This window comes from Miniopterus schreibersii, assembly GCF_964146895.1.
Source record: "Miniopterus schreibersii genome assembly, chromosome: 20".
Classification (NCBI taxonomy): Eukaryota; Metazoa; Chordata; class Mammalia; order Chiroptera; family Miniopteridae; genus Miniopterus; species Miniopterus schreibersii.
The window spans coordinates 20,318,504-20,386,870 of record NC_138122.1 but is presented as its reverse complement, the minus strand read 5'-3'; the positions used below and the strand labels follow the sequence as shown (position 1 = coordinate 20,386,870).

At 49.6% G+C, this 68,367-nt stretch overlaps 4 protein-coding genes across 11 annotated transcripts in view; all 4 read left to right on the top strand.

Moving 5' to 3' along the window:
- CABP1 (calcium binding protein 1) overlaps positions 1-14,042 on the top strand; it is a gene marked incomplete at its 5' end in the record, with an annotated part of 46,131 nt that extends 32,089 nt beyond the window's left edge. For 2 of the 4 annotated variants that reach the window (XM_081123617.1, XM_081123618.1), the window contains 6 exons: positions 5,490-5,669; positions 8,637-8,667; positions 8,944-9,087; positions 10,093-10,202; positions 10,441-10,588; positions 13,592-14,042. In XM_081123617.1, coding sequence (XP_080979743.1) covers positions 5,490-5,669; positions 8,637-8,667; positions 8,944-9,087; positions 10,093-10,202; positions 10,441-10,588; positions 13,592-13,617 — 639 coding nt within the window. In that variant the 3' untranslated portion in view covers positions 13,618-14,042. Of the gene's footprint in view, positions 1-467; positions 700-5,489; positions 5,670-8,636; positions 8,668-8,943; positions 9,088-10,092; positions 10,203-10,440; positions 10,589-13,591 lie in introns of those variants that run through there. The other 2 variants (XM_081123616.1, XM_081123615.1) reach the window with 2 other exon arrangements.
- Positions 14,043-23,623: 9,581 nt separating this feature from the next.
- On the top strand, positions 23,624-37,041 carry MLEC (malectin). Of its 3 annotated transcripts, none has more exons than XM_081123620.1 (5): positions 23,624-23,704; positions 29,913-30,091; positions 30,677-30,853; positions 30,957-31,014; positions 32,403-37,041. In XM_081123620.1, exons 1-5 carry the CDS (start codon positions 23,677-23,679, stop codon positions 32,630-32,632), a joined length of 672 nt encoding a protein of 223 aa, XP_080979746.1. In that variant the 5' UTR covers positions 23,624-23,676; the 3' UTR covers positions 32,633-37,041. The 3 variants fall into 3 exon arrangements, with proteins under 3 accessions (XP_080979746.1, XP_080979745.1, XP_080979747.1); XM_081123619.1 differs by lacking the exon at positions 23,624-23,704 and adding an exon at positions 23,776-24,455; XM_081123621.1 differs by lacking the exons at positions 23,624-23,704; positions 30,677-30,853; positions 30,957-31,014 and adding an exon at positions 24,173-24,455.
- Positions 37,042-44,207: 7,166 nt separating this feature from the next.
- UNC119B (unc-119 lipid binding chaperone B) lies at positions 44,208-56,411 on the top strand. Its single transcript, XM_081123709.1, has 5 exons — positions 44,208-44,504; positions 47,181-47,294; positions 49,481-49,589; positions 49,713-49,885; positions 51,758-56,411. The coding sequence occupies exons 1-5, from the start codon at positions 44,261-44,263 to the stop codon at positions 51,868-51,870; spliced, it is 753 nt and encodes a 250-aa protein (XP_080979835.1). The 5' UTR covers positions 44,208-44,260; the 3' UTR covers positions 51,871-56,411.
- Positions 56,412-58,849: 2,438 nt separating this feature from the next.
- Positions 58,850-65,480, top strand: ACADS (acyl-CoA dehydrogenase short chain). 3 transcript variants are annotated; one of them, XM_081122680.1, is made up of 11 exons: positions 58,864-59,006; positions 59,522-59,651; positions 60,117-60,268; positions 62,281-62,430; positions 62,635-62,746; positions 63,130-63,281; positions 63,584-63,754; positions 63,836-63,973; positions 64,136-64,231; positions 64,422-64,478; positions 64,645-65,480. In XM_081122680.1, exons 3-11 carry the CDS (start codon positions 60,176-60,178, stop codon positions 64,795-64,797), a joined length of 1,122 nt encoding a protein of 373 aa, XP_080978806.1. In that variant the 5' UTR covers positions 58,864-59,006; positions 59,522-59,651; positions 60,117-60,175; the 3' UTR covers positions 64,798-65,480. The 3 variants fall into 3 exon arrangements, with proteins under 3 accessions (XP_080978805.1, XP_080978806.1, XP_080978807.1); XM_081122681.1 differs by having other exon boundaries at positions 58,916-59,006; positions 59,522-59,568; XM_081122679.1 differs by lacking the exon at positions 59,522-59,651 and having other exon boundaries at positions 58,850-59,006.
- Positions 65,481-68,367: the final 2,887 nt, after the last annotated feature.

Sequence of the window (68,367 nt, the reverse complement as noted above, 5' to 3'; positions counted from 1 at the left end):
CAATCGCCAGGGGGCAATTTGGATTTGTGTTTGTCCCTGTGTGTGTGTGTGTGTGTGTGTGTGTGTGTGTGTGTGAATGCACACACCAGGCTGGGAGCTGGGAGGCACCCTGGCTTTGGGGACTCAAACTAACCTGATTCCCCTTCTGGGTCTGCTGGCCTAATTCCCAGCTACAGCTGCCATTCTGGGCCCCCCTCCTCAAGGCACTCTCTCCACAGATTTGGCAGCTGGGAGAGGAGGGGCTGAGGGAAGGGGGGTGAACCAAAGAGGACTGAACACTAATCTGATGGAGGTGATCTGGCAGCCTTCCCCAGCTCTGCTGCCCTCTGCCATCAGCTCTCTGGGCGATTTTCTCTGTGCCCTGCACACTCCCCTCCTGCCTTCATCTCCTTAAGAAAGTGCCCAGAAAGTTAAACCCCCACACACGAACACACATACACAATCCACCAAAAAAAAAAAAAAAAATCAGCAGGAGCTGGCAGACGAGTGAGAGAGCACGCGCGCAAGAGAGAGGGCTCAGATCAGTCCTGGAGGAAGAGCGGCGCAGGCAGAGGGAGGCTGGGGTTGGCAGTGACCCGGGACTAAGGTCTCTTAGGCCCCCTGGAGCCTCCTTCATGGACCCAGGGATCCTGAGAGGGGCTGCCTCAGCTTAGGATGGGCAACTGTGTCAAGTCTCCACTGAGAAATCTCTCAAGGAAGGTATGTTTCTGGAGTGCCGAAACCTGGGGTGGGGGATTGGGCATCTTCCCATCAGTCCCAGAGGTTGGGCATGGAGAGGGTGGGCATCTGAGGCTTGCCACCCTTCCCGTGGGTTCTGTCTAGAGCTGCTTCCCTGTTCTGACCTCCAGATTACCTCCTATCGCAGTTTTCTATGTCCCAGTCTCTGAGCTGAAGTTGGAACTTGGAGCTGCATGGGGGGCTGTGTTTGGGAATTTGTACAAGATTTAGGAAAGAACCACGTAGCTCCTAGGATGTAAAATGGAAAGCATGGATCCTTAGGATGTCAGAGTGGACAGACTGCTTGGGGCTGGCAGGATCGGAAGAGGGCTGAACTGAGCTTTCACCTTTCTGCTGCTAAAGCTCCTCAGCAGGACGCAGGGCTTGTTCGCCTCCTTTGAGGGCCTCTGACCCTCTCTGGTGATCTCTAAGCCTTCAGAGTTGGGGGTTTTGAAATAGATCCTGTTGCCACCTAAAGGAACCAAGCAGGATATCCCCTTTCACCCTCATTAATTCTTGAGTCAGGTCAGAGAATCTCAACTAGGACCAGGCTGGTTCAGGGACCAGAATTGTTTTCACTGAGAAAGGATATTGGGCAGAAGTGTCTACACGTCACTTTCTGTAGCAGATTTAGTGCTTATACACAAGGATAATATCTTTTCGCAAGAATTCCTTTTGGAAAGCAAGTAATCACCTCCGAAGCATCTTTTACGCAAGTCTGGGCTTGCATCTACAGGGATTTGCGTCAAGCGGGCTCTGCCTGTATTTCTAGCCCTCCGTGGTCAGGCCATAGAAGAAACTCACAGACATTATTTAAAGGTCAACGGGATGATAGGGAATTTTCCCTGCAGCGCTTTCTTTTTCCAGACAAGGAACTTAGTTGCCACTCAGGTTAAGTGACTTTCCCAAAGTCTCAGGTTAGCTAATGGCACCTCTGCCCCCAACCGCATCCCATCTCCTCGGTCAGTTTGGCAGCCTCTCACTTTGGGACATTTCAGGCTTTTCTGCTGCTCACCGTCTTTCCTCATTTAGCTAAGCTGCTCACATCAAATTCCTTTTCATCTCTGCTGTTCCTTGGATCCTTCTGGGGGTTGACTGTTTCCTCTGCGCACCCCCCCATCATCTGTCATCTTCTTAGTGGAGTCTTTTGCACCAGAAGTGGCCTCCACGCTGTTGTAGAGAAACGGAAATGGATCTGAATGAGTTTAGAGGACCACAGGGTGAAAGCCCTTCCCCTGGTTTTGTCCAGATCTTGAAGAGGTGAACATAAGAACAAGAATTGTCTTTGGCTCCACCCCACCCAGAGATCTATGAATAATCAGACTTCTCAGGTCTCCAACTGTATGACTTTGGGCAAGTTACTTGACCTCTCTGGGCCTCAGTTCTTTTGTCCACCAAGTGGAAATACTAATATCCACCTTATAAGGTAATTGTGAGAACTAAATAAAGTATTCTGCACACTGCCTGGAATATAGTACTCAACAAATGTTAGCTAGTAGTATTGTCATCATAATCATAATTTTTCCACCCTGGGTTTTCTGAGAAGGGGGATGGAGGAAAAAGAAAATAGAGATTTTGAGTCCATGGAATAGAGTTAAAGGTCATAAAACTTATTGCATTCACTTTCATGTTTTTAAATTTTTACTTATTTTATTTTTTTAATATATCTTTATTGCTTTCAGAGAGAGAAAGGGAGAGGGACAGAGAGAGAGAAACATCGATGATGAGAGAGTCATTGATCGGCTGCCTCCTGCACACCCCCAAGTGGGGACCGAGCCCGCAACCCGGGCATGTGCCCTGACTGGGAATCGAACCTCTATCTCCTGGATCCTCTGTCGATGCTCAACTGCTGAGCCACGCTCAGCTGGGCTAAATCTTTAAAAATTTTTAAATTGATTTTAGAGAGAGAGAGAGAATCAGTTTGTTGTTCCCCTTATTTATGCATTCATTGGTTGCTTCTTGTATGTTCCCTGATCAGGGCTCAAACCTGCAACCTTGGTGTATCGGGATGATGCTCTAACCAACTGAGCTACTTGGCCAGGGAAATTTCTTGAATTTTTAAAAAATAAAAATAATAATAATTGCTTTTTCCTTAATATCTACAATGTATCCAATTTCTGTTACCTCATTTTCTCTTTTCCACCAAATAGTTCTTTTGGCTAAGGTCACACAGCCCACTGGATGCTGAGCTGGGATTTAAACCCCAGTCTGTGTGAATCCAGAGCTGGTATTTTATTTTTATTTTTGCCTTTCTCTTCTTCCTGCTGTTAAAGATGTTATTCATAGATCTCTGAATCTGACCTTACATGTCATCTGGTCCAAATTCCCACTGACTGCGGCAGTCCCCTCTCCTACCTCACCAACCAATGCTCACTCCTTCAACCTCTCCTCGAGTACCTTCAGGGAGCGTTGCCCCGCAGGCTCTTGGCCGGCTTCTGTTGTTAGAAAGCTGTTAGGTCATGAGGCATGCTGGGCCCTCCTGTTGCTATGCCACACTCAGGAGACGTCCCCTCGGTGCCAGGAGACATGGTCAGCCTGTGGGCCGCTGTCCACTTGGCTTCCTGAGTGGTAGTCGGGGAACTGGTAATGGTGAGAGGCGGCCTGCTCCAGGCTCTGAGCAGGGCAAGGCCAGGCTGTCAGGTGCCATCACTGGCCCGGGAAGAGCAGCAGCTTCCCGGGCCAACTTGGTGCCAGACAGGATTATGATCAGAGATGCAGTGGAAATTCCCCAGCCACCTCTGGTTCATACTTCGTGGGAGCAAATTCTTCCCCATCCTTCTCACTTCTTTTCTGACTGGCAAAATTCTCCCACTTCCTCTGGAGCCAGAAGTAAATGCCTTCTGGCACGCGGTGTCTCTTAAGTTGCATCACTGTCACCATCATCGTCATCGTCATCGTCATCGTCATTGTCATTGTCATTGTCATCACCATGGCAACTCCATTTATTCCACTCTCGCCATGCTCCAGGCACTACGCACTAGCTCATTTATTTCCCACAAGAATCCTGTGAGTCGCCATGATTATCCCCATTGCTTAAAGAAGGAAACTAGAGCACAGACAGGTGAAGTGACCTGCCCAAGCAAAGCAAGCAGGTGGCAGAGCCAGAATTGTCCCCAAGACTGTTTGAATCCAAAGCCAGTGTTCAAAACCGCCTCTCAGAGGAGGTCTGTGCCGCCTGCCGCCTCCTCCTTCCTGGGTTGTGTTCACTCTGAGCCAAGCTGAGTGCGAGTCAGCCAGAACTAGAAGGCCGCCTCTCTACAGCCATCTCTGGAGATCGTGTCCGGGGCTGAAGCCGCTGCGCAATCCCAGGCCTCCTTGGAGCCAGTCTCCTTCAGGAAAGTCCCTCTAGCTCTGCCCTCACTCTAGCTATGTTCTGGGAGCCTGTGTGAGTGCGGCTGAGGCTCTGAACCTCATTTGGGATAAAATCAGAATGGTCGTGGATCCATCTGACATCCCTTAAGTTCTGAGATTACCTAAGACTGACCCCTAATTGCACTCACTGAACTTGGATATTGACCGAGGTCCTTCACCTCAAATCTGAGTTGAGTCTAGTGTGGGACTTTGGGGAGAAGACACATGAGAGGGCAAGGTGAGATGAGGCAGATTGTTCTGCTCCTCGGCCCGGGAGGACAGGCTGCCCCCAGGTTAGGACCTTCTCCTGGGTGTGACCTTCCCTGAGCTAGAGGAATGTGGCAGGAAGAAGAGTGCAGCGAGACATGCAGCGCTGGGCTGTGTGGGGCCCGGGCATCCTGGGGAGGCCGGGGCAGAATCGAATGTTGTGTCTGGGTGCTGCTGCTGTCCTAAGGGGACGGTCTGTGGGCAGTGCTGACTTTTTATAGCTGCATGGGAACCGGCAGGGAGGCGGGAGGGTTGGCCAGGGCCTGGGAGCACAGCTATATTCGGTAAGCAAAGAGGCCCCCTTCCTCAGCCTCCAGAAGTCGGCAGGCTGGGCCAGGCAGGGAGCCAGGGAAGGCGGGAGGGGGAAGGGAGACTTGCGGGGTGAAAGAGAGGCCACAAACAGGGTGGGATCCAACCCACAGACATGCTTTGTGTTGCCCACCAGAAGGTCTGGCAACGTTGGGCTGGAGTCACGAAGTGCTGCTTCTTAAGAGGGGACATGAGCATCCGTTTAGCCCCAGTCCCCACCTCTTACACCTGCCCGCTTCGTTTATGTTAGCTATGGCCCCTGTTTGCAACCTCCAGTCTAGCCGAGCCTGCTCTCCACGTTGCCCGCTCTGATTGTCCTCACTGCCTTCCAGTGGGGATCCAGTGGGGGTAGGGTCAGAAGTCAGTTTGGGAAGTTAGCCCCAGGGTTTGCGCTGGGACATTGGGACAGCATTGGGAAAGGGCCTTATTCTATTAATCTCTCAATGAAAACTTCCCATTGGTTGGGGCAGAAGCCTCCCGCTGCCTGCTTTTCTCTCTGAGCCTCTGCATGCACATGAGAGAGATTCTCTGCATAGTATGTGTCTCGTGTGTGTGTGTGTGTGTGTGTGTGTGTGCACATGCATAAGCCACATGGTGGGTGTCACACCCCGCTCTCCCTGGAGCATCTGTTTCAGTGCAGGAGCAGAGACTCCACCTGTTGGACCAATTTGATGCCTGCCCTCGTGCACCCTGAGGGCTCTCCGAACCCTGCTGCTGGACAATTAGGGCCTGACCTTGAGGAGAGCCCCTTCTAGGACCAAGAGCCAGGCTGGGGCCAGAAGGGCCCCGTTGGGCAGGGAGATGACGCCTGCCTCTCTTTTGTATTTGCTTGGTGCTGGCTGAAGATGCGCCGGGAGGAGATGACCAGCTACAGGGTGGTGCAGACAAGCGAGGAGGGGCTGGCGGCCAGCGGCGAGCTCCCTGGACCGCTCCTGATGCTGGCCCAGAACTGTGCGGTCATGCACAACCTGCTGGGCCCTGCCTGCATTTTCCTGCGCAAGGGCTTCGCTGAGAACAGGCAGCCTGTACGTAAGTTGGCCCCGGTGGAGCCGTGCTCCACTTGGCTTCACGGGTCGTGAGGAGGCGCTGGGAAGAAGAGGGGCCCTGTACACAGAAATGTGTCTCCCAGCAGACACGCCTCAAATCCTCAACTTGAGAATCTGACTCCTAAAGTTTCCCACTCATGGCTGCAAAGCACTGGTGAGTTTACCTGCACCAGCAAGAAATGATAACAGCAGCTAACATTGTTTGGGGATTAAAAAATATATATATGTTTTTATTGATTTTAGAGAGTGCAAAGGAGAGGGAGAGAGAGAGAAACATGGATGTGAGAGAGAAACATCAGCTGCTTCCCATATGCAATCGAAGTTGTCACCTTTCGGTGCATGGGACGAAGCTCAACCAACTGAGCCACACAGGCCAGAGAATGTTTGGGGATTTTTTTGAGCACTTACTGTGTGCCACACACTGTGCTAAGAGCTTTGGTATGTTGCCTCATTTAAGACAGACTCAGAGCAACTCTAAGAGGTAGGTAATATTATCCCCACTTTACAGATGAGGACACTGAGTTGGAGAAGTAACCTGCTCAAGGTAACAGCTTGTGGGTGACAGAGGTAGGATTCAGACTTGGGGAGTCTGACTCAAGCACCTCCTATGCTCTGGACAACAGTACTGACTTCACAGCGCTGTCCAGTAGAACTTTCTACCAGGATGGAAACCTTCTATAATCTTCACTGTCCAATACAGCCACCACTAGCCACATGTGGCTATTGAGTACTTGACACATTACAAGTGCCACTGTTTAATTCCCATTCTGATGTAAACAGCCATGTGTGGCTGCTGTATTGGACAGCCTCCTACAGGAATCTGAACAGCCAGGGAGGAGGGGAACAATGATCGTGTTACAAACATTTGTAAGTTCCATTTATTGAATGCCATGTGCTAAATACTTTACATATCTTGTCTCATGGTATGCTTCCAAAGGCCCTGTAAGGTGGGTCCTGGTATTAACCTATTTTACAGATGAGGAGACTGGCTCACAGAAGTGACCTGCTCAGGTCTCATAGCTAGGAAGCAGCAGGTCTGAGCTTTGCACTCTAGTCTGTCTGACTCTAGAGGCCAAGCTCCATTCCCACCTGACCGCCCCCCCGCAAGTTGCTCATGGTCTCCCTGCCACATGGGTGGGCATCTCCAACTCTACTCCAGAGCCCAGAACACATACCACCTCTCTGCATGGGGGAGTGTGTGACCCAAGTGCCAGCCACCAGGACTCAGCCAGTAGACCACAGGCCTACTGCAAAAGGCTGCCTGCCTTTCCTGCTTCCTCACTCTGTCTATACAAGATGTATGGAGGAGGCTTCGGGGGGGCTCAACAGCACCTCACTTCTCTCCAGTCCTTCAGAGCTGGGTCCTGGAGAAGTGAGGGGCTGCTTGAGCCTGAACAGGGGAAAGGACTTGTTATGTCTAAGTAACTTGTCCTAGCGAGTGTACTCTGCGTGTGTGTGGGCGGGCACATCCTCATTTATATTGCTCACTGTCACTTATTGGGGGTATGGGCACTGCAAAAAAAAACCCATCTTTTTTGGTCACACAAGAACCAAGCCTGACTTGTAACAGCTACTGGGTGACAGAGGTAGGATTGGGTAGGTGATGGAGTGACAACCCACTGTGCACTGTAACAGGCTTTTAAAGCAGAAGTCCATACAGTCATCTAACAGAGACAGACATACCTTCAATGAATCCTACTCTCAGCTAGAAGTGCCACCTGCTTGGAGGCCCTGGTAGCTTGCAGCCTACCTGTTCCGAGCACACTTACACACTCAACACTGTCCTGCCACATACAGCCACTTCTGAGCACCGGGTCCTGTACACCTGCTTGCCTCACAAGATGTTGCTCAGTAGCCCCTTTCTAGAAGATTCTCAGATTTTCCAGAGCTGGGGTCCTTTGCCCGGGGCCAGTTTGGAGTGGGTGGGCAGCAACTGTCTACCTTCCCTGGCCCTGTTGGCTGGAACAGCCTGTGTGCACAGCTGAGATGCCTCACGCTCACAGTGGCACCGTTCATGACAGGTGTGCCCATACCTGGCGTGTGCTTCCTCAGGGTGACCGCACCTACCCCATGTCCTCCCTGCCCAAAAGCAGAGAACTGTGTCATCTGGGGAGGAGGAGCCCCGTGGACCAGTTTGGGAGCTTACTAAGCAGATCCAGCTGGGCAGCAGCATCCATTTTGTGCCAGTCTGTGTCCCTCCTGGGCAGGCCTGAGGCAACTGGCCCCTCACCAGCTGGAGCTGCCCCATGGATCCTCTGGGCCTGCTCTTTAGAGATTTCTCTGCCATCTGTTATGATGCCTAGACCCAGGTTTCCTTGATTTCCCCAAGGAGATCTGGGCACTGCTTGAGGCTTTAGATGTGTGCTTTGGAGCCTGGCGGCCCCCAGAGGCACTGGTGGCCCCCAGGGTCCTATGCTGCGTCCTGTGACAGGGCAAAGTATAGGATGGGAGTAGAAATGGAGAAGGTAGAGCAGTGCCCAGGAAGCAGGGCACAGCCCTAATCCTTCCTCCACACCCTCGGGGCCTCCCCCTCCTCTCTCTCAGGCTGCCTGTCTAGTCCCTGCTTTCTCTGCCTCCAGCCCCTCTCTCCTCCCATTACCTTGCAGGCCTCCTCTCTGTTGTGACCTCCCGATGACCCAGTTTCATTTACAGGTTTTTGCCTCTGGACCAGCTCTGTTCTCTGACACATTCTTGTGTCTGGAATAAGGGGTTGGGCACAGACGTTCTGTGCCCAGGCTGGGTGGGGCTCTTGGGTCCCTGGGCATCTGCCATGGCTATGGGAGATGTGGGGGTGCACATTTTCCCCTCAAGGACATGGTCCAGGCATGGTCTGCTGCAGCCCCGCCACCTCCCACCCAGTGCTTACTGCCACTTACTTGCATGGCCCTAAGGTTGGGCATTTTGTGACTCAGGGCCCCTCTAATAGAACATGTTCTTTTGTTTCAGGACAGATCACTGCGGCCAGAAGAGATTGAAGGTAAGACCTGGCCCCTTAGGGGAAAGGGTTACCCAGCCATCCAGGATGCTGAGGGAAGGGAGATTGGTGGGAAGAGAGGTAGAGACCCCCGGCTTCTGGGACAGGGCCGAGTAAGTTTCTGAGCATCCTCTGTAGAGCCAGGGGTCAGAGTTGTACATAGTCCTGGGCAGCTCCCGGGTCTGGCTCTCCAAGCCAGTGGGCCCTATGGCTGCTTTTGGCCCCAGAGGCTTGGTGGGTCCCACCCCCAACAATGTCCACCTTTGTTCCCTTCCCCAGAGCTCCGAGAGGCCTTCAGAGAATTTGACAGGGACAAAGACGGTTACATCAACTGCCGGGACCTGGGCAACTGCATGCGCACCATGGGCTACATGCCCACCGAGATGGAGCTTATTGAGCTGTCCCAGCAGATCAACATGAACCGTGAGTCCCTCCACTGGGCACCTCCTTCCCTTCCCATCCTCACCTTTGCAGCTCTATGCAGTCAGACAGGCCCTGGTTCAAATTCTGGGCCCACTTCTTTCCAGTTCTGTGACCCAGGGAAAACCACTTACCCTCTCTGAGCCTCTGTTTCCTCACCTGGAAAATGAGGGATATAGCAGGGGGCGTAAAGCACAGGAAATCAATTAGGGAATATTTTGAAAACAGCCCAATACCTGGCACACAGTGAGAGTTGAACAGATGATGCTATTATTACGATGTTTTCCCCTTAGTCTGGGTTCTCCCAGAAGCAAGCCTGAGACAAGAATTTGAAAGGACAGTAGTTTATTTAGTGGGTGTTAAGTAGGGAAGTGAGGCAGGGAAAAGGAGGGGCCAGCAAAGGGTGCCTTCTCCCACCAGCTATCTCTGACCAGAGTCTAATTCTGCTGGAGAACTCGGGGAGTTAGTGTAGCAGCCCACCCACCTCAGAGTTACCCACTAGCCCTCACCTGGGGCAAACGTTTATCCCCCGAACTCCTGTTAGTCACTGGTGGAAAGCTGTTGTGAACACACCACGTTGGGTGTCAGGTCTCCAACACTTGTACCTACTGAGAGAGCCAGTTGGAAGTTGAGCTTCCGTTTGCACAGGGTAAGGCTTGGAGCACGTGGGCCAGGCGCCCAGGCTTCTGCTTCTCTCTCTGCCCTTCTGTGTGTGTCTGTGTCTCTGAAGTTCTTTGCCTGTCTCTGTGACCTAATGTTTCTTTCTCTCATCCATATCTACCTCTGTCCACTTCCTGACTTCTTCCCTTCATCAGCCCCTGGCCACTTCTCTGCGCCACTCTTTGACAAACCACCTGTCCACTGTCACCTCTCTGTCATCATTTGGCCTTTGGTTAAACCTTGGACCTGGCTCTGGGCTGGTCAGGGAGGGTTGGTAGTGCTCGCCATTGCCTAATTGGAGGAGGGGAATGGTTAGATGGGTGACCTAGCTCTTTTCTTTGTCCCCAGTGGGTGGCCATGTGGATTTTGATGACTTTGTGGAGCTAATGGGACCTAAACTCCTGGCTGAGACGGCAGATATGATTGGAGTAAAGGAACTGCGAGATGCTTTCCGAGAGGTGAGTGATGGGCAGTGGACAGGCAGGGGGTGGGTAGGTTGTTAGAATCCCAACCCCACGATGACAACTTGAAAAGAAACCTGAACCCTGGGTCCTAAACCAGGGAAGGAACTTGAACAGAGAAGGATCTCGGCAGGGGGGTGGGACACAATGGCTCTGGAGAAGGAGCCCAACCTTGGGATCTGCTTTTGACAGTCTCCATGTTCAGCTACCTCTCCCTCCTTCCTGCCCTGTCTAGTTTGACACCAATGGTGATGGGGAGATAAGCACCAGTGAGTTGCGAGAGGCCATGAGGAAACTCCTAGGTCATCAGGTGGGACACCGAGACATAGAGGAAATTATCCGAGATGTGGACCTCAATGGGGATGGCCGAGTGGACTTTGAAGGTAGGTAGGGCTTGAAAGTGGGAGAGAAAGTGGCCATCCAGGGAGCCTTCCAACTGTATATCCATCATGGAACCATCAATCCACCCCAACCTTCTATCCCCTACTCCTCTATCCTGTGGACCTTCCATCCATACAACACTCCCGTCTGCCTCCCATATCTATATCCATCCATCCATCCATCCATCCATCCATCCATCCATCCATCCATCCATCCATCCATCCTTCTGTCCATACCTATCTATTCATCCATCCATCTCTTCATCTATCCAGGTGCCTATTTATCCACTCATCCATCTCTAAACAATTATCCACAGGACCACTTACCGATGCGCTTATCTACCCACCCATGCATCTACTGGTTCTTGTACAGTCACCCGTGTATTCCTCCGTGCACCCATCTACCCATGCCCACCTCTCCACGCATCTGTACTTCTCTACATTCACTCAGACATTTATATATTTCTATCCATCTGCTTATGTTTCTACCCATACTCCCATTGGTCTATCCATAGATCTGTAAAGTCATTTCCCCATCGGGATCCATCTACTCCTCCATCCACCCATCTCTCTCCATCTGTCTGCCCATGTTCCTCCACCCATGGAAGGTATTTTCTGGATGCCACCTTCCTCAAGCTGATACTCGGGCCCCTAAGATTTGACCACAGCTCACCCCCCAGCTGCAGCCCCTGCCTTTCCTTCACTCCCCCTCACCTTACAGCTACTCCGAAATACTTGTGGTCCATGAACCTGCTAGGCTCCCGTTTGAACACACTGCTCTTTTTATCAGAATGCCTTTTATTCTGTTGTTCACTGGGGCTCAATTCTATCCATCCTTCACGATCCAACAGTGGGACGCTTCATTCAACCCTTCTTCCTTGGTTCTCCAGGCTGAACTTCCTCTTTTCTGGGCCTCATAACACCTCAGGGTCACCCTTGTTCTTTCCCCTGTCTCCTAACTGCTACTTACAGTTGTCTCTCCACTGGACTCTGAACTTTTTCAGAAGAGGAACCTCATTTTCTTTATCTCTGCATTTCCCACATAACTCAGTACCTGGCACATAGCTAATGCTCTGTGAAAGTTATTTTTAAGGAATCAGTGATAATCGTAATAGTTACCATTTACTGTACACTTATTATGTACCAGTCACTGCGCCAAGTAGCTTTACATATTTTATCTCATTTAATTCTCACAACGACTCTATGGAGTCACTATTATTACCTCATGAGAGGAGGGAACTGAGGTTCAGAGAAGTAATATAACTTGCTTGGGATTGCCTAGCTAGTAAGAGGTAGAGCTGTGTCATAAACCCAGGTCTGGAATCTCAACCACTTACACACAGAACGCTGTGCATGGTGCCATTTGCCACACTAGGAGACGCAGGGGAAATACAGTAAAACACCGACTCTGTACTCCAGATATTTGAGTTCTAAATAGACAGGCAGGATGAGTATGTGCCAGCCTGAGAGTGTGCCCAGAACAGAGGGTTGGGAAGCCTTTTATGGGGAGTAGCTGTTCTTCAAGGTTGAGTAGAGTGTGGCTAGCTGGAGAGAAGGCTTTGCTACCACCAGATCTGAACATCTCGGGACGTCCTGTGTCCAGGTAAGTGCCCCTCACAGATGACCGCCCTTCCCTGAAAGCCCAGCATCCCCCATTTATTCTACCAGCAAGTATTGTATACCTCTGTGTGCTGAGACCCGACCCCTGCCTTTAGGAGCCTAAGACCAGCGAGGAAAACAGAAGCCAACAGTATAGTTCATGCTGTTTTTGGGGAAATATAGTGGACTATGGGGTGCAGAGGGGACACCTGTGCCAAGCTGGGGGGGATTATGGAAGGCTTCCTGGAGGAGGCTGTAAATAAATAGAGCCCTAAGAAATGAGAAGGAGCTACCAGGTGAAAAAGAAGGAAGAAATATTTATCCAAATGAAACCTGCACGTGGATGTTTATAACAGCTTTATTCATAATTGCCTAAACCTGGAAGTCCCCAAGATGTCCTTTAGTAGATAAATGGGTAAATAAACTGTGTTCTGTGCAGACAATGGAATGCTATTCAGAGCTAAGAAGAAATTAGCTATCAAGCCATGAGAAGACATGGAGGAAGCTTAAATTCATACTACTAAGTGAAAGAAGCCAATTTGAAAAGTCTACATACTGTCTAATTCCAACTATATGACATTCTAGAAAAGGCAAAACTATGGAGACAGTACAAAGCCCAGTGGTTGCTGGGGGCTGTGCAGGAAGGAGGGATGCACAGGCAGAGCACAGAGGGTTTTTAGGGCAGTGAGACTATTCTGTGTGAGACTATAATGGTGGATACGTGTCATTATACACTTGTCAAAACATAGAATGGGCAACACCAAGAGTGAACCCTCATGTGAACTGGACTTGGGGTGATAATGACCTGTCGATGTCAGTTCATCAATTGTAACAATCATACCACTCTGGGGGGATTTGATAATGCGGGAGGGTGTGCCTGTGTGGAGGTCGGAGAACCTGGGAACTCTGTGTACTTTCTGTTTAATTTTGCTGTGAACCTAAAACTGCTGTAAAAAATAGTCTACTTGGAAAAAGAGAAGGGAGAGGCGGCAAGTTGCAGGAAAGCTGAGAGGTGAGAAGGAGAGGGAGCCAGTGGTACCTAAGGCGCTGAAAGGGAGCTGTGTAGTAGGAGCATAAGATTGGGGGTGAGCGGGGAGACGTGAGGCTGGAGATGTCAGCTGGGGCCAGAACAGGGAGGGCCCTGAGGTCATGTCAGGATATGGGACATTATCCGGGGGGATCTGCGAGAGGTTTAAGAAGGGGGTCAGATATGCAGCTTGGAAAGCTGGAGCTAGCTGCTGGGTAGAAGATGGATTGGAAGAGGCCGTATGGATGTGGGGGGTCAGCGTGGAGTCGCAAGCAGTGGCGATGGAGAGGGGGACACAGATCTGAGGGAGATTTGGAGGCAGCGCCCTGAGCTGGGCCCTTACTGCTGCTTTCTCCCCACCTTCTCCTGTGCTCTCCCAGAGTTTGTCCGGATGATGTCCCGCTGAGGCCGTGAGGGCCCCTCCAGGACTGCCAAGCTCCCACAGGGGCGAGCAGAGGAGCCAGAGCTCGCCCACCCCGCCGCCGCCGAGAGCCCAGGATGTACTGGTGGACGGGGCCTGCCTGCACCCCGGGGAAGGTGCCCACCCCGGACCCCACCCCTCCGCACTGTGAAAGACTCACAACTCCTGCAACTGGAAAGGGGGTGCCCGCCGACAAGGAGGCCACAGTGCCAAGCCCGCAGAGGTCATGCAAGGCGCGAAGTGCCATGTACCCAGCCGCCGCTGGCTGGGTGGGCCAGGGAGCCCGCCAGCAGATCCCACATAGCATGTCTGCCCTGGGCAAAGCCTCTCGCTGCCCTCCTTAGCTCTGCGCCCATCCCAGCTCGCCTCAGCCTTGTTATCTCGGAACCAATAAAAGTATTTCCAAGAGCAAGGCAGCTGTGGAGGTCTTTGCTTCTTGGGCCTGGTTAGATGACACGTTTTCCTGAGTCCCAGCTGCACGCCCAGAACTGGCTGAACATTCCTGCATTCAACATGCATTTATTGAGTACCCACTAGATTCCCAGCCACTTCCTCACTGACCTCAGAAGCCAGAACTCTGTACCCTTAGCTGAAAGGGAGCCCGGGGTTGTAGTGATTTAGCTGGGTTGATGGCTGCCACAAATGAAGTCAGGTTCTACAGTTAATCCTCAATGTTGTCAATAGGTTCTGCGACTTTAAGCGAAACAACATATAGTGAAACCAGTTTTACCAGAGGCTAATTGATAGAGTTAAGTTCCTAAGCATCCCAGCCAACAACTGTTATTCCAGGACCTGCTATAGGAGGGAAGGATGGATACTGGTAAGCATCTGGGAGGGTCTGCCCCACTTCCTGTCTCACTGGAGTTTCTCGCTGGCCAGGGCAACAGAGGTGGAATAATCACATTGTTATATGATTACAAATTGTGATACTTCTGTTAGGGAAAAAGCAGGGACCTTTGGTAGGGTAGAGTAAGGAGGCCTGGCCTTCTCTGGGGAGAGGGAGGCTTTCCTGAGGAAGTGATGGCAAGGATTTCGCCCTGGAGGAAATCCAATGTGTGTGAGGGACAGATGTAGAAACAGCTGCCATCCTCTCCACTGAGCAGGAAGCAGAATAGTAGAGTAGTTAGGCTCTGGGTTTATTTGCTGTGTGACTTTGGGCCAGTCATGATGTCCCTTCTCTGAACCTCAGTTTCCTCAAATGTAATATGGGGATAAGTGATAATAAAGTCCACGTTGCACTGCACACCTCCAGGGGTCGCTATTGACATACTGCAGTGGAATTGTGCAATATTAAACAACCCATTAGAATCATTGTAATTAATTCAGATAAGTGAAAGATTGAAGGAGCCCAAAGAAGAAGGTTGTGGGTAGAGGTTGCCCAGAATCTTTCACGGGCACGGGGCATAATCAGACAGCGGTGTGGGACGGACCCAGGGACTTCAGCTCCAAGCCAGTGGTTCTCAAACTTTAGTGTGAGAAAGAATCTCCTGGAGGATTTGTGAAGCGATAGACCTGGGCCCTACTCTGGGGATTCTGATTCAGTATTTGGGGTGGGGTCCACAAATTTGCATCTCTAACAAGCTCCCAGGATGCTGATGCTGCCCAGTCCGTGGACCCCAGTTTGAATAATACTGTTACAAATCCCAGACACCTGGGAGGCAGTTGTGCTTCCAGGCAGTGGGGGGAGGGTGTGAGGGCTAAAGGCTGGGAGTGGGAGGTGGGTGGACAATCTCGTGCCCATATGCTTCGGCCCAGGGACAATCCTTGTTCTCAGACCTGGCAGGGAGTGTGGGAAAGATTGTGGGCCCCTGCCAGAGGCCTGGGTAATCCCCATGTCGCCTGTGGGCAGTGGGGCTCAGAGCTCCAAATGCACTCTAATAATCCAATTCTGAGACTAAGCCTTTGGCTCTGTGCCCCGCAGCAGCCTATAGCCCTGCCCGCTCCTGTGCCCACTTAGCTCTGCCCAGAGACCCCAGATCTACAGTTTCAGAAATGCGATGTTTTGGAGGGGCTTCAAGAGGGCTTCTATGGGCATCTCTGTTAACCCACAGGATGAGTCCCTGGGTGCCCCATAGGGAGAGAAGGTGTTAGGTGGGACGTTTCTGGTCTAGTATGGCCTCTTAAAAAAAGAGACACAGTGGCTTTGATAAAGTGACTTGACAATATAGCCAGGCCACCGTTCAGAGGAAACCCTATGCTGGGGACAAGGGGAGGCCCGTGGCGGGGCTTCTGCTTCCTCCAATGCTGAGACTAGACTCCTCACCTTGAACTTGTTTTATACTTAGGGGTGCCTAGGAAGATTATTTGAAAAAAGGATTCTGTTACTTTCCAAGACTGAGACTCATTTCCCTAGAAGGACCTATCCCAGGCAGGAATTCTTTTTTTTTTTAATGCTCACCTGATGATGTTTTTAGAGAGAGGAAGGCAGAGAGAGAGAAAGAGAAACATTGATTGGTTGGTTGCCTCTCATATGTGGACCTACTCGGGATTGAACCTAAAACCTAGGCATGTGCCCTGACCAGGAATCAAACCCAAAACCTTTTGGTGTACAGGACGACACTCCAACCAAGCCACCCGGCCAGGGCCCAGGCAGAAATTCTTTCTGCGACCTGCACCGCACAACAGTTTGAATACCTCCCCTGGTGGGGAGCTTGGTGTGTGTCATCTTAGAAGAGCTCTCATTGTCTGAAAGTTCTTAAACTAAGCTGATATTTGCCTCCCTGTAACTTGTAAAGTTCAATTCATTCATGCATGTATTCAATGGATATTTACTGAGCACCTATTATGTCTGGTGCCAGGGTTCCTGTCTTCAATCTAGGAGGGAAAATATTAGAAAACAGGCAAGTATAATGTAGTGGTACTACTTACTAGGTTACTTCCAAGTTTAGCCTAGGAGGAGGGAAGGTACATAAAAGGTGCCCAGTCCAATCTGGCTGGGTGGGGGTGGTATGGAAGGGACAGATTTGCTAGGACCTGGAGGATCAGCTGTGCTTAGAGGGGGTGAGAAGAAGAGTGTTTCTGGTTGAGGGAACAGCACGAACAAAGGCCCAGAGGTAAGGAGGAATGTGGTCCCTTTGGGAAATGAAGCAGAATTCCATCTGCCTGGTGTACTGGGCTGGAGGGAGACGCAGAGAGATGATGCTCATGAGAGGCAGGGCCCGATTCCACGTCAGGCCTGGGAGTGTGGAGAGGGTCAGGTGGGACTTCTGAGGGAGGGGCTGCCTTCTTGTATGACCCAGGCCCAAGGCAGCAAGAAACCTTGGTGCCTACAATGGCTCGCCGTTGGGGCAGATAGGTTTAGAAGGTGGGGCAAACCACAGGGCAGCTGAGGGCAGCCCAGAATTGTCCCTGCAGCAATGTGGTTAAGAGCATGGCTATGGTCAAAAGACAGAAAAAAACAGACATTCTGTGCTCCTGATAGAGGAACACAACCCTTGGGGTCTTTCCAAAAGGCTCAAAGTTGAGTCTGATCATGCCCCTAGAGCCCACAGGCAATTGCCTGGAAATTCAGAGAACAGCGGAACATATTGAGTTTGCTGCGAGTGTTCCATTAGCAAAATCAGACTGGGAAACCCCACAGGTCAAATGCCTCTGGCTATTCAACAGATAAATTACAAGAGAAACTAAGACATGGAGGGAGGACTTGTAGATAAAAAGAAACTTAAGAGGTATCAAGTTAGAAAAAAATGGGCCCAACTAAACAGTGTCTAGGGTGAAAAAACCCATATAGAAACACAAGGAAATTATTCCTGTAAAAGTCCAAATAGCAGTTGCTTTCAGAGAGTGGGAGGGAGGGGCTGTGATTAGCAGAAGGCACAGAGAGGGGGGTGTCAGGCAAAGTTCTCTTTCTTAACCCGTGTTAAGAAATATAAGGGTATTTGCCTTATAATAATTCACTAAGTTGTATGTTTGTTCTGTATGCTTTTCTGTTTGTCTTATTTTGCAATAAAAATATTTTTTTAGAAAGGGAGCTCAGGAGCCAGACAGCTGGATTCAAATCCCAGCTCTGCCACTTACTAGCTGTATCATCTTAGGTAAGTTTTAAGACTCCCTGGGCCTCAGTGTCCTCATCTGTAAAATGGGGATGATGTTATAGGTTGTTCTGATTAAACAACCTATAATCAGAACAACCTATAACATCATAGGTTGTATAGGTTAAACAAGTCAGTGTACTCGAGGCCTTTAGAACAGTACCTGGCACACAGTTCCCTATTTTCCTACCCCTCTTTCCCGTGTGTCCTCAAGATTCTGCAATTCCCCTCTCAAGGAAAGGGGAAGGGAGAGCCAGGTGTGACATTCTTTAATAGCTCTGGTTAAGTGACTAGATAATCACAGCTTAAATCTAGGATCTGGTTCTATGATCAGGGAGTGACTGTCCCCACAGAATGGTCCTGCAAGGCGGCCCTGATCCTGTTGGCTGTGCCTGAGGCTCAGGTTGCAGGAACAGACTATCCCTTCACCCCTCTGGAGGTGCCTGCCACCTGCTCCCATTGTCTTGCTGGTGCCTGTCTTTCCTAGAGCAAGGACAAAGGGACTAGGACAGAGTATCATGAGGGAGGCATGAGCTTTGGTGATCATTTGAACCTTGGTCCTGATCCCAGCTCTGCCAGGTAATGTGAGCCCGGGGGTGCAGAGGATGGCAGCCGCTTGTGACTGCTGCCGTCAGGTGCAGGAAGGGCTCCAGGCCTGTCCCCGGCGGCTTCCTGACTTCAGGTTCTCCCTCCGCTCTAATGTCCGGTCTTTGGGGATCATTTCCTTGTGCTGCAGGGGCTTCAACGTTGCAGGCAGTACCCTGGAACGGGAAAGAAAGGACTGGGAGTTGGACAGACCTAGATTCCAGTCCTTCATCAATCATTTACAATCTCTGGGTTCTTGAGCCAGTAGTGAAGCTTCAGGTGTCTCATCTGTTCAAAGGGCAACAATGACAACAACAACAACAACAACAACAAATCTGCCTGGAAGAGTTTTAGTGATCAAATCAGGTAACAGACACGAATGCCTGATGTGGGTTAAACAGTCAGATACACGTGTATGTTGTCACTAGTATTAGGAGCTACAAATGTTTGAAACAGCCACTGAGAACCAAAGCCTAGCGGAAACTGGAGCTCTGGAGAGAGACTGCTGTGTGTTTCTGTCAACACACGTTCTACCCACCCCCTGAGTAATAAAACTCCCCGTTTCTATGACATTTAGAATCAAGACTGCCTTTCCCAGCCTCCCTTGCTTCTAGCTGCAGCCTTGTGCCCAAGTTCCGGCTAATGAATAGAAAGCAGGTGTGTGCAATTTCTGGGAAGTGTCCTTAGGGGGAGAGACCTGGCCTCCGTTGCCTTTCTCCCTCCTTTTTGCTAGCTGAAATGTGGCCTTGAGGCCTGGGGCTTGAGCAGCCGTTTTGGACCATGAGGAAGAAGTTCGTACTGAGGATGGTGGAGTAACTGCTACAAGGAGCCCGAGTCCCTGACACCTTCTGGAAGCCACCCCAAAAGCCTTGGAGTGCCTCATGCCAGGCTCCTTAATAGGAGAGAGAGAAAAAACTTCTGTGTCATTAGAGCCACTATTACTTAGAATTTTTCCTGCAATTGCAACCAAATTTAAATATGACTGATATACTCTCCAAAAAAGAAGAGTTTGCACAGACTTGAGTTTTATTTTATTTTTTTTTCAAAAAAATTGATTTCAGAGAGAGGAAGGAAGAGAGGGAGAGAGAGAGAAACATCAATGATGAGTCATTGATCGGCTGCCTCCTGCACGCCCCACACTGGGGATGGAGCCTGCAACCCGGGCATGTGCCCTGACCTGGAATTGAACCTCGATCTCCTGGATCCTAGGTCGATGCTCAACCGCTGAGCCATGCCAGGTGGGCTGAGTTTTAATAAGCATTAATTAATAAGCATTTGTATAACACCAACTATGTTGTTGGTGGGAAAAAAAGCAGCTGCTTTATTTATTTGGGAGTTATTGTTGGCTTTGTGTCGTCTTTTTTATTGTTTATCTCACCCTATTTTACCGATGAGGAGACTGAGGTTCAGAGAGGAGATGTGACTTACCAAGCTTGCACCTGTAGTAGATAATACTGTCCTTGGTGTTCCCGATCTCATAAATTGTGTCCTGAACACAATCAAAAGAGTCTGGGTGATAATAAGAATGGCTAACATACATGGAGTGCTTATGATGGTCAACCTAACTTTCGGAGACTGAAAATTCTCATTGCCCCATTTACAGGTGAGGAAACTGTAGTGCAGAAGGGAAGTGACTTGCCCAAGGCCATCCAGATGGGAAGGCGCTTGACGTTTCTGTCCTAGTCCTGGGCAACTGTAGGCCTGGCTGGCTAATTCCCCGTGACTCATATCCTCCTGGGGGAAGTAAAGAAAAGCCAAATCCATTCTCCCTCCTGTGAAGTTCAAGACCCAGTCAGGTTTTTCTTGGTTCAAGTTGCTCACTTGGGGGCCAGGACCAGGCAACATTGTGGTTCCTGGCCTCTCTGGGTGGCTCTGGTCCCCCTGCTGTCTAACCACTAGAGGCCCTGGGCTAGGAAACTTGGCTTGGGGACCAGACCACCCACTTTGGAGTCCAAGGGCTGGCAGGGCAGGCTTAGCAGAAGGCAAGGCTGGCCTCCACCCCCTTTCTGTGTTTACCTTTTGAACTTTTATTGTGAGCTTATCTTTAAGGGGGAAAATATTCCATAAACTTAAAATAGTCAAGACTTAATTAATAGCATGCTTTGTTCTTCTGATCCTTATCTGTACAGGAAGACCCACCCCTTTTCAGTTTTGTGGGTCAAGGTGAAACTGCCTCTGGGGGCTCCCAAGCAGCTGTTCATTTTCCACGTTTGAACTCTGGTTCCCTTTGGCTTTTCCCTCCCTGGGGTGGAAGGGTTTTTCCCAACCCCTCAGCCTGAACACTTCACCAAGGTCTTTGCTTCTTACCAAGTGCCAGCATTACATGCTATGATTATTTCTTCTTATGTGATTAATAGTCACCGTGTGCTGAGGATCTCCTATGAGCCAGGCACTCTGTTAAATTCCTAACACCCTCATATGGTGAGTCTTCTTATGTCCATTTTATTTCCATTTTATAGATGAGGAAACTGAGGCCCAGAGAAGAGAAATGACTTTCCCAAGGCCATACAGCTCTAAAAAGTGGAGCTAGGCTTTGAATCTGAGTCTCTATGTCTCCAAACACCCACGACTAGTGTTTATTGAGCACTTAGCTATGGGCTCAAGAGTCCCACAGTGCTAGCTTTAAAAACATGTCATTTTTATTTCCCTTGTTTAAAATATGCCTTTTTATTTCTCACAATCCCATGCTGTATGTACAGTTATTTTCTCCATTTCAGAGATGAGGAAACGGAGGCTCAGAGAGGTGAATTCATTTACCCAAAGTCACACAGTGATTAATGGTGGAGCTCTGATTTCCACCAAGCTGTGTCTGATAGGTAGCCTGGCTCAGAGGAAAAGTAGTAGGTTAGAAGCCAACCCCCCTCCCCGATTTTGGCTCCTCATTGTGTGGGGAAATCACCTAACCCTTCTAAACTTTAGCTTTGCATGTGTGAAAAGGGGACACTCTGTTTTCCCAACTTCTTGAGGTGGTTGTGAGAATGAAATGTCTGGGAACCAATGGTTATTGAGAACCTGCTCCATCAGGGCCTGAATTTACATGCCTTGTCCCCATTTTGTATGGAATTATGGTAAATTTTATCTTTTAAAAATTCTTTCCTGAGCTTTCTGCAAAATGCTTATCTTTCTTCCACAAACAGAAAATAATAATTTATGTCCATTTTGAAACTATCTCATTTAATCTTTATAACAACTGTGAGGTGGGTGATCTTTTTAAAAAATATATTTTAATTAATTTTAATTATAGTTAACATACAATATTATATTAGTTTCAGGTGTACATCTTGGTTCAACATTTATATACTTTACAAAGTGATCACCACAATAAGTCTAGTGAACATCTGTCACATTCCACAGTTATCACAAAATCATCATATGTTCCACCCCGTGACTATTTTGTAACTGGAAGTTTGTACTTCTTAATCCCCTCTCCCTTTTCTGTCCAACACCCACCCTTCTCCCCTCTGGCAACCATCAGTTTGTTTTTTGTATCTAAGGTGAGGTGGATGATCTTATTTGTATTTTAGGAGAGAAGTGATTAGAGAAAAAAATGGGTGACATAGCGGGGAAGCCACTGAGAAAGGAACTGAGCCCAGTTCTGTCTGTCTGTTCTTGTCACTCCATCCAGAGAGGATGCTAAAGGGTTTGAAGTTAATTTTTTAAATAGACTTTATTTTTTAGAGCAGTTTTAGGTTCACAGCAGGTACACAGTGTTCCCACATTACCCCCACCATCAACTGCTCCCACTATCTATACCCCCCACCAGAGTGGGGCATTTGTTACAATCGATGAACCTACCCTGACACATCATCATCACTCAAAAGCTAGTTGACATTAGGGTTCCCTCTTGGTGTTGTCCACTCTGTGGACTTGGACAAATGTATAAATGATATGTACTGACATTACAGAAATTTCATTTTACCTGAAAGGTAGCCTTATCCACAAGCAGCTGAATCTCAAAAATGGGGCCAAGCTCTTCAGTACAAGGGTAATCCAGGCAGGTGTAGAACCTGAAGAGCCCAGTGGGGCTTAGTCAGGAATCTTGTTCACTTCCTCCGGTCACCAAGGATCTGGGGGGCTGAGAGAAGGCTTAAAGTTAAGGCCTTTTGAGGAAGGTTCAATCCATTTTTGGGGATAGTTTCCTCCTGAACTAGACTGCCTTGAGGATAAAATAAACGTGAGCTCCCGGAGGCAGAGAAGTACGTGGCTAGAACACGGGCTCTGCAGGTGGGCTGTCTGGGTGGGTGGGGATAGGAAGCCCCCATCACCTCTGCTCTGAGGGCTAGTCAAGCTCTAACTCGTCAGGTTCTTCCAAAGATGACAGTTTTCAGAGAAGAGAGTGAGATTAGAAACCCAAGTGCAGGGCCCCAGAGAGGCCTTGGGAGGGAAAAAATGTCTGTGGGAGGAAGCAAGTCCAGATCCTTGCAAATCAGGGAGAAAAAAGCGGGCCTAGGAGGGGACAATCCAAAGGTTACTCATGTGTGACCTCGGGGCTGGGGAAGGAATTCTGATGCATTTAAAAACCCTCTGTGGTGCGTGTGGGGAGGGCTAAAAACACACCCTATTGATACTCTCCTTTTTGTTCCTTCATAGCCCTGGTTGTTCTAATTAATTGAATCGTGGGACTCTGATTCTCATGCAGGGTGCCCAGGGTGTTTTTGTTCACTGCTGCACAAAGCTCATTGCCTGGCCCCCCAGGAGGCAGGGTTGTCAGATAAAATGCAAAAGCCCAGTTAAATCTGAATTTTAGACAGTTATTTTTTTTTTTTAGTATAAGCATGTCCCATTTGTTTATCTGAAATTCAAATTTAACTGGGCTTCCCGTATTTTATCCGCTAAATCTGACCACCCTAGTAGTAGGGTCTCTATAAATATTTGTGGAACAAATAGGTAAATGGGTTTTCGTCCTGGCAGTGCCCTGAACTTGCTGTGTGACCCTTTGGGCAACACTTCCCCGGTCTCTGAGCCTGTTTCTCTGTCTGAAAAGGGGGAGTAGGGGCAGGGAGCGCCGATGTCAGCACTGGGTGAGCTGTCAAGAGGGCAGACGGAGCTCAGGTCTGGCTGGTGCGGATCCTCCAGGCTGCGCTCCGCCCGCGACTCTCCTCGCGTGGGCTGGGGAAGCCCTGGCCGTGCGCCCCCCTCCCACGCTGCGGCCGCCCCAGGCCGTTGCCGTGGAGACCAGGGTAGCCTGTAGCCCCTCCCCCACAGAGCCACGCGTTTCCGCTGCGTTGGAGCCTCCTGATTGGGCGGCCGTGTGGACGCTACCACCAGCCCCGAACCCGCTAAGGGGTGGGGGCGGGGCCTTGACCTCGTGGGACTCTGCCCTGGAGATCTGTGCCTGTGGCCTCTGCATGGGAGGGTCGGTTCTCTAACTCACGCAGGGAGAAAGACTCTCGGGTCGGAAGGGTGTCCACTGCTTCTACTAGAGCTTATGTTCATGCCTCTCCCTGAGAAAGAGGGTGAGGGAACTCGGCCACGCCCCCTCTCGAGCCTATTCGGTCTTAGGATCTGGAGCACCGGAAGTTCTGGCGACGTGTCGGTGCGCTCTATTCTAAACGTCCCTCCCTAGGCCACCTTTCCTATTCAGCTGCGGGATTCCGGGGCCGCCTGAGCGCCGCACCCCGCGACTTCCGTATTGAAACACCGTTTCAACCGAACTCCGAGCCTCTGCGCGCGCTCCCTCTGGTGCCCGACGGTTGGGCCGGCGCCTGGGAGTAGCCACGCCCTTCCCCGCTCCTGGCAGCCAATGAGCGAACGTCTCCCGGCGGGGTGTTGGGTAATTAATGAGCACCGGGCGTTGATTGGCTGCAGATCGTGGCCGGGGGCTGGGCGACGGGGTAGGTTGGTCCTGAGGTGGGAGGCGGCCGCCGTGGCTGAGAAGGAGGCCTGAGAACGACATGTCCCCGGCGGTTGAGGCAGAGCGGCCCGTGGCGCTGTTTCTCTGAGTCCAGGGCGGCCTGGAGGCCGGCTGAGGACGACGGTTGGCGGAGGCTGCCCCGGCTGTGGTGGCCGCCATGCTGGGGGCCCGGGCGGTTGAGGGAGACGCTGTGGCGCTTCTGCGACTGCTGCTGCTGCTCGGCGTGGTTGGCTCGGCGGGAGCCGGGTTGCCCGAGAGCGTTATTTGGGCCGTCAACGCGGGCGGCGAGGCGCATGTGGACGTGCACGGGATCCACTTCCGCAAGGACCCTTTGGAAGGCCGGGTGGGCCGAGGTGAGAGGCCCCCGCGGAGCCGCGGAGTTCCCGGCCTGCCGTGCTGGGCGCAGCGGGCTGGGAGCTGCGGGCCCTGAGCCCCTTCCTCGACCCTGGGGCTACGTCTCTGGAGCGAAGTTTCTCTCTGCAGTTTCCTCAGGGACCCGGTCACAGCTCAGAGCCTGGCACTGGCTCGAGAGGCTACCAAGAGCCACTGAGGCAGAGAGTTGGCGAAAAGTTATAGTTGGACCTCACATCCAGCATTTTCTTAACCCATCGCCTCCACCTGAGCTGGGGAAAAAGTAGAGACGAAGGCGGGCCTATTGCCACCTCGAGGCCTCATGGTTGTAGGTTTTCGGTGTCCCTGGCCCGAGTGATTCCCTCCGATCAAGTCAGTTCCTGGTAGATTCCTGCCGGCTCCAGACTTCGGCCGCTCTCCTTACTCCTGCAGGAGCGGGACTTGATACTTAGCCAGAATAGAAAGGAATCTTCGAAGAGAATGGGCCAGGAAAGCTTGATTGCAGCCTCCTTCCCCGCCCCCCTTTGGAGCGAGGACTATGTGTGCTTAAATGTAGAAGCTGCAGGCCGCCCCCACAGGGTGGTTATATTGAAGCCATCCTGCACTGGAGGCTGGTGGTGTGTCAGCCGGGTCAGCCAATATAAGATCTGAATATTCTGAGTGTGTGTGGAGCTCACCCTATGTGGTCCAGAGAGGTGTGGTTCCAGCTTATGGGAGAAATTATTTTGACTTAACTGATTGAGCAATAGTAGTTTTTACAGAGCTGCACGGTTCTCCAAGTGGAAGAATTGCCAGGGGAGCTGGTTAAAAATGCAAACCCCAGACCTAAGAAATTAAACCCAGGTTTCTGCATCAGGGGCTTCTGATGTAGGTCATCCCCAGACCACTCTTTGGGAAAATCTGCTCTGGACTCTGTTTCTTCTGTAAGTAGGATTGGAAACAGGTTTAAGAAGGAGTTCCTTGCTTCATGTGTTGGGAGATTTATGCAGTATGCTGGGTTCAAAGGCTGCCAAATTGGCAACAGGCCATCTCCAGAAAACTAGGAGATGGACTTTCTCGCACCCTTTTTCCACGATGCCCAGATTTGACTCTTGCCTTGACTAAAGTGTTTAACTTAGTTATTCCAGGGTAATTGCAGTGTCCTGGAGTTGGTTATATTAGGGAGTTGATGGCTTACATATACGTGAGGGTGTTGGGACATGGGGCTGTGTTCTGAAGTTCTGTTTGTCTTGGAATTTATTTAGCCCTGGCACTAGGTCTCGGTAGCCTGGGTTCAGCTGAGTCAGGGCTCCAGTCTTCAGCAGCTGTAACAGCCACCAAAGCCAGACTTCACAGCATGAGGTCACTGCTATCTCCACTCTGGACCCTTCCTCTTTCTTCCTTGGTATGGGCCCTGAGGAAACTAGAGACCGTTTGTGGACTTTGTCTCTTGAGATAGCTGTGGTGAGGACAGTGGGCAGATGGTTCCTTTTACTTAAACAGATACCAGGCTTTACATAGGTAACATTCTTTTAGGTCCATTGTGCAGAGGAAGAAGTTAGGGCCTTACAGGTTTAGTCCCCAGCTACTCCTCTTATTCAGAAATCCTGGTTTTAATTTGCTGGTACAGGTGTTTTTTGGGTTTTGGCCTGATCACCTGGCTCCCTGTCTGTGGTTTATTGACTCATGGTTGCAGTTCCTTTGGAGTTTATTGTAGCAAGTAGAATTACATGAGACCTACCAAAGCTCATGTATACCGGAGTCCTATCTCGGACCTTGTAGCAGTATTAAGACATGGATGAAGAGGGAAAGATGCTTTCCCGATGCAGCTTGGACCAGCCTGTTGCAATATTGGACTTTTGGGTGCCTGGGAATAGCATTTTGCTGGCATTAGGTCTGGGGCTGAGATGTGATTAAGCTTCCACTCTCAGGAGGCAGCTCTCTAGTTTCTTCTGTGCTAAGGAGTGGCACCACCCAGGGAAGTGCAGCTGTTCACACTGCTTTTCTTCTCTGGCACTGTTTGGATAAGGGTGTGCCAGCTATTTGGAGACCTATGCCTCATGTAGCTATTCACACTGATTGCAGGAGGAGCTGTATGTCTTCTATCTTTTCCCACATGCCTGTGATACTGTTTCCAGCACACTAAAGAAAGTCCATTTCATGTTGAATGAATTCAGGTATTTGTTGCCAAGTTAATCCAGATAAGGGTTTGGCCTGCTTTTGAACTTGCTGTTTCTCTATAGTGTCTTTGTAATTCAGCATTCATGTAACTGTGATTGGCCCAGGGCACCTAGTGGCTTTTGCTTTCAAAGGCACTTTATAATGTTTATTGAACTTCATTTTTGCCTTGAGGGTAGTTAGTGTTCATAGGAGATCCTGACAGCATGGGAAAGGCTTTTTCAACCTCTGTGCTTCAATAGATGAAAGTACCACTAGGAAGACTGATTCAGAAGCGCTCAATTTGGAATTTTGGCATGCTGCATATTCTAGGTTCTTTTTAACTTGCTCATTCTGGGTTCCTCTTGATTTTAAGGAAGAAAAGACCTGGTTATTTGGCCTGAGGGCATGGCACTTGGCTTGGTTTTAGGAGAGGCTATTTCCTCTTCGCAGAAAGATACCTGCTAATCATTTGTATTGCCTTGAAGAACTTGCTTTACCTCTCTGAGCCTTATTTTCCTTCCTAATAAAACTTCTCTTGCTTTAGAAATCAGTGATATGAATCTGAAAACTCTCCTGTCCAGAGTAGGTGAAAGTGTCTTTATCTTTTTCTTTGATTGATGACCTTTTACATGGAATTAAAAGTAGGGCAGAATATGGCTGCAGAGGGGAAAAAAGCTGTTAGGGGCCTGAGCCTATCAGATTACTAATTCTGTGGACCTAAGGAAGACCCTTTTCTCGGCAGCCTTTCTTTTGGTTGGGGAAGGATTTGGCCTTGGTGAGATAAGAGCTTGAAAGATAGGATGTCTCTGGCTTGCTTAAGGCCACAGGATTTGTTTAGAATTCTGCCGATACTGTCACCTGTACTGTCACCTAAGATACAGGCTTCATTTGAGGGCCCTCTAAGTAGCAGAAACTTCACAGAGAATTTAGGTAGGTGCTATCCCCATTTTACAGATGAGAAAATACCCAGAGAAAATAATTTGTTCTGAATCACATAGTAGGTGGCACAGCCAGGATTCAAATCCACATCTGTCTTACTTTAAAACCTGGGCTGGCTACTCCATTGTCTAGGACTAAGAACTAGCGGACATAATGTAGGCCCCTTGGCCCCTTTCCTTTCTGGCTGTCTGAGTTGTATTGTGCCAACTTCACTGTATTTTAGAGAAATCTGTTTAGCTGTGAATACATAAAGGCAAAGGAGAGAAGAAAAAGTCCTTTTTGCTGCTGTATCTCTTGGGACTTGGGCAAATTCAACTTTTCATGTGGCAAATCTCTTGGGAAAGCCACTGGGTTTTAAGGGCAGATGTTTAAAGGTAATTCCAAGGTTGTTAAATTTTTGTTCACATGGCTGAATTTTCTTAGTTGTGGGACTGAGATTGCCAGAGATTACATTACTGTCAGTTTCTCACTTTTTCCATTCAGCAAGGGGAAAAAAAAAAAGATTTCCCACACATGCACAAAATTTTCTGTGTATCTAAAAAGCAAATCTAGTCAATGTTCCAAATTTATGAGGATCATGGTCCTCATGGAAGAAGGAAATTCTTAGAACTCAGTTGAAAGGAAAATAGCAGTCTTTTAACCTTTATAGGTTTATGCCCCAGTGTAATGTCGTGTGAGCCTGGGAAAGAGCTGGGGGCATGTTAGCAGTACATCCTTTGTAGTGCTACTCAGTTACCCTTCTTTGATTTCTTGAGGAGAAATAGGAAGACGACAAGTCTGAAGACAAAAGTGCAATGAGTTTCCTGTTGCATTGTCTCATCGGTCCATCTGATCTCAGGCTACAGTTCACTTACAGGAACTAACAGTTATGTTTATTTTTTTTGAGGGCTTGACCTTAGCCATTGGGTCTTTCAGTTATTCTTTTTTCTCCTTTGGATAAAAGATTCTCTCACTTGGAGTTTTGGTGATTTAGAAGATAATGCCCAGGTATGGCCCCTCTTAGCCATTTCCCAAAGGATCTAGGTGCCAGATGTCTTCAGAGTCACTGTGTGAGATGGGAAGCTGGCCTTGAAATCTTAATTCCAAGCTAGAGGAGAGAACAGGCCTGTGTACCTAGATCATTGTTAAGTCACTAGTTTTGGAAAGTAGATTGATGGAGCACTGGAAAGCCTCACTGTGTTTACAGGATAAAGGAGTCAGAGAGGCTACTCTCTGAAGGAAGAAGCATGATGTTCATCTCTGGGGCTGGAATGTAGTATCTTATGTTTGGGAAAAGACCCCCAGTTTGTTAAGTGGAGGGAAGACACATATAGTCTACTAAGTTTTGGGGGAGGACTGGAGGCAGTAGAGGTTTTCAGCTGTTCTGATACCAACCCAAGGTAATTATCTTTTTACTTCTACCCTGCCTTATTGCTTGTCAGCCTGAGATGGGAAAGGTAGCTCCCCTAAAACTTGGTCATCTTAAGGCAGAGGTGTCAGTAGAACCTTGGTGGATTTTCTTTCCCTGCTAGGATGGCTCTGGCCTTGTAGAGAGAGGAGCAGGGTTTCACTGCTTTGCAGGCACCTCCTTTGTTGCCATTGGTTCGTTTAACAAATCATATCAAATTCCTACTTATGTGCCACGGACCGTGTTAGGTGCTGGTGATACAGTAGGAAGTTTCTTCTTTTTGTTTAGCTGGGGGAATGTTCAAGAGAGTAGGTGAGGTTGAATTTTGTGAGTCTGAGAAGTATGGTGCTTGGACCTAAAGGAAATTAGAGAGCATCACACTCCTCTTTTTATGAGCATGTTTCTCCTTTCCAGCCTTCAAACTTTTTGAATGAAAAAACCATACAAAGCAACTAAAGCTGGTATCTTATTTGTGGTAAAGACAATGAAGAATGACTTTCCTAACAGATATCCTGTTTTTTAGACTCTGAGCTTTTCTAAATGAGAAAAAAACATTCTTTGAACTTAATCATCTTATAGAGTTTCTGGCATCCCCCTTGTTTTATGAGGTTTCTCTGAAGTGCTCCCTCGCAGGGAACCGGGCAGCTGTAGCATAGTGCTTTGTTCTAATAATGAGTTAGACTTGGTCTCTTCCCACCACTCTGTACAGTTGAGAAAAAGTCATTTCTGAAAGAAAAACTTTCAGCAAGTTCCTCTATGAGGGTTATGGGAGCTGTTGGGGTGATTAGTGTTTGGTTTCTTTCATTTCACTAGAGCTTAGTAATGGCTGTCTTGCCTTTGTGTCTGGCTTGTTTGGAGCCAGGTGCAGAGGGGTTGGCCTCTTCACTGGGGGGTTATTAGCATTGCCCTGGAAATGCCTCTGGCGATTCTAGGGTCTCTGCTTTTCTTTTATGTTTCGCCTCTGATGTGGTTTCTCTTTGTGTTTTGTCCCCAGCCTCTGACTATGGCATGAAACTGCCAATCCTCCGTTCCAACCCTGAGGACCAGATCTTATATCAAACTGAGCGGTACAATGAGGAGACCTTTGGCTACGAAGTGCCCATCAAGGAGGAGGGGGACTACGTGCTGGTGTTGAAATTTGCCGAGGTCTACTTTGCACAGTCCCAGCAGAAGGTGAGGCCTGGTCAGTCCCGGCCCCTCCCTTGACCAGTGAGACATTGCCACTCTTGAACAGTCCTCTGCTATGGGCCAGAGGGTTTACAAGCCTTCCCAGAAGGGAGGAACAGATGAGCTTTGAGGGAAAAGCTGAGTTCCCTTTACCCCTAAAAAGCTGTGTCCCATTGCTCACGAGGCTACACTTGCCATGGGGTTGGTGACAGAAGGCAATACCAGAATCCCAGCTCTTGGCAACAACCTGATCCTGTTAATGCCCTCCACGCTCTCTCCCTTCTTGGCTATCAGCACTTTCTTGTTTTTAGCCTTGTTCTTTTCCTTCCCTTCCTGTGAATTTCCTTCTTTCCATGTTGAACTTTTTGTATTCTTTGTTCCCTAAGGCCAGTATGAGGCCTCCTTGACAATGAAGGAACATGGACTTGATTTGGCTTAGGTAAAGGACTCTAGCCACCCTAGAGTATATCCAGCCCTATTATTTCTTAAACTATTTTTTAACTTCGAGCCCAGGCGGGTGTATGTTGTCCAGCTGCTAAAAGGGTGTGACGCTGATGGTTTTGACATCATTTCCCTTTTTCATCTTGGAAGGTATTTGATGTGCGATTGAATGGGCATGTTGTGGTAAAGGACTTGGATATCTTTGATCGTGTTGGGCACAGCACAGCTCATGATGAAATCATCCCTATGAGCATCAGAAAAGGGAAGCTGAGCGTCCAGGGCGAGGTATCCACTTTCACAGGGAAACTCTACATCGAATTTGTCAAGGTAATGCTCCTATTCTGCCCTCTCTGCTGAGGAGTTCAGAAGAATGGGTTCAGGGGGAATGTCTGCTGCTGTGTGGGGCTGACCACTATTGCTCATTTCCTAGGGGTACTATGACAATCCCAAAGTCTGTGCACTCTACATCATGGCTGGGACAGTGGATGGTAAGTTGTTTTTTGATCTGCTTTTTTTACTTAGGCTAAAGGATGTTGAGAAAACCCTTGGGGGATAATTTAGTTGCTCACTATTTTGAAAACTTATGTAAAGCCAAATTGTGGAGACTCCAGAGTCAGATGGCCAGGGGTGGAGTGTGGCATGGTGCTGGCCGTAAGTTTTGGAGCAAGGTCTGTGTTTAAATCTTGTTGCTGCCTTTTAATTATCTTTTGGGTTTTGGACAAATTTCTTTAACTTCATTGTAAATTGTGATTAATAATGGTACCTGTTGGTGTATCCTGACCCTTGTAGTCATTTGGAATTGCCTAAAACTTGTCCTTATTGTGTTTCTTTGATATCTATTTCCCGGGGGTGGGGGGAGGCCAAAGGAGGAGTTCTTCGTTGTTTCAGTGTGCTCCTAGAGATTACAGCATTGCCAGACCACACTGGACAGAAGTTCATTTATTAATGTCTCCCTGTCCTTGTGATCCAGCCTCAGGGTATGTTTCTTTCTCAAGGTTGAGATTATGCTGGCTGCCAGCTCCCCAGGCTGATTTTTATGGAGAAAGCTTGTGTCTTAGTGACTTTTCTCCCCATTCCACCTCTTCCTTTCCCCAACTCATCCTGAATGCACTGAGGAGCTCATCTTGTTGTATTTTTTCTTTTTTTTCCTAACCCAAGGGTGTATTTATTGATTTGAGAGAGAGAGGAAGGGGGAGAGAGAGGGAGAGAGATATCAAAAGAGATCATTATCGGTTGCCTCCTGTATGCACCCTGACTGGGGATTAAACCCACAACCTAGGTATGTGCCCTGACTGGGAATTGAACCCACAACCTTTTGGTATGGGATGATGCTCCAACCAACTGAGCCAACCGGCCAGGGCTCATCCTGTTGTCTTGATCACCCCCATATGCTGATATGATGACACCCAGGAGGATATCTTGCCACCAACAGATTTGTAGCTCAGTCCTTAAGGAAGAGACAGAGCAGAAGGATAGTATGCACTGAGAACCAGAACCCTGTGGGTCAGCTCTTCCTCAGTGCTTTGTGAATCAAAAGGGAATGTGGGATTATGGGAGGGAGGAAGAGGGATTTGAAAAGGTTAAGTTTAGGTGCTGTGCCAGTGTCCCTGTCCAGTCTGTCCTCTTGGGGATCTGGAGAACTAGGACTGGAAGCGGAGATAGTGGCCTTCCCTGTATGCAGGGCTTTTCCTACTTTTTAGTTAAATCTAAAGAAGACAAATGTTTTTAGAAATCTGCCCTTCTCTAGGCCAGAAGCTATTTCTGCTACTTCTGCTCCTTCCTGCGGACCCTGGTTAGGTCATAGCATCTCTTTATTGTGGCTTATCTTCTGCTTTTAAGGGTCTTACTTAAAAGGTACCCCTCTTTCTTGCGTCAGATGTACCAAAGCTGCAGCCTCACCCAGGACTGGAGAAGAAGGAAGAGGAGGAAGAGGAAGAAGAATACGATGAAGGATCTAATCTCAAAAGACAGACCAATAAGAACCGGGTGCAGTCAGGGCCCCGCACGCCCAACCCCTATGCCTCGGACAACAGCAGCCTCATGTTTCCCATCCTGGTGGCCTTCGGAGTCTTCATTCCAACCCTCTTCTGCCTCTGCCGGTTGTGAGAACAAATTACCATCCTGAACAGGGTGGAGGGGTGTGGGAAAGAAACCAAACATGCTCGTTTGGCTTCTGTATTTTTCATGGTGATTAACAAAAACAAACAGACAAACAAACAAACAAACTAAAAAACCACAAAAATATTAAAGGAGATAAAAAGAGGCAGAGTGAGTAGAGAGCAGCCCTCGTTCACCACCTGGTCCCAGACCTGCTTCAGTCCTAGTCCTGTCTTTGTGGCTGGCCCCAGCCACCTCTTTCTTCTCTAGGGTACTTAGGGTAACTGGGTCCTGCCTGTGCAAGGATCCTTGTCTGTATACCTAGTGGAAAGGACTCTGAACTTGGAGCAGACACCTTTTTTTTAGGTTAGAATTTAACAGCAGGGAAAAGGTCATCTTATTACCTGAGAAGACCAGCTCTGGGAGTTGGGTATGTTCTGAAGTTATGTCCAGATACATTTCCAGATGTCCTGGGATTGAGAGTATGTGTGGTTTGTGTGTGTGTGAAGCTGTATAATTTGTATGATAAAGATGAACACAGAAGGGAGTTTTTTAAAAAGAAAGAAAAGTAGATACTTTCTTACTGGGAAACCTTTCTGGTTTTAGCCCAATAATGGTTCCACCTAAGTGTTTGAACTTTATCATTGCTGTCTCCCCGACATGTGCCAGTTAGAGGACTGTCTGGTATCCAAGACAATTAGTTTATGTCAGGTCCTCAAATTGCCTCTGACTTGTAACCACAGCAAATCATTTTGATTTCAGTGCCTGTTGGGGACTTGTTTTTTCTCTCTCTCTTTTTTTTGTTTCTTAATCTGGCTCATTTGAAATCTCTTCTCTGTCTCAACCATTCACTAAATTATTGCCAAGAAGGGAAGGAGACATGAGAACTTGGGACTCCCTCTGCTTGAATGTCTTATCATCTACCGCTTCACCCTGATGGTACCTCCCTCCCTGGATCTCTGAGCCAGCAGCCAGGAAGACCTGACCCAGCAGTTCTTTTACTGGCCCCTTTGTAGGGTCTTGCTGCCAGGGGACAGAGACGCTTTCCAGCCTGCAGCAACAGAACACTTGACCTTAAGAGTCTCTTCTGGTCTTTGGATTAGAAAAGGCTTATGTTAGCATAATTTAAGAGCAACCTCAAGAGACTTGAGCCCTACTAAGTGACTGACCACTGTTTAGAGTGTCTAGTATCTGATGTTCATTTATTCCTATGTCCTTCTATGTCACAGTTCATCCAGTTTTGGGTTATGCCTAGAGCTGCCCCAGGGAACTAGACTGATTGTCTATATCTGACACAGTGACACTGCTCACTGGTCTTAATACTATGCCTCTCTATCCTTTCACTTTCCTACCCAAGTAGCAGTCAGGTTCCTGGTGTGACAAGGCTGAAAGATTTCCAGTCTCAGCCGTAATCCTGGCAGCTCTGAAGCCAACCTTAGCATCTAAGTGTGTGTCTTGAGTTCCCTGGAAAATTTTCTGCAGAAAATAAAGCTTCCCTGTTTCCTTCTTTTCTGGTCACTGTCACCCTTCTCCCAGCTACAAGGAGTTTTGTGGATGGAAGGCAGCAGGATTCGCTTCTGCGTGGGCTGGAGCAGCAAAGAATCTCAATCTCAGGCCAGGCCGATTTTTTAAAGAATATGTTTAATTTTGAGTTTGCCTTCTTGGGTATTTTTTGAAAGAGCTCTATCTATTTGAACTACTTGTTATGTGACAAAGTAAGTAGCCCTTGGGCTCATGTCCTGGCTTTGGCTTTTCCTGAGTTCCTCCAATCCAGCATTTCATCCTTTGAGAGTTGCAGCCCTTTGTTTAGCTGCAACTTAGGCCTCCATGCTAGAGCACTGAGTTGGGCAGCTGGACAGCTGTGGCTATGGCTGCCATCGGAAGAACACTTTTTGGAGTGCTTTACAAAGCTCCCTGCTTTAAAAGATGTCCTATAACCTTGATCCTGGAACCACCTACCTGGGGGCAGAGGACATCCTGACTATTAATTAGGCTTCTGACAGTGGCTTCGCTCCCCATTCCATCACAACTCCCCAAAGCCACAGGCCACTGCCAATACAGTTGACAAGATGAGGAAGGAAGACTTGCTGCCTCCATTCTGCCTTGTTAATTTGCCTGGGTCTCTCTGAGGAAGGACGGATCCCCACCTCCTCACCTCAACCCATCCCTTCAGTGACTCAGAGTCTCAGAAGGAAACCCTGGCTCCTGGGGCTATTTCCTAACGGTACTGTAAGCCAAGCAGCTTTGCTTCTGCCTCTGTTTCCAAGCCCACCCTTTTCCCCTGAGCTCAGGGATAGGGATGGGCACTTTCCTCTTTGGTTGTGTCTGAAAGGAAGGAACATCTTTCTATGGCTGACAAAAATTAAAGGGGAAATGAGGAAACAGGAAGAAGTGCTGGGGGCTGGGGTAGAGTCCCCGGAGCCAAGGGCTGCTCGCAGCTGGCTCATGATGCTGAACTTGAAAGGTTTTTTTGTGTTTTTTTTTACACTCCAAGATGATATAGGTACATGAAGTTTAGGTTAAAAGGGTGGGATGGGGCACTCTATTTTTATTTTTGTATTATGTGGGTCAAGAATTACTCTGTAGTTCATCTTTTGCTTTTTGCACTGTTTGTTCCCATGCCTGTATTTTGAGCTAGTGCTAGGACTGAGAGCATGCATTGTAGAGGTCTGACTGGGGTTGGGGGAGTGATGAGTGATGCCAGTTAGGAGTGGGGAAGGAGAGGAGGCCTGGGCTCCCCTGCTGGATCCACACTCTTTCCTAGGGCTTTTTAGCTCCCCCTGAGCCCAGTTTGCCAAAGCTAAGAGTAGACAGTCAAGGTGGAACTCCTTTTGCCAGAAGTGTGGCTTCAGTTGTTCTGGGTGGACCACACAAAAATGTCTGCTGAAGATGGGCTGAGCATCTGTGGTGTAGCTCTGATTTGGGTCAGGGGCCAGCTGGCCTCTAAGGGAACTTTTTTGGGCTTCACTCATGTTGAAACATTGTTCCAGGAAACAATCTGTGGGACCCACAGTCCCCTAAACCAGACCCATTTCTCATAAAAATCTCCACTGTTAAGGAGAAGCTGCTCAGTGGATACCTTGAATTCTGGTAACTAGAAAGATGGTCATCTTCAAGTGTGAGTGGTAGTAGGCACCCAGGAGGACCACAGGGCCTGCAGGGCCACCTGTTGGTTTGAGAGTGTGATCTTACTCTCTTGTTCCCATTGTTTGCTTAAGAGATACTGGCCTGAAATTGGGGATCACATGAGAGGTCACTTAGGCTTTAAAGAGATGGGGCAAAGTTTGAGTTAAGCATACCTTCCTCTTTCTGTGCCTGGGAATTGTTTAACCCAGTTTCAGAATCATGATTTGACTTCTTTATCTTTTTGGAGAAGCTTCCGTTTTAAGAAATTTCTCTTCCTTCATATCCTGCCTCTACCCTTTCCTGGGAAGGCCTGGCCATGGTTTCTGGAATCTCAGTTGAAAGTCAGAAAACAGCAGCAGTATATTCCCTTTCCTAGCACTTATATACCTTTCCCTAAAAATGACTCACCTTGGGAAGCCCAGGGAAAGGATCAGCAGGTTCTCTACCCTCTCTAGGGATTGGGGACAGACCCACCCCGGTCAGCACAGTGCCTTTTCCTCTCCTGCTCTGAGCCAGGGTGGGCATTCCCTCTAGATTCAGGTCTGGGCAGGGGTCTTTCAGTCCCTGCCATGGGGCTGCTTCCCCACCCCATTTCCCCCCTCCCCTTCGCTGGCTGGCTCTGACCTAATTCGTGTCTTCTTTCCTTGAGGAGCCTTAATGGCATCAAGTGGCAACATGTAATATTGTCCTCCATCCCTCTCCAAAAGGATTGAGGAGAGCAGGTGAGCTTTCCAAAATGAAAAACTGATAGATGCTTCAGTTTAAAAAGGGGTGGAGATATGCTTTGGGCCTCCTGCTGTGGCTCTGGGGTAAGAAGCCTCAGCTAAGGCTAGTGATAGTGCAGAAGCAGAACCAGTAACACCGAGGATCTGTTCAGAGATCTCAGAAGAAATCTTCTCTTCTATGGAAAGATGTAATTAGGGATCAAAGAGCTCTAAGAAAATTGCAAAGAAGCCTTAATGTTCAAGCTTCAGAGAGCTCAGAGTAATTTTTCCCTTTCAGGCCAAGCTAGGACTCCCTGTATTGAGTCCTCTCCTGGAGTAAGAGGGCTAGACTTCCTCATTTTGTTACAAGACTAGATTGGCACCAATAGGTCAACTGCCCAGCAAGGGCGGGTTTCTTCTTTGTACATGGGTGGCTTGCTGCCGATCTGGTTTGGCCTTCCCCAGCTGCCTTTTGGCTAGCCTACTTTAGGTTGCCAAATCATTTTGATAAGAGCAGACGATTTGGGGATTGGCTGGGATGGCAGGAAAAGAGCAGGATAGATATCTCGGGATGGGTTCCCCCCAGGAGTATAAAAACAAGGAGCCAGGATTGTGCTGGCAGCCAGGAAGACAGTAGTGCCTGTTAGAGTTGGCAGAGAAGGCCTTGGCACCTCTTACATCCAGGCAGTCTTGTGAGATGGGGGCACGTTGCACCAGGCAAAGCAGATCTCCGTTCTCACCTCTATTTTGAGCTTCAGTGCTTTACTTCAGTATGAGAAAAAAACAACAACAAACTGAAGTGTGCTTTCAGTTCTTTCAAAGGACAACTGTTGGGAAAGGAGAGCCGAGTTGCCAGGTGGGAGGGGAGAATTGGCAGGGAGAGACAGTACGGTAAAATCTAGGAATGAGACATTCTTGACTCCTCTCTTCCCTGATGTGTCATGATCCAGGGAATGAAAAGAAATTTGACCCTGGGTCAGTTTCCTCCTTGGATTTTTCTTCCACCAAGTTCTCCCACGCTAGGATCAGCTGCCCATTCTGAGCTCAGGGCAGCCTCTTCAACCATTAACCTGGTTTGTGGAGAAGCCAGCCCCACCCCTCCAGATTGGTCCTGGCTGCTCTGCTCTGTACCAAGTACTGGGGAATAGTGTCAAGTTCTTAGTAGCCCCTTGTAGTTTCTACTCTAGATTCCCATCCTCTCCCCGCCAAGGTGAAACGAACTCTGTCTGTAGCCACAACACGCATTTACAGCGGCACAGTGAGATGTGATTGAGGGGCTTTGAACCTGGCTGGCCCGGGAAAGCAGTAGGGGTGGACAGAGCTCTCTTTCCTTCTGGGCTGTCCACCTGTCCCTACCCCTTTCATGCCCCACCCTACCCCCACCAAAAAAGAAAAAATCAGGATGTTTTTCACTGTCCATTGCTTTGTGTTTTAATAAACAATTTGCAGTGACACTCTGTGTTGGGATTGAGTTTGAACTTGATTGCAAAGAGGTGAGGTGATGGGGTGGGAAAAGGGAGACCCAGGGGTTCGCTTGGCTGCACAGGGTTCTTCTGTGACGAGTCTAGGAGCTTTTGTCCATTTAGCCAAGTGTCTCTTGCTTTTCTTTTTGCTTGGATGTTTGGCTAAGGAACTGAAGTTCTCTAAAACCATGCCTGGCCAGTTCACCCAACAGCACATTCAAGGAAAAAGAAAGCCATAGCAGGTTTGGTTCAGTGGTTAGAGCATCAGCCTGGAAACTGAAGGGTCCCAGGTTCCATTTTGGCCAGGGGCACATACCTCAGTTGCAGGCTCGATCCCCAGCCCATCCCTGGCCCCAGCTGGGGCGAGTGTGGGAGGCAACCAATCAATGTGTCTCTCTCACATCGATGTTTCTCTCTCTCTCTCTCTCTCTCTTTCTCTCTTTCAATCTCTCTGAAAAGCAATGGAAAAAAATATCCTTGGGTGGGGATTAAAAAAATAAAAATAAGTAAGTAAACATTTCATTTTGTTCCCACTTTCACTGGAACACCAGGCCATGACCGTCTCACTCCTGAAGCACACTGAGCCTGTCTCTACCTCTCCTCTCCTCTTTCCCTCAGCTTCCACCACAGCCTGTGAGCACACTAAGTCATGGGACTGTTTTCTCTGCTTTTTCCTTTTCTGGTGTATTGTCAGTGTTGAGTATACTTTGGGAAGGGGCAGAAAGAGCAGGAGGGATTTCCCCCCTGTAATTTATCTGCCACATTTCACAGCTGAGGTACAGAAACTCAAAAAGCTTCAGTGATTTATCCCAGGCTAATCAGTAAGTGGTCAAGCCAGGACTCACACCCAGTCTATCTGCCAGCAAAGCCCGTGTTCTTTTTAAGGCTGTAAGAATAGTAATTATAGATATCCTTTCTTGAGCCCTTGAAATGAATAGGCACAGTGCCAAGCGCTTTTACAGATGTTATCTCTGTTTAATCTTCAACAAACCAGTTGGTTTTAGCCTTTAAGAGGTGACGTTACTCGCCCAAAGCCACACAGCTAGCAGAAGGCAGAGCTGGGGGTTTTACGTGAGTACTGTTGCTCTTAGTCATTACTCTCTACTGCCTCCTGCTTCCCCATGATGCTCTGAAATGGCTCCAGACCCTACCTGCTGTATTCCTCCAGGCAGGAATGGAGGCTGCTGGTTTGGGCAGAGGGAGGGAGAGTTTGGCCTACCTCCCCCAGTTATCCCTTAAAGAGCAGAATTCAGTGCTCAGCTCTAAGAATGAGGCCAGTGTTGATGGAGTCTGTTCTCAGGACCCAAATAAGCCAGGAGGCCCACAGAGCTTCTTTCTTAGCTTGAGCCCACCCATAACTGGAGTTCTTTACCAATTCAGATTTAGCTGTTACTATTTCAAGTAGCTTTGCATGAGCCGCCAAATGGGGAAGAGACCTGAAGAAGCCCTGCTCTAGGGAGTTGCAGGGAGGGAAATTGTCTGACAGAAGATCTTGGGCCAAGTGCTGGGGGTTGGGTTAAACCACTCCTTGGGTCCAGATCTTAATCTTCTAAGGAAATCAGGCTCCCGGTTGGCTGGAGCCGGAGCCGGTGTGTCGGACCTTTCTTCATACTTAGTACCCCACCCCCGCTTCATCCCCCATAGAGGAAGAGGGATGAGTTTTTCCAGCATTTACTGGAAAGTTGTTGCTATAGCAGTGGTGCAGGGTCAAGGCAGAAAGGAGGTGGAGCTAGGAGGCCATGGAGCGGGCTTGCCTCTGCTCTCTAGCAACCTGAGATGGAAGGCACCTCACTGCCGTCCTCTAGCTCAAGAGTTGACTGTTGTTTGTTGCTAGCCGCTTGTATTGATAAAAATAACCCCACTTGCTTTTTTGGCTTAGGCCTTGTACTAAGACTTGCTCCCCTGGGTTTCCTCACTGCTTCCACTTGAATCCAGCTGTTGCTTCCTCAATGCCTGGTCCTCAGCTCGTTTCCTCTTGCTTCCGACTTGAGGGCTCTTTTCAGTCGCTGCACTTTCCAATCCAGCTCCATGGCTTCTCCCTGTCCAGTGTGCCTCCCCTCAGCAGAAAAAGGGGTCCTGGAGAAACAGGCCGCTTAAATACATTGCATTAGCGACCATTCATGAGACACTGTCCACACTGTCCCTAGCACCAGCCTAGTGCTTTTTGTTGCTGTTTTTCATCTCCCCTTCACACCCTTAGGAAAGACGTGTGACTAGCCTGACTTATAAATGAGGAGACAAAGGCTCAGGGGATAAATGACCTGCCCAGAGCCACATAGCTGGTAAGTGGCAGAGTGAGGACTGGAACTCAGTTCTAACTACAAAACCTGTGCTCTTAATGCCACAACATACTATCTTTTTTCTTCTTTTTTTTTTTAAGAGAGATCAATGTGAGAAAAACATCAATTGGCCGCTTCCCTTATGCACCCCAACCAGGAATCCAACTGGTGACCTTTTGGTGCATGGGTTGATGCTCAACCCGCTGAGCCACACCGGCCAGGGCATGACATACTATTTTTTTTAAAACATGTTTTTAAAAGATATGTCTTTATTGATTTCAGAGAGAGAGAGAGAGAGAGAGAGAGAGAGAAACATCAATGATGAGTGATTGATTGGCTGCCTCCTGCACTTCCCCCACAGGGGGTCGAGCCCGAAACCCAGGCATGTGCCCTGACTGGGAATCAAACCTCGATCTCCTGGATCCTAGGTCAGTGCTCAGTTGCTGAGCCACGCAGGCCGGGTATGACATACTATTTTTTAAAAGGAATCTTTTGAATGTAGATAACTGATGAAGCTGAGTGATGGTTACATGGAGTTTTATTATTTTACTCTTTCTCTGCCAAAGAAAGTAACTTTTTAAGACCCAGTGCATAAATACATTTAAAAAAAAATTATATGGTGTGCAAAATGTGAAAACTTATCTTTCTTGTTCCTACTACTTTAATCCCTAGAGGATAACATGGGTGACAGTTTGGTGTGTATCTTTTATACATTTATGTATTTAAATATATATGTACATATACACGTTTATACTTAAATGTTTTTATTGCGCACATGTGCAAATGTTTCTTTAGAATTCCATTAAGGAATTACTGGATCAAACAGTATATGCTTTTAAAATTTTGAAAGTACTGCCCCCGACAGGGCTACATGAATTTTCATTCACCAATCTTGTGCTATATGACTTTGGAATATGCCAGAAGTCCTGTTTGGAAACAGGAGGGATATAAATAATACATTCATGCTTTTTCAAAATAGCCCTCAGCCAAGGAAAGAAGTGACTTGGGTACTAGGGAAAGTATTAGCTTTGGGCATTCCTGACCCCCCAGCCAGGACTCACTAATGCAGTGCAGGCCAGGGAGGGGGAGGAAGGAGGACTGAACTTCCAGCCTCTGCAGAAAAAAAGCCCTCTGATATCTTGCTTACCTTGGCTGCACCAGCTCCAGGCCCCACCTGCCTGGCCTGATTTGAGGCAGACTGCCTGAGTACTCTCCGACTGCCCTGGAAAACAGGCACTGTCACATCTCTCACAGAAAACAAACAATGAAGGAATAGGACTGGCAGAGCACCCAGCCCGGGTGAAAGGGAAGCCAGCCTTTTTACTTCAGTCCTCCAGGATCTAGCCCAGGGAAACCTTGGGGTTATTCTTAATGTGGTAAATCTCAATTTTCCTTTTTCCTTCAAATGGAGTGTTAGTATATGTACTTTTCAAAAAACTTAATTTTTTTGCATTCTTTTTTCATCTTTATTTCTTGATTTACAAATTTACAACATATATAATTTGTCTTCCAGATTATCTCTGTCAACAATTTTATCAAATGATTGTGTGGTGCATTGAGAAACTTTCTTAAAAGAGCCTTTTGACATACCTTAAGGAAATTGGAGGTTCCAGTCCTAATTTTTCCTACGCCTTTTTAAAAAAGGGATATATAAATATATTTTTTCTTTTTTCTATGTTTTCTGTTTTCCTAAAGACATAGTCTTTTCCTTTTAACCACAATTCATAGGTAGTGACTAGAGAGACTACAGGCCCCAAGTCCCTTATATGGCAGTATTTATTTAATTTTTTTTTTAACAGAAAAAAGTGATTGAGATTGAGGTTGCTTTTAATTTTAAGAGAAAATAAGGCTACTTTGGCTTAGCCTCTGCCTTCCAGAAATAGATCCTAAGATTCTTTTTATATAAATACACAAGCAGCCCTTGATCCTATGCTTGTTGTGATAAAATAGTACAGAAGTAGCTCTAAATAGTGTCACAAGTGAATAAATTCCCGTTTAGTCCCTTCCAGTGCTCTCCTTCCCAGAGGGAACCATACTTAACACTTTATATCTAAACCCCTTCCTTTGCAGTTACAAATACACATCTGCATATTTATATACTTTTTATTTTAAACAAATGGGATTCTATTTTCCTGCCCCTCTTAATATATCTTTGAGATCTCTCCAAACTAGTGCATATAGATAGATGGCATTCTTTTTAACAGCTGCATAACATGAATGCAATTATGAATTTATGGTAATTTTTTATTTTTATTTTTTATTTTGTTAATCCTCACCTGAAGATCTTTTTTTCATTGGTTTTTAGAGAGAATGGAAGGAGAGGGAGGGAGGAAGGGGGGAGAGAGAGAGAAGCATCCATGTGAGACACATCAATTTGTTGCCTCCCGCATATGCCCTGACCAGGGTCAGGGCACGAACCTGCAATGGAGGCACATGCCCTTGACTGGAAATCGAACCCGATGCTCTAACCACTGAGCAACACTGGCCAGGGTGATGGTAATATTTTACGGGTCCAGCACGCTTCCGCTGCACAACTCTGCTGGTAATACTTTTAAATGTTACAAATGGTACTGCAGTAAAAAAATCTTTGTGCTTACATGTAGGCTAAGTTCCTGGATGTGGAATTGCAGGTAAAGGGGTTAATACATTTGTTATCCCTAGAAAGAGAAAAGTTGGGTCCAGGTACGTAACTCTAGTCCTGGTGCCCTAAGAACAAAGACCCAGTGAGCAAGTAAGTGGGAAGTGGATGCATGTGAAGCCCCCCTCTTGGTGATTCACAATCAAGTAGCATATTAAAAGTTCTGGAAATTCTTTAGTAACCACTCACTGCTGAGTGGTTTAAAAGAGTTGTTTGCAGAGGGAAAGACTTTAATTCTTTGTACACATCTATTAAAATTTGCCCAAAAGGTTCAGTAAGTGCCACCCAGTGGTAAGCTCTGAAAGACAGGACAGCATTTATGTAGGAACTTGGCCACATACTATCCCACGAGGCTGGGCAACTGGGGTGGAGTCAGGTTTGGATTTTGTCCAAGAACCAGGCTAGGCCTGTCAACCCCTCCCAAGGCCCTCCCATCAGGTGAGAGACACCCAGCAAGTCTTGAGACTTGACTATGGGGAGAGGGGAGAGTTTCACTCTAGCCTAACTGAGAGGTGAAATCAGACTTAGCAGACACACTGCATCAGTCAGGCCCAGGCCTCCAACTCATTCATTCATCCAATCAATAATCACTATTAGGGATCCCTAGAGAAGGAGCCACTTGGGGTATAAAAGGCGGCATTCCCCCACCCCTACCCACTTCCAGCTGGTGAAATTATGGTTAACTTTCTAGGTTCCATGCAGAAGCCACCATGAAGCCTCCCTCTGATCCCCCAGACCACTCCTGTGTACGCGGGTAACACCTTTGCTGTATGTTCCTCTTACAGCAGTCAGCCCTCTGGTTTGTCCTCTGGTTCATTCACACCTGCTGGGCTGGCCAAGAGGATGGGTCACAAAATGAATTATGTACTCCACAGTCTTCCCCAAAAAACTGGGAGCTCCTCCACAGCCGGGTGCTCTTCAGGCTTTCCTTCACTCATTCATTCATCCAGTCAATAATCACTATAGGGGACCTACGCTGTGTGTCAGTCAATAGCTAGACTACCCAATACCGCAAATCCCTCACCTTGTTCATCTTATATTCCCTGTAGTCCAGCCCAGTGTCTAGCCCAAGGGGTTTAGGAATGACTGTAATTGGAAAAGCTGCCTCTGCATAACAAGCACTTTAAACTTACCTTGTATGCTACAGATTAAAAAACATTTTCTCAAGATGTCCACAATTTGTATGACAGTCATTTGACCGTACGAGGTATTTTAAAAAAACACCTGGGGTGCCCTGGGGGGTCTGGTAGAGTACAGGGTACTAAATCCCCAGGCACCCCTAGGGCCCACCACCTGGCTGGAACGGAGCTGGCGAAGGGCTGCCCCGCAGGCCCCGCCTCTGCCCTCCCCAGGTGCCGCCCCGGCCACGCCCCCGCTCTCCATAGTTACGGCGCTGTGGAGGCGGCGGCCATCTTGGCGGCGGAGCGATGAGCGGGTCGAACCCGAAGGCGGCGGGCGCGGGGTCGACGGCTGGGCCGCGGGGGCTGCTGGCTGGCAAGGAGGAGAAGAAGAAGGCGGGCGGCGGCGTCCTGAACCGGCTCAAGGCGCGGCGGCAGGCGCCCCACCACGCGGCTGACGACGGCCTCGGGGCAGCGGTCACGGAGCAGGAGCTGCTGGCTCTGGACGCCATCCGGCCCGAGCACGTCCTGCGCCTCAGCCGGGTCACCGAGAGTGAGTGCGGGGCGGCCGCGCCCTCCCCTCGCGCCGGGCCTCGGGCCCCTTGCAGCCTGCAGCGGAGCCCGCCGCTCGCCCGGCCCGGGGTCCGCCCGGCCACCTTCCCCTCTCCGGCCGGTCAGGCCGCGCTGCCCCCCCGTCACCCAGACCTGGTAGGGAAGGGGCTCCCCTTGAGCGTAACTGCATTCCTCCGAGTCTGGCCACACCGGCAGCCCCTTGGCCGGGCGGCGCTGAGGCCGGGCCGTTCGCCGCCTCAGCTGCACTTGCTTGGGTGGGGGCCCCTTAGCTTAACCGGATCCTCCGGACCCTGGTAAGTGGGCCCGCTGCCGCCTCTTCCTGGAAGCCCTCCAGCCATCAGTGAAGTTCCCGCTCAGCCAGGCCCCCTCCCCCCGTCTGCTCGCTGCTCTGCAGCCCAGACCCCTACCTGTTTTCTCTGCGTTTCCCTCCACTCCACCCTTTCCAGCCCGCTTTGGCTCCCTACCCATTTTGGTCCCAGCATTTCCCCTTTGTGTGCGGGTGGGCTCTTCCTTCCTCAGACACGTTGCCTGTGGCATTTCATGCAAATTTAAAACAGTGCCACATAAACAAAAATAAAGTTTCAGTTTTTTACAAAATCTGAAATGTGAATCCTACTTTTGACACTTGTTGCAGTGAATTAAGAATTAAGCGAGGGTTTCAGAAATGTGTTTCTGTCATAAAATGCAACCATCCTACACCTTTTCATTGATATAAGGGAGGGTGGGAAGAAATACATTGCCCACTCCCTAACCTGGATCCCCTCCCTTTTTCTTCCAAGGCAGGCCCTGACTTGGCATCTTTTGCTATTTACCCCCAAGAATTTACAGCCACCCAGTTAGGCCCTGCTTGCCCTGCCCATCCCCCCCACCCCCCCCCTCCAGACATCTAATCTTGCAGCACCAGCTCTCCCTTGATGGATCTGAGGCTGCCATAGTGTTATCTGCTGAATTGCTTTAATTGTCAGCCCAGGGCTGCTCAGGTGTACCCTGGGGAGCAGGTGGCAGCTCCAGTAATTTGGGGGTGGGAGTCTGGGGGTGGGGTGGACCTTGGTCCAGACTGGATGAAAGGGAATTCCCATCTCCTCAAATAGTTTTAATTTGATTCTGGACATTTTGATGTCCCCATTTTTCATCACTCTTTGGGTTGGGACTGTCCTTTGCATACCTGAGTATATCTTTAGGAGGTCTTTCTATTCACTTTCATTGAAACATTGTGAAAAAGCTGCTTCTGTCTCACCCAGTTTTCATTTGGGACTCGGAAGGTACAGAAGTGCTCATCACCTGGTCTTTCTAACCTCATGCTTTATCCTGATATCAGAGATGAAGTAGGCCATTCTAATGCCTGGCCCAAAGCAACATTCTTGGTGGGCACTCAGGTCCCGTGTAGGAGCTTAGGGTTGGTGCTCTGCAGCTTACTGGAGAAAGCCACAGGTCAGAGCTTGGTGACCTCTGGATTTTGTTACTCTTCTTTTTTCTTTAATCACTCAAAGATATATTTTCATTGATTTTAGAGAGGGGGGAAGAAGAAAGAGAAACATATATGTGAGAGACAACATCAATCGGTTGCCTCCTGTATGTGCCCCAACTGGGAATCGAACCCACAATCTAGGTATGTGCCCTGACCAGTAATCGAACCTGAAACCTTTCAGTGCTTGGGACAATGCTCCAACCAACTGAGCCACACTGGCCAGGGCTTGTGACTCTTCTTCAAGTCTGTTCTGTTCAAGTTATTTACTGAGTACCTGCTAAAAATGCAGAACCTATCTCAGCCTTTTTAGAAGTTACAGAATAATCAGTAGCTCTCAAGTTTGCCATCTTACTGGAGAGACAGCTGGCAAAACATGAAACAACTAACACAAGCAGACAAGAGAAAATAAAGTACCAGAATGACTTGTGGAGAAGATGCTGTCAGGAGTTATCTCAGAAAGAAATCAGTGAAATTTTCTATGATCGATAGATGCTATTTTGATTAGCTGCTTAGTTTGTTGTGGGCGCTACTTCACTTTGGCCCAAAACCTTCACCACCAAGCCTGTCCTGCTCCCCATGCAGATATGGCCCATCACCTGATTTTGTACAGCCCACAAGCTAAGAATGGTTCTCCCATTTTTAAATAGTTGAGGGGGGAAAGGGAATACTATCTTGCAACACATGGTAATATAAAATTCATATATTAGTGTCCATAAGTAGTTTTGTTAGAATATAGCCATGCTTATTCATTTACGTGTTGTCTGTGAGTTGAGTAGTTGTGATAGAGACTGAGTGGCTTCAAAGCCTAAATCATTTATGATCTGATTCTACAGAAAAAGTTAGCTAGTCTCTACTTTGTGATATTTTGGTGAACAGACACTATATTAGCCATAAGATCAGCATAAGTGTTTTAAAATGAAGTTTAAAAAAAATTGTGCCCTTTTGTGACATCCAAGTTGATAGATCGGTTTGTAGGCCATTTTTGAGGTGTTTTCAAAGAAAGCCTTTTTATTCCTGTTTCTGCAAGTGTTATCTCCACACACAACTTTTGCTTATAACGTAAGTTTTTGTGTATATTTTAAGAGAGCTGTGTAAGAAAAAAAACCTCAGTGTGCCTCAAAATTTGAGAAATAAGTGAGTGGTAGTTTTGGAGAATTATTTAACAGCATGTGTCTCTCTCATTTTCAGATTATTTATGTAAACCCGAAGACAACATCTACAGTATTGATTTCACCCGCTTCAAAATTCGCGATTTGGAGACAGGGACAGTGCTTTTTGAGATTGCCAAACCTTGTGTTTCAGGTAGGCCTCTATATTGTAATGGCCACTTGATAGTTGGAGCAGAACGCCTCTGGAGCTTGAGTTGTTGTGTCCCATTGCACCCTGTGTCATGGACTCCAGTGTGTCCTACTTCCATGACCTGCTCCCAAAGCCTGGTCTGCCTGGCATGCTGGTTTGGAGCGGAGTTGAGAGGCTGATGTTTGTGTGGGTTACTGTGTCTCATGGCTTTCTGTTTAAATCAGCTCATGTAATCCTCATACCTTTGGGAGGAGGAGTTATCCCCATTTTACAAATAAGGAAACTGAGGCCAGAATTTCCAAGTGACTTGCCTGAGGTCCTGTGCTCTTTCGTCTTAACCAGTTTACCTCCACTTAGGAAAAGAATCTTTGAAATTAAACTGTAACGAGAAAAGCTCACCTGAGCCTTGAGTCTTGGGGGGACACTAGAAGGCTGATACTGAGGGTTCCAGTCCAGACCCTGAGGCAGTTTCACCTGTCTTCTCACTGTCATTCCTTTGAACAGTGTCTCATATTTCCCAGTAAGACCTGGTTTGGATTTTAATCTCCACCACATTTTCTGGATGAACAGAAAGCCCAGGTCTATGAACTCATCTCCTTGGGATTCCTTAAATTAGCCTTGAATAGGCGCTTCCTGTGCTTGTGATGCAGTTTCAGAGTGATTCATTTCTGCCTGGGGGACCACACTGTCTTTGGAGCACATCACTGGAGGTTTAGCACCCCCTGGAGTTAGTTGTTAGAACACCAGCACAGATAACCCTTCAGGGTATCAACTGTGGCTGTATTAAGTCTTTGCAAAGCTTTTGTCACCGGATTTGCTACTCAGAAAGAGCCTTTAAATTCTGTAAGTCAGAAGACTTTCCTGGGCAAGTCCCATCTCAGATTAGTTGCATAGTCAAGATGAGAGCCCTGGTCTCCTCATCCCACCCAGTGTTTTTTATGCTGCCGTCATCTAGTGCTGATCAAGGCACCTAAAAGCTCAAGCTTGTGGGTACTTAGCTTCTTTGGGAGGGTCAGGGCCAGCTAGTTTCCTGGGTCTGAGGAGTTCACATCCCTAAGCCACACGTTTTAGTACTTAGGATGTTTCAGGGACCCTGGGACTATTCATGTGTATGGATTTGAATTAGACTGGGCTCAGAGTAGTCATTTCAGTGCAAAACTGAACTGTCTCAAGAATGTCAGCTGCAGATACTATCAATATACTTTGCTGTTTAACCTCTCCAGTCTACCTGTAAGGATCTTGACTCACTTAGAATGTGCTCACACTGAGTCAGTTCCCTCCAGCAGCACTTGGTTGGATGAATTGGAATCCGTGAGAAGGTTTGGTCTGACTCTCTTTGAATCACATGGTTGGAGCCAGGGCTCAAGAGTCTTTGGGTACAAACCCTACTCAAGCTGGTTTCCCAGTTGCTCTTGGGCTTGTCACAGGCAAAGATGTTTGATGCTAAAAAAGACTTCTCTTGTGTTGCACCCATGTTCAGCCTAGACCTGGAGAAAATATCTTTGCTGGACACTGGGTCGCTTGTAGGGGGAACTATCTTTTTGTTCATATTAGAATGGTTTTCTGATTCATTTTACAAATCTTTCATTTCCTGGAACTAGACCAGAGACCATCATTACCTTGTGTACCCTCATTCAGGTCCCACACATTGGTTCACTGCCAGTCTGCTTCACCCTTTCCCAGGGAGTCAGTGTTGGGCCTGGTGTGGCCTGGAATAGGCTCCAGTCCAAGGAAGTACAGTCCTCCAAGGCTGTAGGTCAGTGTCTTCCATTTAAACAGAATCCTTTCTAGGGGTTTGTCTTTGCTACCTGTCAGAAATGTTTGCATTCCCCAGAGGAGCCTTTTGATTAGTCTCAGCTTCTTTAGTCTTATTTTTTTGGTTAGTGGCTGACACATCAACTTGGTCAATAGGCCTTCAGTCAGATGGACCTAGATTCAAATCCCTGCTCCCTCCATTTACTGTTTGGGAGACTTTGGACATGTTACTAACCTCTCTGTGCCTGAGCTTCCTGATGTGTAAAATGGTGGTGATAGTGATACCTCTTAGGGCAGTTGTGAGGCTTCTCTGCAGCCTGTAGCACAGGACTGGCACATAACAGGTGAATAGTAAATACCGGCCGTCCCGCTGGCGGTGGTACAGTTGGTTGTGCTGTTTGGACTGGTGGTGCTCAGGGTTCTGTGCCTTTCAGACCAGGAGGAGGAGGAGGAGGAAGGCGGAGATGCGGATGTCAGCGCGGGACGTTTTGTCCGGTATCAGTTCACACCAGCATTTCTCCGCCTCCGGACAGTCGGGGCTACGTGAGTACCAGAACTTCCTGAGGGGAGCACGTTCTGCTTGGTTACAGAGAAGAATGTTCTCAGTGGGGTTGGCTTTAGAGGAGGGAGGGGACAAAGTAGGGCTCACAGAGATTGATTTTGCAGGGTGGAGTTCACCGTGGGAGACAAACCTGTGTCAAACTTCCGGATGATCGAACGGCACTATTTCCGAGAGCGCTTGCTGAAAAATTTTGACTTTGATTTCGGCTTCTGCATCCCCAGCAGCAGGAACACTTGTGAACATATCTATGAGTTTCCGCAGCTTTCTGAGGATGTCAGTACGTATTCCGACTTGTACAGCATTCTAGATTCTTGGGCTAGAAGGAAGGAACCCTGAAATCCACCTGGTCCAACGCCCTCATTTTGCAGAGGCAGGAAATAGTGACATGATGCATCCATCTCTAGTCATTTGACCTCAGGCTTCTCATTTCCTGTTGCTCCTGTGCAATGTTTCAAACTCTGACGCTGCCCATATGAGGGTGGAAGGTTTTAATAACACAGGCTATCTCCCTGCTGTGGGAAAGGGCATGACTGAGGGAGATAAGAGGAGGCCCATGACAATCCCTGGGACTCTGATTAGATGCACCACCTCTCCTGTGCACTGTTAGTCATGGTTTCCCACTGTGTTCTGCTCATCCGTGCTTGGCACTCGGCACTCTCACTTTTTCCTTAATCACAGCTAGATGTGAAACTGGGCTAAATAGAATCATATGTCTGGGGACTTCCTCTTGCTCATTCCCTGCAAGTAGAAGGTTGATGAAGAAACTGTTAGACCAGATTCAGCAGGAGCTGGGGAGCTGTTACAGGCTTTGGAGCAGGAGTGACATGGCGGAAGCAGTGTCTTAGGAAGAGAAATCCTGTGGTTGTATGGAGGAAGGACTGGGGAAAGCACAGAGAGCACCCGAGGCAAAGGATGAGGCGGACCTGTGAGAGGGAAGGAACAGGCTCTTCCAGTTTCTGTGACTTTGGCCTGACTCTCAGGTTAGCATCCTGTTAGGAATTAGAGAAAATTGCCCCAGAACACTGAGGATGTGCAAGGGATCCTGTGAATAGTGGTGGAATTTAGTTGGGTTGTGGGGAGGGATCTACTTCTGACTAGTTTTCTCAGACTCTGAAGGTCCTTAAAATTGTCACATTCTGACAACCAGGTCCTCTATTCATGTGGCACTGCTGTTCCCGGGTAAAATGAGGGTTGTGAAATGTGGGGCAGGGTGTTTGTGAGGAATCTGAACCCAGCTTGACCCCTGCTCCCTAAGATGGGCTGGAATTTGTAGACACTTATAAGAAAAGATTATGTGTAGCATTTTAAGTTTCTACTAAAGGCAATACAACTTCCCCTCTTGAAATCAAATAAGCTGAAAGCGTGTAGAGATCAACATTCTGCATATAAACCAAATAACTTTAGCCTGGGTAGATTTCAAGAAATTTCAACAATCAGTTTTACCTTTTTAGAACTGTGGTGAAAATAACATTTCCTCCAGAGGCCTCAAAATAGCATGTAATCATTAACTCCAAACTGGTCAGAGGTAGTGACTGTTTAATTATCTTGACTCTCCCACACGGTTAAAGAGGTCTGGGCAGTTGCCTGAACAAATAAGATTTAAATCTGGATCCCAAGACAGACCTTTTGCTGCAACATTTCCAAGTTAACACCCTGAGCCATCTCTGGAGAAAGCTCCTTGCCCTCGGTTCCCCTGCACTCACGTTCACCTAGGATTCCTCGGGTTGCCGGGGTGCCTGTGAGCAGTGGCCTAGTGAGGCACAGCTTTTTGTATTTGGACCAGAATGTCTAGGTGAACAGAGGAGCACTGAGTAAATAAGTTGCTGTGGTCCGTGTTGGCAGAATGGTAAGCACATCCCCTGGGTGCTGACTCAGAATCTGGCTGGGATGACCAAGGAGGGCCTTTGAGGAGTTGATTGCATCCGTATGTTGAAGTGGGTATCAGGTTCAGTTTTGAGGCCTCTGTGGTCCCCAATTCTCAAAGGCTGGCTCCCCCTGTTCTGACTTCAGTATTCTGGGACAGTACACTCACATATTCCAGAAGGACCAGCTTATGCATTTTAGAGGGGATACTAAGGTTTTTTTCACCTAGAACGTGGGGCAGACTCACGCATTAAGTCTTTGCTTTCTTCCTTTCCCTGACTTGCAGTTCGTCTGATGATTGAAAATCCCTACGAGACCCGTTCTGACAGCTTCTACTTTGTTGACAACAAGCTGATAATGCACAACAAGGCTGATTATGCCTATAACGGAGGCCAGTAACTGCTGTGGGACTGGACAGGGGAGGTGCTTTGCTGCGGCCCATGGTCCTGGCACATGGAAGTGGTTAAAGCTGCTGTATGTCACACACCTGGAACCTGGCCCCAGGAAGCCAAGGCCAGGTGGCAGTTTCCTGTGCTCCAAGAGAGGTGCCAAGTAGTGCTGTGTTTCCTTCCCCAGTATTTTTTCTTTCCTTTTTTCCCCTGCCTCTTAGGTCACAGCAGTACTATATAGTAAAGTAAAAGATTAGGATAAGATTTCTCAAATCCAGATAAAAAAGAAAGTTATTTTCATGTAGTCATAGCTGCCTACTGGTTGTCCTGACGAGTCTGGGTCTCTGGCAGAGCTGTGCCCGGGTGAGGAGGCTCTGGCTGGCATGTCTGCAGGTTAGAGCTCTTCTATAGGTTCCTGGGTGCTATGGGAAGCTGCAAGGTCAGCCTCTTCCAGGCATCTGCTCTTATTTCCGGTGTTGCCATCAGCACATTCTGACCTCAGCCTGTGCATAGTTGTAAACCAAATGGAAAGAAACTTGAAAGGGGGTGGAGGGGAGGAGTGGTGCCAAAAGGTAAGGCACTGGGGCTGGGTAAGGCTCCACACTGAAAGGTCCATTTTAGGGCGAGGCCTGCTTCTCTGTTTGACTTGCACGATCCCCAGCCAGTCCCCCCGGGGATTCAGCAAGGTTTCATCCAGGCAGTGCCTTCCTGTTATTATTCTGGAGGAGAGAGGAGCTAACTGCTTCTCCTGCTCCTAATTTTTGAGTATCTTCTGAAACAGAATGTGTTGGTTTTGTTGGAATCGTCATCTCTTGAGGCCAGAGCAGGCCGCATTGTGTGTTTTTTCCAGGCTTCTTTTTGGGAGGTTTTATAAAATATCAGTGGTGTTCCCAGCATATGTGATGTGCAGTTAGACTTATAGCACAGTTCAGGCTCTTGGCGCGGATCTGGCTCACGTTGGGGCTGGTATAGCTACGAACCAGCAGCTGCTTAAAGGAGGCATTGAATTTTCTCTTCACAGCATAGCCTGGAAGATTGGCTTTTGATGGAATTTGCCTCTAAAATTCTTTGTAGATTTCTTATTTAGGAGGATTTTTCTATCTGCCTTTCTACTGAAGTAGTTTCTGGAACCATCCTGGCAAGTCAGATCTAAGTAATGCATATCTAATCCTTCAAACTGCTAGTTGGAATCTTTTTGGGTGTGAGACCCCTTAGCCTGTTTCACCCGTTCCAGAGAGATGTATTTTCAGAAAAACTTCTTGCACATCCTGCTACTTTTATCCTTAGGCCTTTATTGGGTAGACTCTCACCTCCTCCTTCCTGCAGTTAGTTGTCTGTGTGGGTGGCTTTAGGTGCTCAGCCCATTCCAGGAAGATTGTTGCTGTGGCCAGGATTTAGCATTGATTAGGAAGGTATCTGTAGGAAGGTCCCAGGTATGTGGTAATAGTCACTGTCACTGCCACAGTGACTGTGATAAGAGAGCTGTTTCCCAAAGTGTGGGGCCAGGGAAAGAGGGCCAGCACTGGGCCACAGAAACCCCTATGCATTCATGGACCAGTGTTGCTCCCAGTTTGGTTTCTAGAGCGTGAGTGTCTTGAACCTCGACCCAGTGCTTTGTGCCAGGCCAGAGTCTATGCTGTGCCAGATGCTAACAGCAAAGCCCTCGGTTAGCCTTGTGTGCCAGCACTGGATCCAACCAATGAGGGAAGGAAGAGACCATGCACCCTGCAGACTGGGGGAAATCTCAGAACTGGAGCCCACTACAAATCCAGGTGCCTTACGTGGGGCTCTGTCCCATATGCTGCTGGGGAAGGCTGCCTCGCCCTCATTTCCTCCCCATCTGCGGGCAGACATCAGCACTGCCTGCTGTCCTCCTCTTTCTCATCGTGGCTCCTCTAGCCATTGTTCTGTCGAGCTTCAGAAACCCCCGTCTGTGACAGAAGCCCAATCGGGAGAGTTTCTACTATTTGATATTTAATTAGCAACTAGGATGTGGTTTCTGGAGCTGCCCAGAGCTCTGCTCAGTAGAGTGTGTCTTGGAAATGCGTCCCAGGGCAGACGGTGTCATTGTACACTGTGGATTCTTATCCGCAGTATTCGCTTTTTTGAGGAGGAACAGCAGGCAGAGGAGGCAGGCACTCTGGGTGGAAGAGTGCTGGGTCCTCTTCCCCACTGACTTGCCTTAGTCTCCATGGGGACCGTTTTTAGGCCAAGTGCTCAAGCTGCCCAGTAGGACAGGGTTTGCCATCTTCTGCAACTGGAGGTCTGGTGTTCTTTACCTGAGACTGGATTCTTGTGTCTAGCTGCTCAGGAAATCTTGAGAAGCACCACCACTCTGGGGCATTAACCAGGGTGAGTTTGAAAGTCAAGCTTTTGTACCTGAATTGGGCAGAGAATTGGAAGGCATACTTTCTCTGAAAGTATCTGAACCAATCAAAAGTTTAATCAGCACAGGAGGCCATGTTAGGAAGGAATCTGGACTGCTGATGGCCGTTATCTTGTGGGTGATACAATGGGAGGGAAAGAGCCCCTGCACAGAAGGCCATACTCTCTTTTCAGAGCTGGCATCTGAGAGACAGCTCCTGGGGGGCCCACTTGGTGCCACAGGGCCTGCTTCCACTCCTGTTTTGCTCTTTTCCCTCCGCCTTGGAACTGCCTGGGAGAGAACCTCTCTTTTCCTGTGAAGCCTTTGGGCTGAGATTCCCTTCTTGCTTCTCCAAAGAAGATCCTGGTTTATTTTACTCTGTGTTCTAAAGAATAAGTGGGAAATAACGCTAGTAGTTCTGGGCTAAAGTCGGCTATCCTCTCCTTATGTGTTAACTCCAGGTTATCTTGCAGAGAAGGTAGTTTTCAGGGGCATGTAGGATTTCCTGAAGACAGCCATCATTGTTGGGCCATCCGAATCCCAAATAAGGGCAGTGATTTGGGAATGTTGGGTCTAACATAAACTGGTGATTCTTGAAATGGCCGTGACTGGGGAATCTTCAACTTATTTTTTTAGTTGCAGTGGATCTCATTTGTGGAGTGGATACAATAAGCTGTGTCTAATGTACAAATAGGGTGAGTCTTGCCTTAGTATGTTCTGCCACCCTGGTAGGCTCCCAGGGTACTCTTTTTCCTCTGTAAAGTCACTTTCTTCTGGTGGCCATTGTCACCAGGAGGTTTGGGGGGTAGGGGCTGTCTGTCCTAGAAATCAGCACAGACACTGTGCCAGTGCATGAGGATTCCTGATGCAGAGGGTGCTGCTGTACCTGTGTGGGAGCCTAATCATGAGCTGTTATGTTACATTCCATGTGATAGACCGTCTCAGCCACAGAAGGACCTGCTGGAGGTGGATTTATCCCTTGTTTTACAAGGATCATGTAACATCATTGAAGTTGTGAAAGTATTTTTTCCCTTGTAAATCTGTTTTTTCACAGAATATAAGAAACATCAATGACCTGATCTGTCCCTCTGTTTTCCCCTTCACCCGAGATCCTCATTCCAGTTTTTATTTTTTTCTGTTTTGCTAATTGTTTTATAACCACAACAAATGAGTACAGAGAATGCCCTGTACAAACCACCACAGTGGTTCAAGATCAAGGTGTTCCTTCAGGCAAGGCTGAAGATTTCAGTCTCTGGTATTTGGAATTTAGGCTGCAATCCTTATTTTTGGATGGATCACTGGTTGTGTGGGGGTTTTAACCAGATTTGAACAGAAGAATGGCCACTTGGCCTAGATAGAAGTAGATGAAGTGTTTGGTTTCATGTGTCACGTAACTACCGAGGTTCCTCCCCATGATGCAGTGCCAGGTGGGGTTGTACTTCTTGTCAAACTCTTTTTTTTTTTCTTCCAAATTATAAGAGACACTAGAAGTGAGCCAGCTGGGCAACGTAGGCTCAGGAAACAAGTTACAGAAGCAGAAGGGCCCTTGGAGCTTAGGCCAGAGAAAGGCAAATGTAGCATCTGGCCGGGCTGGTGTGGCTAAGTGGTTGAGTGTCGACCCATGCACCAAGAGGTCCTGGTTCAATTCCTGGTCAGGGCACATGCCTGGGTTTCAGGCTCGACCCCCAGTAGGGGCGTGCAGGAGGCAGCTGATAGATGTTGATGTTTCTTTCTCATCACTGATGTTTCTCTCTCCCCTCTCCCTTCCTCACTCTCTAAAATCAATAAAAACATACTGTTTTTAAAAAAAGGGTAACACATTTGGGGGGAAAAAGAAGGGGAAGGGAAAGGCACAGGCGAGCTTCTGAGAGGGAGGGAGCACGCACTTCAAACTCCTTACGTGGGCCACAACAGCCTTCTCTGTTATTTCTCCAACGCCTGAGTGGCACATTCCACGGAGTCCTGTTGCATCTCCTCCGACATAGGGGCATTTTTGATCACCTTTCAGTCGCATGTGGTTACAGTGGAGCAGGGGTTAGCCGATGGCAACAGTCTCCTGGGGGAGGGGCGGGCGCATCTCCCTCATTCCAGTTTTTATTTTCTTTATGTCCAGAGTAAACTAGGTGACTTATTTGTATAAAATGTTATTTTACCATAAGAGACAGAAATAAAAGATTTTCACAGTATATGTACCCTCTCTTGTCTCCTGACTGGGCCTCTTGTGTTGCTGGATGGAGCAGGTATGGGATGGGGGTGGCCTTTCTGTAAATAGTTTGAGCATAGCTGGTTTCTAGGGTAATTGGGGAACAGTATTGGGCTTTAGGTTTAATATTTTTGCTTTATTTTGCTTGGGGCCTTTGGGAATTAAAAGTTTATATTCATATTTAAAAGTTAAGGTGTGCTTTAACTATAGTAAAATTCACTTCATTTAAGAGTACAGTTCGATGATATTGAGAAATGTATACAGTCTTCTTCCCCCCCATCACAATCATGATACAGGGCGTTTCCATCATCCTAAAAAGTTCCCTCAAGTTCCCGGTGTTTGTGGCCAGTTCCCTCCTTCCACACCAGCCCCTTGCAGCCATTGTCTGATTTCTCTCTCTTAGGAAACTTGCACACCTTTAATATAAAATGTATATCCATGTTTAAGGTCACAAACAATTCAATTTCAAAATAAGTCTGGTTTAGATGATCTGCGGTATCTGAAGCAATTATTGGCCTCTGTCCACTAACACCACTCATTTATTCCTCCTGTGCTTTTCCCTCTTCTGCACAGGTGGGGCAATGGGAAGGTGAGGAAGACCTCAGAGCACCTGCCAAAGACAGTCATTCGTTTGGCCCTTGGAGCTTAGGAGAGAGAAGGGCAAAGTAATGCACCTGAGGGAAAGGGGGAAGGAAAGGCTGTGGACTAGAGGCTTTCTTTTGAATTTAAGCATTTCTTACATATGAAAGGTAACATATTAAGGACTTTGTTCTATCTTTTGATTGATCTCTAGGAAGTAGAGCAAGGCCTTGGCAGAAGACAAAATATTTTTTTAAAAATAACAACTCTGACTGGCATGGCTCAGTAGTTAGAGCGTTGGCCTAAGCACTGGAGGGTGGTGGGTTTGATTCCCTGTCAAGGACATGTACCTGGGTTGCAGGTTCCATCCCTGCCCCTGGTTGGGATGTGTGTGGGAGGCAGCTAATCGATGTCTCTCTCTCACATCAGTGTTTTTCTCTGTCTCCTCTATCTCCCCCTCCCACTCTGTAAAAATCAGCGGAGAAAATATCCTCATTCCTTGGGTGAGGGTAAAAAATAAAAATAAACAGAGGTACTGCCCTTGTGGTTCAGTTGGTTGGCGCATCATCTTGTGCACCAAAAGGTTGCAGGTTCGATACCCAGTCAGGACACATACCTAGGTTGTGGGTTTGATCCCCAGTTCTGGTGGGTGCAGGAGGCAACCAATCGATGTTTCTCTTTCACATTGATAGCTCTCTCTCTCTCTCTCTCCCTTCCTCTCTCGAATCAATAAAAACATATCCTTAGGTGAGGATTAAAAAAAAATAATAATAGCCTGGTCAGGCGTAGCTTTGCGGTTGAGCATCGACCTAGGATCCAGGAGATTAAGGTTCGATTCCTGGTCAAGGCACATGCCTGGGTTGCGGGCTTGATCCCCAGAGGGGGGCGTGCAGGGGGCAATTTGTCAGTGGCTCTCTCATCATCGATGTTTCCCTCTCTCTCCCTCTCTCTGAAATCAATAAAGATATATTTTAAAATAATAAATAAATAAACAGAAATTTACCTCCCAGTTGTAGAGGCTGGGAAGTGCAAGATCAAGGCACCAGCAAATGTGTCTTCTCACTGTGTCCTTACCTAGTGGAAGGGCAGCAGAAGACCATTTTTGGCATGTGAGTCAGTGCTGGGGACAGATGGCTGGCTGAGTTATGGCGTGAGAAAGGCAGCTGGAGGGATGTGTGGGTGCCTGGGAGAGTGTGGAAATCTGAATCTCAACTTGTGCCTAGAGAAGAACCTTGCCAGGCAAGTGAACCTGCCATAGCTTCTTGGGTAGGGTGAAGGGGCCCCCTGCTCCCATGGGACTCTGCCCGACAATTGGAGTGAGACAGATGGGACTACAGTGCCACCCCACCTTCACAACCTCCGGGGGGAAGGGGGGGAGGGGAATCTCCCTCCCAGCAACCCAATTCCCTAGGCCTAAAGATTGAGCATCAGAGCAAGACCCTTTGCCTCTCTCGGAGTTCGTAAGCTATTTATTGCGGGACTCGATAAGATTTCAGATGCTAAGTGAGACAAATAAATAAAACAAGCCATGGGGTGGAGAGTGTGCGGGAGAAACGCTCCTGGGGGCAGGGCAGGCTCCAGCGAGTGAGGTCTGAATGAAGCGCGCCTGCGGAGGGGTCTGATAACAAAGGCCCCTTGGCTTGAACAAGCCGGGTGAGGGTGGGCATGAGGCGGGGGCAGGCATGTAGAGCTGCACAGGTCGCGGAATTGCATTTTAGGCTAGATGGGCTTTTAGATACGGACCAGAACCCACCTCCTACACCTCCCAGGGGTGCGAGGGTTTGGTTTTATCTCCACGGCGGGAGGCGGAGCGCGGGAGGGGCCGGGGCAGGCCCCGCCCCCGAGGCCTGAGGGGCGGAGCACGTGACCCGCGGCCCCGCCCCCCGCAGCCGGAACTCAAGCGCCCCGGGCGGGAGTCGAGGACAAACCGTTTACCGTGGACAGGCCTCCATGGCAGCCGCCGCGATGCTTGCACGGGCCTGCGGCCCCATCCGCGGAGGTGAGTGTCCTCGGGCTCCGCGGGGCGCGGCCGCGGCCCGGGCTGGCCGAGGCCTGGGAGCCGGGTCTGCGCGGCGGCGGGTAGGCGGGCAGGTGGGGCCGCTTCGGGAGCGCGGGTGACCTTTGCCCCAGTTCGGTTGCGCCGCGCGCCTGCGCAGTCTGGCCCCGTAGCGACCCACGCGCCTGCTCGGACCCCCAACCCCGGCCCCGTCCTCGCCGCGGCTTCGGCGTCGCCTCCCCTGCCTTCGCCCCCAGCGGAGATTCAGGGCGCGCCCTCCCCACGGAGCCCGGCCTGGGGCGGAACCCACACTCTGCATCTGTGACCTTGGGCCAGACACAGCCGCCGTGAGCCCCGACTGGCCCGTGTGTACAAGGACCGCGACGACGCCGTAGTGTTCCTGGCCTCGTAGAGGTGTAAGGGTTAAATCACAGGGTGTGTAAAACACTGAATACGGTGCCTGGCATGTAGCAGGTACTCAGGAAATGCCGCCTCTTTTCCCATTTTGTCGTTTCAAGCCAGCTGGAGCTGTGGTGACACCCAGGGCCAGGGCTTCCTTTGCCTGGTGAGACCCAGTCACCCCGAGTAATAAAATAAAGGGAACCCTCCTTGAGAGCCGTCTCTGCCAGGCCACGTGCTTTAGCTACAGTTAGTACCTTTTCAACCCTTTTATCCCCAGATACTCAATACTGTTGACCTCCACAGTGAATATAACAGGCTCAGAGAGGTTAAGATCCTCGCCTAAGGTCACAGAGCTGTGCTCGTATCATCGGCAGTATACTGAGGATTGAGGGGGATAGTGTATGCAGTGTTCAGCCAGCGTTGTAAACAGTTATTAGGGGGGTTCTCAACAGCAGCACTGTTGATATTTTGGGCAGATAACTGTCCTGTGCATTGTAGGATGTTTAGCTGCATCCCTGGTGTCTGTCACTCCATACCAATACCATTTCCCCCTTCAGTTGTGAAAACCAAAAATGTCTTCGGACATTGCCAGACGTCCCTTGGGAGGCAAAACCATCCCTGAGAACCACTGGGGATCACTGTTATGTTATTATTAATATGCAAGACCTCTTGGGTTCTCCTTTCACTGACCCCCACTCTTCCTGCTGGCAGCTCTCCGTCGTCAGTTGCATACTATCTACCAGTCTGTGGAACTGCCCGAGACACACCAGATGCTGCGTCAGACGTGCCGGGACTTTGCTGAGAAGGAGCTGGTTCCCATCGCGGCCCAGCTAGACAAGGAACACCGCTTCCCAGCGGCTCAGGTGAGAGTACCAACCTCAGCAGCCCAGGATGGAGGTCTGCCCTCGCCTCCTCGATGAGTGGTGACAGTGACAGCCAATGACACTGAGACTCAGGTCAGGGAACCCTAAGGCGGATCTTAGGACCCAGAAAATGCTCTGGAAGTTTCCCTTGTCCAGCATGAGGGCTGTAGCCAGGATTTAACTTTTGGTATAACAATAATAATGGTGGATGGTCAATGTGCTTTCTATGTGCCAGGCATTGTGCTAATAATATTCAAAGCTGAAGCACGCTTGCCATGTGCTAGGCACTGTTCTCAGTGCTTGGGAATTTTAGCTTATCTCTTTCTCACAACAGTCCAATGAGGTGAAGGTACTACTGTTACACATACAGTTGATGAAACTCAAATTGGTGAGAGGATCAAGTAATGTGCCCAAGGTCATGGAGCCAGTGAACTGCAGAGCTAGGGCTCCCACCCAAGTCTGTCTTCTGCCAGACTCAGATCCCAGTCAGAATGCTCCCTCCCATGCTATTGTGTTCTCTATTTGTTGACATTTGTGGTTACAGGTTTAAGGTGGTTCCACTGTATCCCCAAGCCTGGCAAGAGGTCTGGTATATGATATATTCAGTAGATATTTGTTGACTAAAAGACTGGTGACAGTGTAAACCTTTTTGGCCTTTCGTGCCAGTTTTAATCCTCACCTAAGGACACGTGGGGTTTTTGTTTTTTTAAATCCTCAGCTGAGGATATTTTTCCCATTGCTTTTCAGAGAGATTGGAAGGGAGAGAGAGAGAAACATTGATGTGAGAGAGACACAACGACTGGTTGCCTCTAACGTGAGCCCTGAGGGGATCGAGCCTGCAACCGAGGTATAGGCCCTTGGCTGGAATTGAACCTGGGACTCGTCAGTCCTCGGACTGACACTCTAATCACAAGCCAAACAGGCTAGGGCCGAGGATATGTTTGTTTGTTGTTGTTGTTTTTAAATATGTCTTTATTGATTTCAGAGAGAGGAAGGGAGAAGAAGAGATAGAAACATCAATGATGAGAGTCATTGATCGCCTGCCTCCTGCACGCCCCTGACTGGGGATCAAGCCCGCAACCCGGGCATGTGCCCTGACTGGGAATCGAACCGTGATCTCCTGGATCCTAGGTCAATGCTCAACCACTGAGCCACACTGGCCAGGCCTGAGGATATATTTTTATTGAATTTTAGAGAGAGAGGAAGTGGGGGAGAGAGAGGGATAGAGTGAGAGAAACATTGATGTTAGGGAAACATCAATCTGTTGTCTCCTGTACACGCTCGTTTTCCTCACCTGTGATGTGAGGGTAACTCAGCCTCATTCTCATAAAGAGATTGAAACAAAAGGGTACACACGAAGCACTTACGCAGAGTTTGGCATATTGTAGACAGGCGCTTGATAGTTCACCATTACTATTACCATTACTCTAAATCAGAAATCCCTAGTTCTTACCGTTCATGCATTCTCTCACTGCCACTGGGAATACAGCGGTGAGCAAAAACACAGTCTGCCTTCCTGGTCAGGGAGAAGCCCTTATTCAAAACGAGCACAGTAATAGGTGACATTCCCGCTGCAGAATCACTGCAGAGGACAAGCACAGGTGCGGCGAGTGTGTGATGACAGGATTTGACTTAGTAAAGGCAGAAGTGGCGGCCCCAAGAAGTGGTGCTTGAGCTGAGAGCCAAAGGGGAGGAGGAGATAATACCTAGCTGATATAGGTCATTGCTGACAGGGAACCACATGTGCAAAGGCCCTGTGGTTGGGAGAGGGAATGTGTGTGGTGTGGTATGCTTAAGGGACTGAAAGAAGGTCACTATGGTACTATGCTGCCATGCTGCTCATCTTGGGAGGCTCCTAAAGGCGTCCTGTGCCTTCTGCCTGCTCATTGGTTGTGGCCGCAAACTGAGGTGAGCCAGTGCAGAGTGTGGGACAGGGTCGCTTGAATGAGGTGTGCTGAGGGCAGGCACTGGCTCCTGGCTGCCATTGCCGTGACATCCTTCCCTGAGACCAGGTGAAGAAGATGGGCGCACTTGGGCTTCTGGCCATGGACGTGCCTGAGGAGTTCAGTGGTGCTGGCCTTGATTACCTGGCCTATTCGATCGCCATGGAGGAGATCAGCCGGGGATGTGCCTCCACTGGAGTCATCATGAGTGTCAACAATGTGAGTTCCCCTCCTGGACTCCTATAGACCAACAGGCACTCGGCCATGTGTCCCAACATCCAGACCCTGGTTCCCACCTCTTAACCTCCTCTGGACTTGGTCTTTACTGCTCTGGAGACAACAGGATCCCTTGCGGAGGGATCCATGGGCTGGCAGGTGTGCCTGGGCTTGAAGGCTTGTGACTCCTTCCCTCTGTCCCCACAGTCCCTCTACTTGGGGCCCATCCTGAAGTTTGGGTCCAAGGAGCAGAAGCAGAAGTGGATCACGCCTTTCACCAGCGGTGACAAAATTGGCTGCTTTGCCCTCAGTGAACCAGGTATCACAGTGAAACAGCCGTCTCCCTGTCCCCTCACCTCAGACTCAGGGTGACAAGAGCCAGACTGGAGCTGGCTGCCTCCCACGGAGAGGCAGGAGCTAGGGCCTGTGCCGACTTGGGTGGTTACCTCAGCTGAACTGGGAGGGATACTTGGCCCTGGGGTCCCTTTATTGGCCTGAAGCTGCTGCATGACTATCCCGCCGCCCCCCTCGATTCTGAATGCTTTGGGAGCTGCCTCTCAGGGCCCAGACCCAGACTCTTTGGAGCCTGGTCGTGCTCACCAGCTGGGGGTTGAGATTGGGTTCACTGCTGAGTTGGCAGCTATGTCCTTGGGTGGTGGGAGGTGGAGGTGGCCTTGGATTCCGAGTCTGCCTGCGGGGCAGGGAATGGCAGTGATGCGGGAGCCGCGTCCACCACCGCCCGGGCCGAGGGCGACTCGTGGGTCCTGAATGGCACCAAAGCCTGGATCACCAACTGCTGGGAGGCCTCGGCCACCGTGGTCTTCGCCAGCACCGACAGAGCCTTGCACCACAAGGTGGGGACCCCAGAGAGGGCCAGTGAGACCTCTGGGCTACAGTCATTTCAGTTTCTAAATCCAAATCTCCTGGGCCTTGGAGCTCTTTTTGTCCGGGCGCACCTTGGAGCTCCCCCCTTTTCCTCCCCTGCCTGACGTTCTCCGGGCTGGTGTCTGCACCTTCCCCGGAGTAGCCGGCAGAGGGCGTCACGGCCGAGGTCCTGAGGGCAGGAGAAGGGGCGGGGCCGTGCCTGGGTGGTTTGCGTGAGGGGCGTGGCCCAGGGCCGCCTCTGGGAAAGGCAGTGGGTTTTCTGCTCTTTCAGGGCATCAGTGCCTTCCTGGTTCCCATGCCAACGCCTGGGCTCTCGTTGGGGAAGAAGGAAGACAAACTGGGCATCCGGGCCTCATCCACGGCCAACCTCATCTTTGAGGACTGTCGCATCCCCAAGGACAACCTGCTGGGGGAGCTGGGAATGGGCTTCAAGATAGCCATGGTGAGCCCGGCAGCGGGGTGGGGCCCTGGGTCAGGCCCTGCCGCCCAGCTGGCCTGCTACTGACTGGGGTGTTCCCCACAGCAAACCCTGGACATGGGGCGCATTGGCATTGCCTCCCAGGCGCTGGGCATCGCCCAGGCCGCCCTTGACTGTGCTGTGAACTACGCCGAGAATCGCAGGGCCTTTGGGGCGCCCCTCACCAAGCTCCAGGGCATCCAGGTAACAAGGTGGAGACTCAGGAGCCTAACCTGGACACTGGGGAGGGAACTCTGGGCAGACGAGGAGCTTTTACCTGCTCCTATGCTCCCGTCTCCTCCCCCCTGTCCTTGGAGAGAGGGAGGGGCAACTACTGACTGGTGGGCTGGTGCCTGGTTGTTGCAGTTCAAACTGGCGGACATGGCCCTGGCCCTGGAAAGTGCCCGGTTATTGACCTGGCGCGCTGCCATGCTGAAGGACAATAAGAAGCCTTTCACCAAGGTGCTCTTGGGAGGGGGTCCCCCAGCATGGGCCCTTTGGTGGGCCAAGGGACTGAGGGAGAAGCCTGGGTGGGGTCCCAGTTCCTATTGCTCCAAGGGGAGGCTCTCCAAGGCCTGCCCCTGCTGAGGGGTCATATGCTAGGGGCTGCCCCCAAGGTAATGTTTCTGACCCCACCATCCCCTGTGGTTAGGAGGCAGCGATGGCCAAGCTGGCTGCATCGGAGGCCGCAACTGCCATCAGCCACCAGGTGAGTATCCCCAGAGCACAACGTGGTGCCTGGGCCAGGCCCCAGGTGTTGAGTCGTAGTATCAGCTGCCCCTCCCCCAGCCCATCCTGTTGTGTGGCTCATCCTGCCCGTCTTTACCTAGTGTGGGGGGGTCTTCTGTCTCCTGAGCCCCTGCTTTTCACCTTAGGCCATTCAGATCCTGGGTGGCATGGGCTACGTGACGGAGATGCCAGCTGAGCGGCACTACCGAGATGCCCGCATCACCGAGATTTATGAAGGCACCAGTGAGATCCAGAGACTGGTCGTCGCAGGGCACCTGCTCAAGAGCTACCGGAGCTGAGCCCCTCATCAGGGCTGACTACTGCCCCACCCAGAGCCGGGCTGGCTAACGACTGTGGGAAAGGGAGTGGGAGCCACGTGGCCTTAACCCTGACTCCCAGACACCGGGAGACAGGCAGGGGCCAAGCTACCTCCTACCAGGGCCACCCTGGCCCCAGCGCTTCTGGTGTGGACCTCTGCCTGCCCCAGACCATAGTGCATGGGAGCAAGTGTCAGAGAAGGCGAGGAGAGGGGTCGGTGACCTGTGTCTAGGACACCCATCCGCAAACTCTTCCTTGGCGTCGCTCCCCCCTCACGACTGTGGCTGGTTTTCTTCATCCAAGGGGACATGGCCTTTTGAAGGCAGGGCCATGGGAAGGACTAAGTGACCACTTTGGGGCTCCCTAGTTCCCATGGGCCCTGGTGCTCAGCAGGAAACCAGGTGGGCCTGGGTCTCGGCAGTGTCTGCTCTTTTCCCTGAGGTCAGAGGTCAGGAGGAGGAGTGGGTGGGGGCCAGGATGACCAGTTTTCGAACTAGCAGTTGTGCTCTCAGGCTCTGGGGCTGTTTCGGGGAGGCTCTGGTGGCCTGTTCTTTGTAAAGTACAAATGAGGGCATGTGGGTGTTCTGGTTCGGGCTTTGGGACAGTCAAGTGTGGGAACTAACTAAGTAATAAAGCACACCTGGCCCTGAGCCTCAGAACCTCCTGTCCTTGCCGTGTGCTGCTGGGTAGGGAAGATGGTCCTTCATTCGGCTGACAACCGCCACCATGTGTGTGTCTGTCCGTGTGTCCGACTCCGCCCAGGGAGAGCTCCAGGAAGAGGCAGGTTGACACAGGTCAGGCAAATAAGGAGCTGGGTCCAGTACGCCAGGGTGGGTGTCTGGGAGAGTGCCCACTGGCCTCAGCTGGAGGAAGAAGGGTGCCAGGTAGGCCAGGAGGGGGCCAGGGAAGGAGCAAAGCTTGTAGAGGGCGCCATGTGCGGAAGTGGAGACTCAGAGGCATCCCTTCTGCTTCCTTCCTGAGTGCTCCCTGTGGGCCAGCTCTGAGCCTGGGTCCTGGTACCAGGAGGGCTGGCTTCAGGCCAGGGTGCCACAAGCTGGAGCCCACGCTCTCAATCGCTGTGGCCCAGGGAGGGGAGCAAAGAGAGGAAAAAGGCAAACATTTCAAAGGAGATGGGCAGCCCTCTGCAGAGCAGGAAGGTCGGTGATGCCCTGTCATGGCTGTGAGGCCTCTGGAAGGGAGGACAACGGAGAGATGACCCATTTGGAGCCACCATCAAATGGGCACTGAGCAACACCGGCCATCACCAAATGTGGATTTCTGTGCCAGGCCCAGTGTGCTCCCCAACCCCCACCAAGAAAGCAGCCTCCAGCAGCCCACTGCACCCTCTCCAGGGCTCTGCGCTGCGAGGCTGGCCTTGACCTTGGCTGGATCAGAGACTCCCGGCGGGCAGTGCCCCTGCGCCTTGGCAAAGGCTCCCTTGCAAGAGGCTCGCTTGGTGCACTTGCTGTGCCAGCACCTGGCCTTGGGTGTCCCAGAGCCGGGCATGGAGGGCAGAGGGCCGTGCAGGGCAGAGAGGAGCTGCTCGCAGGAATTCAGGCCCTGATTTACACCGCCTGTGGGCGGGCGGGCGCCCACGAGTGGGCGGGGCGCTGTGCGGGGCACAGGTGAGGGTCTCCTGATAATGACGCCCTTTCGTGGGTGGGATCACGTGGAGCGTCTGCTGGCTCCAGAGTCGGGCCCACCGCTGGGTGAACTGCACCTCCTCCTAGGTAAGCGCCCCGCTGATGCCCTCTGTGGGGCTCCTGGGGGCCCCTGTCCCTGCCCTGGGCTCAGGTGCAAGCTGAAAGTGGGGGGAGTCAGGTGGGGTTCAGAGCTTCTCCCCAGGAACAGCCAGGTTTGACCCACCTCACCTGGGAGCAGGTCTGTTACTTCCTGAGTCACTGACCCCAGCAAACAGCAGGGAGGGGTTGTTCAGGTGGCTCTGTGACACCTCCTGGCCCAGGGGGGTGAGGGAACAAGTGAGTGGTTGAAATTGGCTTTGGGCCCTTCTTTCAGGTAGTATGGAGGCAGGGGGGGACTTTGGGACTCACAGGGGAACAGAGGGAGCCCAACCAGAGCCTTAGTCCCAGGCGGGGGACAGGCAGGCTGGGAATCCAGCTCTCCCTGCTCAGGGCCCTGGCCCCTCCTGGCCTGGCGTCCAGGCCCAGAGGCCTTCAGGCCCACTTGGCATCCTACCTGCTGAAAAGCACCTGGGTCTCAAAGGGCCGACGGCAGCCAGCTGGAGCCACGGCTCTCCCAGGGCAAGTGGCTGGACGCAGACGCCCAGCCCAGGGAACGGGCCTGTTTTCCAAGGGGCAGCCCCAGCCGGGTGTCTGCTTCTCGGGTGGACCTTGCTCTGTCCACAGCCTCAGGGCCAGACTGTCCATTTCACAGCCGAAGGGCCCAGGCTCTGAGCCAAGGCCCTGTGCACTCAAGGGCTTCAAGGAGCTCTCCTGGGTCAGAGGTCTTCCCGGGAGGAGAGAGTCAAGGCCCAGACCTGAGCTTTGACAGGGAGCAGGCCGGTTAGTTAAAGATCCTCCAGCTTAGAACTAAGTGCCGGACTCTGCCCGGGGTCCATTTGAACCTGAGGTATGTTAGTAGGTTGCAGACATGATGTCCCCTTGTGCCCGGTGTGGACTTCCTAAGAACAAGGACAGTCACTGAAGGAGACTTGGCTTGGGGTGGTGCACACACAATACAACACACAGATGACGTGTTAGGGACGTGTACACCTGAGACCTATATAACTTCATTAACCAATGTCACCCCAATACATTGTTTTTAAAAAGGTGCTATATTGAAATGAAAAAATTTGAAGTCAGTGGGCAAATTTGTTTTAGACTCTTGGACTCCTCTTAGGGACCATGACCCAGGTCACTTGTTTAAAATGATCCCAGGATGGAAAAAAGGGATTTGTGAACTTTTGCCTTGATTCTGGTCCTTGAGGAAGGGGGGGGGGTTGGTCTTGGGAATCAGGTTTTCATTGTGGAGGAAGATTATAAGGACTTGTGCTGCAGAACGTGAGGGAGGCCCTGTGTGAGGGCCCAGGGGTCCAGCGATGGATAGTGCTTGTGAGACGTGAGGCTTATGTAATTCTGGGGGGTCTCTTTAAGGGAAATTTAGAAATAGTGCATAACTCGGTGTAGAACCTTAGAAGGAGCTCATTAGCCTCACAGTCAATCGCTCACTGACCGACCCAGTGGCGTTGAACTTGAAAGCGCAGGCGTATTTTCCCGCTCTCCATTGGAAAGGCCTAGAGATAACAGCGGCAGTGAGCCCCCCGAGCGCTCAGAATTTGTCTTCTAAATACTGTCCATTCCCCAACGGAAAGGAGTGTGGGGACCCTAAAAAAATGGCTGAATCCAGGTCTGGGCAGGGAAAGTACGAGGATACCCAGTCCCATCTTGTGCCAGATGCAAGAGGTGCTCAAAGACGAACCGGGTGACATCGGCATGACACAAGGGGCGTTCCAGGGAATCCGAAAGTGGGCGAAGTGGCTGGCTTGTGACTATCTTGATCGGCTCTGTTGCTAACCAAGAAAAACCCCAAAG

Coding starts and splice junctions, on each gene's coding strand:
- ACADS (XM_081122679.1), top strand. CDS start 58,958: ATGGCAGCCGCCGCGATGCTTGCACGGGCCTGCGGCCCCATCCGCGGA. Junction 63,755..63,835: donor TGGGCTTCAAGATAGCCATG/GTGAGCCCGGCA, acceptor TGTTCCCCACAG/CAAACCCTGGACATGGGGCG. Junction 63,974..64,135: donor CCAAGCTCCAGGGCATCCAG/GTAACAAGGTGG, acceptor TGGTTGTTGCAG/TTCAAACTGGCGGACATGGC.
- MLEC (XM_081123619.1), top strand. CDS start 24,260: ATGCTGGGGGCCCGGGCGGTTGAGGGAGACGCTGTGGCGCTTCTGCGA. Junction 24,456..29,912: donor GGAAGGCCGGGTGGGCCGAG/GTGAGAGGCCCC, acceptor TTTTGTCCCCAG/CCTCTGACTATGGCATGAAA. Junction 30,854..30,956: donor TCTACATCGAATTTGTCAAG/GTAATGCTCCTA, acceptor CTCATTTCCTAG/GGGTACTATGACAATCCCAA.
- UNC119B (XM_081123709.1), top strand. CDS start 44,261: ATGAGCGGGTCGAACCCGAAGGCGGCGGGCGCGGGGTCGACGGCTGGG. Junction 44,505..47,180: donor CCTCAGCCGGGTCACCGAGA/GTGAGTGCGGGG, acceptor TCTCATTTTCAG/ATTATTTATGTAAACCCGAA. Junction 49,590..49,712: donor CTCCGGACAGTCGGGGCTAC/GTGAGTACCAGA, acceptor TTGATTTTGCAG/GGTGGAGTTCACCGTGGGAG.